Here is a 71135-nt window from a genome sequence, read left to right as displayed (position 1 = left end):
GGCCTTTCATGAGGACAGTGACTGAGGGGGACGGGGCTCGGAACCCCTCCCTGAGCCCAGGGTAACCATCCAAGTGGAGGGGAAACCAGTAGAATTTCTGGTGGACACAGGAGCACAATAAAAGCTCCCTTGGGGCCGATATCTAAGAAAACTTCTTGGGTCATTGGGGCCACCGGTAATGAGCAATACCCGTGGATGACTAACCGGACTGTAGATCTTGGGACTGGGACGGTCACCCACTCTTTCCTTGTGACCAAAGTCTCTTGTTGGACGAGGGGAGAGTCCAATTCGGGGCCCCCGTGACATTGAATCCTGCCTCTCTGCTACCAGAAGCAGACTTGGAAAAGAGAGAGATTCTGCATTCCTGTCAGAAGATATTGGCTGAAGAAACGGGGGCCAGGCGGGATCTCAGAGACACACCCCTACCCGGGTCCCCCCTCACTTGGTTCACAGATGGCAGCAGCTACCTCTCGGACAGGAAGAGGAGGGCAGGAACCGCGGTAGTCAGCACGGATGAGGTAATCTGGTCTAGCAGTCTGCCAGAAGGCACCTCAGCACAGAAGGCAGAACACAAGCCCTCAGGTTGGCTGAAGAGTCAACATCTACACTGACAGCAGAGGCCATACATGCCCCCAAAGAAGTTGCCCAGGGCACCAAAAGGGGACGTCTGAGGTGGCGGAAGGGAACAGGAAGGCAGATGTTGAAGCAAAACAGGCTGCCTTGGGACTAAACATCCTGCCGCTAGCAAAAGTCTCTTTGGACCCTCCTAGGTCCTTCTCTTACTCCCCAGAAGAGGAGGGGGAGATGGCCAGAAAGCCTGGCAAATACGTCAAGGATAAGTACGGGGTCTGAAAGGATAAGGCAGGTGAGAAGATAATCGTCCCTGAAGAAATGGCAACACCGCCTCACCCATCTGGGTCCAAAATCCGAAAGCTCACCTCCCTAGCCGAGAGAACTGTCGCTAGCTGCAAGGCATGAAATTCCCACCCCTCGAAAGGGAAAGGGGAAATAGGCCGGGCAGCTATTGGGAAGTTGACTTTACGGAAGGAAGTCAAGCCGGCCCGGTAGTCTTTAGCGAAACGGCAACCACAGTAGCCAAGATTGAAGACATCTTTCCCCGGTTTGGAGTTCCAGAGGTAATTGGTTCAGATAATGGGCTGGCATTCATCGCCCAGGTAAGTCAGGGAATTGCCAAGGTGCTGGGGATTAATTGAAAATTGCATTGTTCATGTAGACCCCAAAGTTCAGGACAGGTAGAAAGGATGAATAGAACGTTAAAAGAGGCTATGACTAAATTATCCTTAGAAACTGGCGTGACAGACTGGACAGTCCTCCTTCCCTTTGCCCTATTCCGTGCCCGGAATACGCCCGGGCCCCTGGGAGTAACCCCTTTTGAAATCTTTTTCGGGGCCCCACCACCACTCACTGCTGACCCGTGGACAGAAACTCACGCCCCTCAATCCCTGCTCGCTAGGTTGAAGGCGTTGGAGACGGTCCAAAAGGACGTGTGGGTCCCTTTGGCTGACCACACCAGTTCCAGGTTGGGGACTTTGTCTACGTTCATCGTCACTGGACAGCCAACTTGGAACCCCGGTGGAAGGGACACCCACCGCCATCAAGGTAGACGGCATCGCCTCCTGGATCCATGCCTCTCATGCCAAACCTGCACCACCGCCTGACGATGGATGGACTGTGGAGACTGCTTATAGACACTCTTTGGGGATGGTGGCTGCCACTGACTCCTACTCGCGGCGGGTCTTGATGATGCCCCGCCCAATCAGTTCCCCTTTTATGGGAGAACAAGGAGTGAGGCCCGGCGGTGTGGAGGGGCTGAGGTTTTCTTTTGTCAATAACCCTAGCTGTCTTGCTGGGGCTAGGGGTAACCGCCGGGGTGGGGACTGGGACAGCAGCTTTAATCCAAACCCCACAGTATAGAAGGGCTCAGAGTGGCAATACGAGCCATTGAACAGTCCATCACTATCCCTGACCTCGCTGTCTGAGGTAGTAAGGACGGTGGCCTGTGTGCAGCTTTGAAAGAGGAGTGTTGTTTTTATAGATCATTCAGGCATGGTGAAGGACTCTATGGCCAAACTGAGAGAAGCTCAACAGGGGTGGTTTGAAAATTGGTTTATTCTGCTCCTACTTCTAACCCTCGGGCCCTGTATCGTACCTCTAACTGGGCAAGGGGAAACAGAATATGAGTTCCAGGGTTGAAACTCGGTCCTGAGAAGAGGAGGGAATGTAAGGTCAGGCCTGTTTCTAACTGCCCGGGAAACGGCCAAGAGATTGCAATCTCAACCTTATGTTTGCATTTCCCCAGGCCAATTTGCCAATTTCCCCAGGCCAATTTCCCCAGGCCACCTGCGTGTGGTTTCTGCCTATAAAAGCTTGTAACTAACCTCTGTTCAGGGCTCTCAAGCGGCAGTCTTTTTCTGGACTGCTGCTTGTGGGTCCCTGCGCAGCGCTTGGAATAAACCTCCTGCTCTTTGCATCAAGACTCGGGCTCTGCGTTTGATTTGGGGTCGCCGCTCATCCTTTGGACCGGGGGTCTTTCAGGCCTTACAGGATCAGAAGACCCGGCCGAGGGGCTGGTGGAACCACGGTCCAGTGCGGAGTCCTCGGACCCGAGCCCCCCGGGACCTCCGTGCCCTGCAGCTCCGGCTCGCGGCGAGGGGGCTGAGCCGGCGGCCCGCGGGCGCCCCGTCCCGCCCCCGCAGCCGCGCGCGCAGCCCCGCATCTCCCAGAGGGCGCGGCGGCCACGTGGAGGGGCGCGGGGGCAGCAGTGCCCGGTCTCCCCGAATCCCGACGTGGGGAGGAGCGGTGGTCCATGAGGTCCCCCGTCCCAACTTTCACCCGCGGATACCTGTTTTCTCCGGAGTCTTCTAAGTGCTGGAGGAGCAGAGGCTGAAATTCACCACCCTTGCCCACCCCTCCTCCCCAGCCTCCGCCTAACGGGGACCGGGACTGGCAATAAGTCCCTGAAATTAAGATTTCCCCCCCAACGCCCCATTCCCAAGCGCCTTCTTCCCCTCGGCCACTCACATCACTGGCAACTGTTTTTTTTTTCTCGCCGTTGTATTTCAGACTGACTCAGTGTTTTAATTTTATCAATTCCCCGGGAGGCGTGGATGGCTCGTTTTTAAAGGTGATTTTTACAGGGGAGGAAACAGAAAATTAACCACGTGGAACTAATTTCCATGAAATCTCTGTGCCTACCCACCCAGGATGTTCCCTGGGCACAGGCAATGCTATAAGAAGTCTTTTGGGCCCTAGCCGGTTTGCGCAGTGGGTAGAGCGTCAGCCTGCCGACTGAGGCGTCCCGGGTTTGATTCCAGTCAAGGGCACATGCCTGGGTTGTGGGCTGCATCCCCAGTGGGGGGCATGCAGGAGGCAGCCGATTAATGATTCTCATCATTGATGTTTCTATCTATCTCCTTCTGAAAATCAATTAAAATATTTATTTATTTATTTACCATTTTTTATTAAATTATTATCTGTGTACATATATTACCATTGCTCCCCCCTCCCTTACATACACTCCCGCCCCAGAGTTTTGTGTCCATTGGTTTTGCTTATATGCATGTATACAAGTCCTTCGGTTGATCTCTTATCTCCCCCAGATCTCCTTACCCTCCCCACTGTAATTTGACAGTCTGCTTGTTGCTTTACTGTCTCTATATCTTTCTTTTGGTTCATCGGTTTATAATGTTCTTTATTATCCATAAATGAGTGAGGTCATGAGATGTTTCTCTTTCATTGACTGGCTTTTTTCACTCAGCATGATATTCTCCAATTCCATCCAGGTTGCTGCAAATGATGAGAATTCCTTCTTTTTTTATGGCAGCATAGTATTCCATTGTGTAGATGTACCATGGTTTTTTTGTTTGTTTGTTTTTAAAGGCCATATACTTTATTCTTATTTTTTTATTTTTATATATTTTATTGATTTTTCACAGGAGGAAGGGAGAGAGATAGAGAGCCAGAAATGTCAATAAGAGAGAAACATCAACCAGTTGCCTCTTGCACACCCTCTACTGGGGATGTGCCCGCAACCAATGTACATGCCCTTGACCGGAATTGAACCCGGGGACCTTTCAGTCCGCAGACCGACGCTCTACCACTGAGCCAAACCGGTTTCGGCTGTACCATAGTTTTTTAATCCAACCACCTGCTGACGGGTACCTAGGCTGTTTCCAAATCCTAGCTATTATAAATTGTTCTGTTATGAACAGGGGTGCATATATCCTTTCTGATTGGTGTTTCTAGTTTCTTGGGGATATATTCCTAGGAGTGGGATTACTGGGTCAAATGGGAGTTCCATTTTCAGTTTTTTGAGGAAACTTAATACTGTTCTCCACAGTGATTGCACCAGTCTGCATTCCCACCAGCAGTGCACGAGGGTTCCTTTTTCTCTGCATCCTCGCCTACACTTGTTTGTTGATTTGTTAATGTTGTATCTTTATTTTTTAAAATATATTTTATTGATTTTTTACAGAGAGGAAGGGAGAGGGAGAGTTAGAAACATCATCAATTAGCTGCTCCCCTACTGGGGATGTGCCCGCAACCAAGGCACATGCCGTTGACTGGAATCGAACCTGGGACCCTTGAGTCCACAGGCCGACGCTCCATCCACTGAGCCAAGCCGTTTAGGGCAATAATTTTTTTTTTTTTAAGAAGTCTTTTGTGTGGAAGGTCCTCCTGGATTAGTCACCCTTTAAAGCTTTATTCACTCCTGTAAGCCCAGTTTTCCAGTAAGGGTAAATGTATTTATTTCATAAGAGTTTTAAAGACAGTTTGAAATATTTCTGAAAGGTTAAAGTCTGTGGTGGTGGTCAGGCTAAATAGCCATCTCAGGTGGGGATAGAGAAAAATTGAATTTATTTAAGGAAAGGGGTTGGGGATCGGGATATACAAAGGGTGTTGGGTCCATGATGGCAGCAAAAACATACGTGGGCCAGTGGACAGGGGAAGCCTGGGGGGGGGCTGCTTTGGCTCGCTGAGAAGTCTGAGGAGGGGTCTATTTTTAAAAAAAATATATTTTATTGATTTTTTACAGAGAGGAAGGGAGAGAGATAGAGAGCTAGAAACGTCGATGAGAGAGAAACATCGGCCAGCTGCCTCTTGCACAATCCCCACTGGGGATGCGCCCGCAACCAAGGTACATGCCCTTGGCCAGAATCCCGGGACCTTTCAGTCCACAGGCCGACGCTCTATCCACTGAGCCAAACCGGTTTCGGGGGGGGGGTGTGTGGGTGTGGGTGTGGGTGTGGTGGTGGTGGTGGTGGTGGTGGTGGTGGTGGTGGTGATGATGATGAACAGCACCAGCGGTGGGCGGGTCTCTGGAGGAAGAGCATGCCCTGGAGCCTTTGTCCAGAGCTTATTTATCTCTTTCTTGCTGGTGGGAACCTTAGGGCAGTTCTCAGGGGAGGCCTTAATAGAATATTCTTCAGCTTTCCCGGTGGGCTCTTTCTGGGTCTGGGTTTCCACTGATTGGTGGAGGTGGTGGTGGTGGTGGTGGAGAGGGTCATTAGTCAATGTAGCTAGTCCTGAGGAGGGACACTTGTCTGGTTTTGCTACTTTTCTGGACCTGGAGCTGAAATGTAATTAAGACCTAGATGTTATCTTTCTTGTTTTTAAATACATTTTATTGGTTTTTTAGAGAGGAAGGAAGAGGGATTGAGAGATAGCAACGTCCATGAGAGAGAAAGCTCCATCAGCTGCCTCCTGCACACTCCCTACTGGTTATTTGCCTGCAACCAAGGTACATGCCCTTGACCGGAATTGAACGTGGGACCCTTGAGTCCTCAGGCCGAAGCTCTAGCCACTGAGCCAAACCGATTAGGACATTTCTTAAAAATATATATATATAGATAGATATAGATATAGATATCTATCTATCTATCTATCTATCTATCTCTCTCTCTCTCTCTCTCTCTCTCTCTCTCTCTCTCTCTCTCTATATATATATATATATATGTATATATTGCTGAAAGTATCCCATATGCCCTAACGGGTTTGGCTCAGTGGCTTAAGGGTCCCAGGTTCGATTCCGGTCAAGGGCATCTATCTACCTTGGTATGGACACATCCCCAGTAGAGGGTGTGCAGGAGGCAGCTGATGGGTGTTTCTCATCAATGTTTCTAACTCTTCCTCTCTATAAAAAATCAACTAAAAAAAAAAGTATCACATATGTTTCCCTTCACTTTCCTCCCCCAATTGACCCCTTCTATTCCCCACCCTTTCCCCAGGCCTCCTGCATCCTATTGTCTGTGTCCATGGGTTATGCATATATGCATACAAATTCTTTGGTTGATCTCTTACCTACCACCCTCCCCCACCTTCCTTCTGAAATTCCACTGTCTGTTCCATGCTTTTACATCTCAAATCTATTGTGAGAATAAACTAGTCATCTTTTCTGTCAAAGAACAGTTTATTTTATTTATTTATTTTAAAAATATATTTTATTGCTTTTTAAAAAAATATATTTTATTGATTTTTTTACAGAGAGGAAGGGAGAGATAGAGAGCCAGAAACGTCAATGAGAGAGAAACATCGACCAGCCGCCTACTGCACATCCCCAGGATGTGCCCACAGCCAACGTACATGCCCTTGACCGGAATCGAACCCGGGACCTTTCAGTGCGCAGACCGACGCTCTACCACTGAGCCAAATCGGTTTCGGCGTATTTTATTGATTTTTTTACAGAGAGGAAGAGAGAGGGATAGAGAGTTAGAAACATCAATGAGAGAGAAAATCACCCATCGGCTGCCTCTTGCACACCCCCTACTAGGGATGTACCCGCAACCAAGGTACATGCCCTTGACCAGAATCGAGCCTGGGACCTTTCAGTCCGCAGGCCAATGCTCTATCCACTGAGCCAAACCGGTTTCGGCCTAAGAACAGTTTGGACAGTCGCCATTTTGGACTTCATGACTTGGCAGCTGCCATATTGGCCACATGGCTTGCAGCTCCTGTGGCAGGTGCCATCTTGAAACCACAAAGGCCAACCCCTGAGCTCTAATCAAGAACAAAGGAAGGTCAGGTGCATCAGGGATTATAAAGTTGAGACCACCTGCCCTGTGTGCAAGGGCTTCCAGACCATGTGTGTTCACCTTCTACGGAGAAGTAAATATGTCTGCCTTGCTGCCTGGCTCCCGAGTGTTTTGTATTCTCCCAGAACCCCTGACTTGGGGTGGAGGTGGGGGGGCTCACCTTATTTCTAATAATTCTATTTTGTTCATTAGATTCCACATATGAGTGAGATCTTGTGATACTTGTCTTTCTCTGACTGGCTTATTTGGCTTAGCATAATACTCTCCAGGACTCTCCATAGTACCCTGTTTCCCCCAAAATAAGTGTCTTATATTAATTTTTTCTCCCAAAGTTGCGCTAGGTCTTATTTTCGGAGGATGACTTATTTTCGGGGAAACACGGTACTCTCTAGGTCTCTGTCACAGCTTATTTATCCACTCATCTACTGATGGTGGTACTGCACTGTTTCCAGATCTTAGCTATTGTAAATTGTGCTATGAACATTGGGTTACATACATTCTTTCTGACTGGTGTTCCTAGTTTCTTAGGATATATTCCTAGAAGTAGGATCCCTGGGCCACATGGCATATCTATATTTAATTTTTTTTGAGGAAACTTCATACTGTTTGCCATAATGGATGCACAGTTAGGGAGGACCGGGCCAGCAGGGGAGGGCAGTTGGGGATGACCAGGCCTGCAGGGGAGGAGAGTTAGGGGCAATCAGGTAGGCAGGCAGGCAGGTGAGTGGTTGGGAGTCAGCAGTCCTGGATTGTGAGAGGGATGTCCCGGATAGGGCCTACAAGGGCAGTTGGACATCCCTTGATGGGTCCCAGATTGGAAAGGGTGTAGGTTGGGTTGAGGGACACTGGGCCTCTAGTATATAGTATAATTGGATATCTGGTATTGTGATTTCTTCCAATGTTCTTCTTTCTCAAGATTGTTGAAGTATTTGTTTTAGTGCTGTGAAATATGCTGTTGGTGTTTTAATAGGGAGTGTATTGAATCTGTAGATTGCATTGGGAAGTATGGACATTTTAATAATGTTGATTCTAACAATCCATGAACACAGTATATTTTTCCACTTGTTTATATCTTCCTCTATAGGTCCTGTAGATTTCCTAGTACAAGTCTTTTACGTCCTTGGTTAAAGTTTATTCCTAAGTATTAATTTTTTGGTTACAATGGTAAATGGTTTTTGTTTTTTTGTTTTTTTTAGTATATTTTTGAGAATTCATTATTGGTGTATCAAAAAGCCATCGATTTTTGGTTAATTTTGTATCCTGCTATTTAGCCTTATTTATTTATTAAATATAGTATTTTTCTGGTGGAGACTTTAGGCTTTTCTATGTACAATACCATGTCATCTGTGAATAATGAGAGCTTTACTTCCTCCTTTTATTTCTTCTCGGATGCCTTTTATTTTTTGTCTGATCACTGTGTCTAGGACTTCCAGTACTGTATTGAATAAGAGCTGGTGAGAGGGGACATGCCCTGTCTTATTCCTGTTCTTAGGGGAAATGCTTTTAGTTTTTGCCCATTGTGGATAATGTTCTCTGTACATTTGTCATATATAGCCTTTATTATGTTGATATATGCTCCCTGTATTCCCACCTTGCTGTGAGGGTGTTGGATTTCTGCCAAATGCTTTTTCCTGTGTCTATTGACCAAGTTAACTATTCCAAAATGAAAATCATCCCCATTTCTCTTCCATATGAGTTGGAATATTTATGAATTTAAGTTACCATAGTTTTCTTTACAAACCCAGAGATGCCACTAACAAGTCTGATTTTAAAATTGGGTGGCCAGGGTTGATATGTGAGGTCTGTGGCTATCGATGCATGTGGCATGTGGGAGAGGTCCACTGATTGCATTTGTAGATGCTTATGGCATACACAGGGTTGATATGATCATGTGATATTTGTCTTTCAGTTTGTTTATCTGATGTATCACATTTATTGGTTTGCAAAAATTGTTCCAGCCTTGTGTTCCTGGAATAAATCCCACGTGGTCATGGGGTGTAATATGTTTAATATATTGCTGGATCTGATTTACTAATTATTTTATTGAGGATTTAGCATCCATGTTCATTGGGGATATTAGCCTGTTAGTCTTCTTTTTTTTTTTTTTTTTTTTGTAGTGTCTTTATCTGGCTTTAGAATAAGGATAGTGCTGGCCTCATAAAAAGAGCTTGGAAATGTTCCTTCCTCTTGGATTTTCTGAAATAGTTTGAGTATAGGTTTCTTTTTTTCTTTTTCTTTTTAATATATTTTAATGACTTTTTTACAGAGAGGAAGAGAGAGGGACAGAGAGCTAGAAACATCGATGAGAGAGAAACATCCATCAGCTGCCTCCTGCAGCCCCCTACTGGGGATGTGCCCGCAACCAAGATTCATGCCTTGACTGGAATCGAATCCGGGATTTTCAGTGCACATGCTAATGCTCTCTCCACTGAGCCAAACCGGTTTTGGCAGGTGTTTCTTCTTTGAATGCTTGGTAAAACTCCTCTGTGAAGCCATCTGGACCCAGGCTTTTGTTTGCTGAGAGTTTTTTTGATTATTGCTTCTATTACATAAATTGTTATTGGCCTATTCCAATTTTCTGCTTCTTCCTGATTCGGTTTTGGGAGATTGTGTTTTTTCAGGAATTTGTCCCTTTCATCCTCATTGTCCACCTTGTTGGAATATAGTTGTTCCGAGTATTTTCTTACAACCTTTGTATTTCTGTGGTGTCACTGGTTACTTCTCCACTTTCATTTCTGATTTTATAGATTTGAGTCCTCTCTCTTTGTTTCTTGATAAATCTGGCTAATGGTCCATCAATCTTGTTAATCCTTTCAAAGAACCAGCTCTTGGTTACATTGATTTTTTAAAAATATATATTTTTAGTCTCTGTGTCACTTATTTCTACTCTAATCTTTATTATTTCCTTCCTTCTGCTTACTCTGGACTTTTCTTGTTCTCTTTCTAGTTCTTTAAGTTGTGGGGTTGAATAATTTATTATTAATTTTTCTTGTTTTCTGAGGTAGTGCTATGAACATCCTTCTCGGGACTGCTTTTGCTGAGTGCCAGAGATTTGGAGTTATTGAGTGTTCATTTTCATTTGTTTCCAGGAAGTTTTCTATTTCTTATTTTTATTGATCTCAGAGAATAAGAGAGAGATAGAAACATCAATGATGAGAGAGAACCACTAATTGGTTGCCTCCTGCATGCCCCCTAGTAGGGACCAAGCCCGCCCGCAACCCAGGCATGTGCTCTTGACTGGGATCGAACCCAGGACCCTTCAGTCCGCAGGCTGACACTCTATCCACTGAGCCAAACCCACTAGGGCTGCCTGGGCAGCTCTTTATTCACCATCTATTTTGAGTGATAGCCTTGCTGGATATAGTAATTGTGGTTTCAGAACCTTGCTTTTTATTACCTTGAGTACTTCATGCCTACCTGACATTAAGAAACAGCCCCACAGTCCCACTCAGCAACCACAATATCTTCTTGGTTTTTTGGTGTTGAGGAGGTCACAATTTCCTTATTGACAAATTCACTTTAGCCTATTTGTATCACAGAAGTTCTAGGTTACTTAAATTGCCATACAATTGGCACTCCTTCCTATTAGTGATTTTGGAGTCTCCTTCACTGTAGAGCTTTTAGTGATGTTTTTGTTTTTTTTTTCATGCCTCCTGGAGTTAATTATGAAGGTCCATTAGCTTCTGATGCAAGAACCTGCCCTAGGCCACACACTATATGCCATTAGAACTATAATCATCATTATGTATTAGGCACTCTTGTAATAGAGGCGCTCATAAAGACTGAGCATGTGATCCTAAACTGAGCTGGCCATTGTCCCATTAGGCGACGAAAGCACACCAGGTACAGACACCTACTGACATCTTGGTTCTGTGACTTATGCCACCTGCAGGATGGTTGCCCCTTCTATATTCGGTCTATTGAAGGAGACTATGGTATTGTGATTCACTGATTGGACACCTGGGACTTGGACATGCTTTCAGGATGAGATGCACATAAGTAAAGGATGGATCTTAGTGGAGAGTTGTTGTTCTTTATCCCTTAATTGGTTCATTTCTGATAGAGAACCAAACCCCAAGAGTCACCACCGTTAACCAAGCATCAGGCAGCCAGTCACCTTACTGTTGGTCCACAGTTGGCCCCATCTGCATGTGTTCACAAACATTTGGACTGTTGTCTAAGAGTTGCCTATTTGTGGTAACAAAACTCTGGGAATGTCTTTAATCAGATATCCGAAATATAAAGCCTAGGTAACACTTGTCTGTCCATTATCAAGTCTACACTATCAGGACTCACTGGGAAACTGCTGATCCATGTTGGAGTTTCAGACGTTCATAGTAATCATGGCATTTCTGAGAATGTACAATCCTAGGGTTTCCAACAATGTGTTTCGTCACAATTTCACCTCCCTTACTGGTCTCAGGCTCATAGAGCACCATGCTAGGTTGTTGAAATAAGTTTAAATCAGTTGAATGATTCATGGTGTGTTTCATCCACGTCGGTCATCAGGGATGAATTGTAACAAATCTGTCCTTTCCCCTAATGTAAGGTGACCAGACTTCCCACTTTTGGTGAGACAGTCCCGATTTTTAACAATTTATCCGGCATCCCTGCAGCGTTTTAAAAAGTCCTGATTTTTGGTTCCCAAAAATCGGGACTTTTTTAAAAACACTGAGGGACAAATCGTTAAAAATAGGGACTGTCCTGCCAAAAGCAGGATGTCTGGTCACCTTACCCTAGTGTACTTTTTAAAAATGCAGTTCTAGGTTCATAGAAAAGGTGATCAGAACATACAGAGAGATGTGTGATGAATATTAAACAAGTCAAAAGCAATACTTCCCAACAAGAACGTTTTCACTCTGCCAGCAGCGTTGACTACTAAAGCCCTGGAGCACTTTACAGCCAGCTGGACCTTATTGAAAGTTGTATTTCCACAGCTTTCATGCACTTTCATGTGTGGTGATGGGGATGGAAGGAAAAGAGTCTGCTTCTTCATTTTGTTTTTATTGATTAAACTCTGCCTCTTGGAGAACTGTATCAGGAAGGGGAATGAAAGTTTCTCTCACAAACAATTGATGGTCTTAAAATGACAATATTTGGTGTGGCTTAGTGGTTACGTGTCAATCTATGAACCAGGAGGTCACAGTTCCATCCCAGTCAAGGTACATGGGCTCATGTCTGGCTTGTGGCCTCGATCCCCTGTGGGGGGCGTTTAGGTGGCAACTGATCGGGCATGTTATTTCTCAACTTGCTGTGCACTCTGCTGTTACAGGGAAATAACATACTATCTAATAGAGGGAATATGCTAATTGACTGCTACACCTTCAAAGATGAAGGCACCCAGTCCCCTCAGCCCCGCCAGGTGCCCAGGGCCAGTTCGAGGCTCAGATAACAAGGGCCGGCTGAGGCTTGCGCTGCCGGCAGTGGCAGCAGCAGAGGTGTGATGGAGCATCGCCTTCCCCGGATTGCCTGGTCACCTCCTGGACTGAGAGGGGAGGACAGAGAGGGTTGAGGGGACCCCTCCCTCCAGTGCATGAATTTTCATGAACCAGGCCTCTGGTGTAATGTTATAATATAATAGTAAAGGTGCACAAATAATTTCCAAGAAGTAAGTGTGGGCAAGGGAGTAAGTTTATGGTGATCAGTCATAGAGTAAATGTTTGGAGACAACAGAATCCTATGTAACCTTCCTATAAATGGAGTCTGGGCCGAACCAGTTTGGCTCAGTGGATAGAGTGTCAGCCTGCGGACTGAGGGGTCCCAGGTTTGATTCCGGTCAAGGGCATGTACCTTGGTTACAGGCACATCCCCAGTGGGAAGCATGCAAGAGGCAGCAGATAGATGATTCTCTCTCATCAATGTTTCTAACTCTTTATCCCTCTCCCTTCCTCTCTGTGAAAAAATAAAACAAAAAATAAATAAATAAATAAATAAATAAATAAATAAATAAATAAATAAATAAAGTCTGTGTATCCAGGGCTGTCGTTCTGACACATCCTACTTTTATACATATCTGGAATGTTTTAGGACTCGGTGGCCATTGAGGATGTGGTTGTGACCTTCACCGTAGAAGAGTGGGCCTTACTGGATTCTTCGCAAAAGAAACTTTACAGAAATGTAATGCGACAAACTTTCAAGAACCTGGCCTCAATAGGTAAGGATGTGTACTTTCGTTTCATCAATTAGGTAAGTGTTTCTTAGTCATTGCTTTTTTTCCCTCCAAGGTTTGAATTGTGAAAAGATTGGACCCATAATCTAATATTTCTCTAATATAAGTATTTTGGATTTGTTTTGTTTTGTTTGCATTTCAGGGAAAAAATGGGATGATCGTGATATTGAAGAACTGTATAAAAACCAGGGGAGAAAACTAAGGTGTGTCTTATTTATATTAGAAAGTACTGGCTGATTTGAAGATTTGATTATGTTATGAAATTTTGAAAAAAGGAAATAAAAGAAATAGTCCCTGCTTCAATTTTTTAAAAATTTAATAAATCATTGTTCAGATTATTACAATTGTTTCTCCCTCTCCCCCCCGCCATAGCTCCCCTCCACCTGGTTCCCACCCTCCCTTCTGTCGTGTCGTCGTCCCCGTCCCCGTCCCCGTCCCCGTCCCCCCCCCCCCACCCGCCATCCATAGGTTTATGATTTTTGTCCATTCTCTTCCCGTACCCCACACACAGACACCTCTTTACCCCTGAGAATTATCAATCCCCTCCCATTCTATGCCCCTGATTCTATTATATTCACCAGTTTATTCTGTTCCTCAGACTTTTAATTCACTTGACATTTAGATTCACTTGTAGATAGATATGTATTGTTCATAATTTTTATCTTTACTTTTTCTTCTTTTTTCTCTTTTTAAAGAATATCTTTCAGCATTTCATATAATACTGGTTTGGTGGTGATGAACTCCTTTATTTTTTTCTTACCTGTGAAGCTCTTTATCTGACCTTCAGTTCTGAATGATAACTTTGCTGGGTAGAGTAATCTTGGTTGTAGGTTCTCCCATTCATCACTTTGACTATTTCTTGCCACTCCCGTCTGGCCTGCATAGTTTATGTTGAGAAATCAGCTGATTATCATATGGGTGCTCCCTTGTAAGCTGCTGTTTTTCTCTTGCTGTTTGTAAGACTCTTTGTCTTTTGCTCTTGGCATTTTAATTATGATGTGTCTTGGTATGGTCCTCTTTGGATTCCCTTTGTTTGGGGTTCTGTGCACTTCCTGGACTTATAAGTCTATTTCTTTCACCAGGTGGGGGAGGTTTTCTGTCATTATTTCTTCAAATAGGTTTCCAGTGTCTTGCACTCTCTTCTTCTGGGACCCCCATAATTCTGATGTTGGTATGTTTGAAGTTGTCCCAGAGGCTTACACTGTCTTGAACTTTCTGGATTCTCTTCTCTTCTTGCTTCTCCGGAGGAGTGTCCTGTGCTTCTGTATTCCAAATCTTTGACAGGATTCTTGCGTTCTTCTAGTCTGCTGTTGGGACTCTGTATAATATTTTTTATTTCAGTAGCTTTGTGTGCTGGGTGTCCCATATGAATCAATCGGGTCAGCCTCCCAGTTACCTGATGTGGGCACTCTTGGTGCACCCCTTTGTGGACTGTGTGTACAGCCTTGTTGTAGTTAAGTCTTGATTGTTGTTGGTGTCACTGGGAGGAATTGACCTCCAGGCCACTTGGCTGTGGGGACCTGCTGTCTATAATGGAAAAATTACTGTGCTGGAGACACGTTTATGGGGCAGGACTTGTTCCAGTAGGGCTTTGGTGCTCACTGAGTCTGCCTCTTGAATGTCCCTTATGAGAGTAGTTGAAATCTGGTGTCGTCTCACACCAACCACAAGATATACTAGTTTCTGGATCTCCAATGAGGTGTAGGTCAGATACTGTCTGAGGGCACCCAGCAGTAGCTACAGCAAGAACTACAGTTTTCTCCTCTTTGCTTGGGATTTGGCGGTTTTGTAGCAGTATGATTGGAGCTGCAGTTAGTTTGGTTAAGCCTTGACCAGGCAGGCCATTTATATGCAAAAGCCGCTGTGTGGAGCCTGGACAGGTTTGTAGTATGTGCAGGGCAGGTGTCTGGCAAACAGTGATGGCTGCCTTTCTGCGTTTCCAAGTCCCAGTGTCCTGTGCTCCAGTGCAGTAAACAATGATTGCTGCGCACATCTCTCAGCTTTTCAGCATTTGTGTTCTTTTCTCTTTCCTTCTAGTTGTAAGACTTCCATTCAGCCAGCTTCCCCATGGTTCTGAGTGATAGACATTTTTGTCTTTTAGTTGTAGTTTTGAAATTGTTGTGTGATGAGGCAGTTTAGTGTTTACCTTTGCCGCCATCTTGGTTTCTCTCTCCCTGCTTCAATTTTTACTTATATTAAAAATTTTCACCAAAATTACCTTTTTATTGGACATAAATATAAGTAGCTTACTTCCAAATAGTACTGTTAAATTTTATATATGATGATTACTCTTTTAGTAATAGGAAGGGTGAAATCCTCTTGCAGAACATTGTTTCATTTTCTTAAGTAATACTTTATTGTTGAAAGTTACATGTGTCCCCCTTCTAACTCCATTGAGAACATTTCTTATATTGAACTTTAAACAAATCAGACAGAAAGTCTACCCCTTTTTAACTTATTATTATTGATTTTAGAGAGAAACATCTATCAGTTGCATCCTGCACACATTCCAACCAACTGAACCACTCTGGCCAGGGCAAAAACCCTACCCCTTTGATACAAACCATAAAGATGCAGTTCAAATACCCTAATAAGCAAAACTGTTAATAAACAAATTATTAATACTATACTTCTTGTCTTTTACAGAAATCATATGGCAAAGAGACTCTGTGAGACTAAAGAGGGTAGTCAATGTGAAGACAACTTGAATCTTATTTCAGAAAAGACTTTGAACAAGAAGAGCACTGCAGTGAAACCACATGAATGCAGTACACGTGGAAAAGTCTTTACCCACCATTCACTCCTTGATAGGCACAGCAGATGTCACATTGGACACAAACCACACGACTATGACAAATACAGAGAGAAGCCTTATGCATTCAGGACATGTAATAAAACCAGTTATCACCATTTTTTTTATAAACAAAAAAGAAATCACAGTGTAGAGAAATCTTACAAATGTAAGGACTATGGGGAATCTTTTAGGCATCACCAGTCTGTTCACAAACATGAACAGATTCACACTGGAGAGAAATGGTATCAGTGTAAACAATGTGGAAGAATCTTTAGCTCTCATCAAGCCTTCCAAAAACATAAACAAATTCACACAGGAGAGAACCCCTATGAATGTAAACCATGTGGTAAAGCTTTCAGTCGTTCCAGTTCTTATCAAAGTCATGGAAAACCTCATGCTGGAGAGAAACCTTACGAATGTAAGGAGTGTGGGAGAGCCTTCCGGTATTACTCTACCTTTCTATTACATGAGAGAACTCATACTGGAGAGAAACACTTTACATGCAAGGAATGTGGTAGAGGCTTTCGTCGTTACCGAACCTTGAAACACCACATGAGACTGCACACTGGAAAGACACCCTATGAATGTAAACAATGTGGTAAAGCCTTCAGAGGTTTGGTTTGGTTAGAGAAGCATGAAAGAAATCATACTTGAAACCCTGAATGTAAGGAATGTGAAAAGGCCTCATATCAACAAATTTTTGAAAGTGCACACTAGACTGCACACAACAGAGAAACCCTATGAAAATGAACTAAAGCCTTCAGACATTCCTCTTTAAAAGTCATTAAAGAAATTATGATAAAAATCCTATGAATGTAAGTAGTTTGATAAAGCCTACAGACCTTACAGTTTCTTAGAAACACAAGAGAATTCATGAAAGCTTAATAGAAATTAATGTTTAGTGTTCCAGACAACAGCACAGTTCCTGATAAATGTGTAGCCCTATCCGGGTTGGCCCAGTGGATAGAGGGTCAGCCTGAACACTGGAAGGTCCCAGGTTCAATTCTGGTCAGGGTCACATACCTCAGTTACAATTTCCCCTACCTTGGTCAGATGCATGCAGGAGGCAACCAATGTTTCTCCCTCCTTTCCACTATCATATTGATGCCTACTGGGATTGTTGGGTGAGTTAACCTTTTTTTTTTTTTTTAATATATTTTATTGACTTTTTACAGAGAGGAAGAGAGAGGGAAAGAAAGCTAGAAACATCGATGAGAGAGAAACATCGATCGGCTGCCTCTTGCACACTCCCTACTGGGGATGTGCCTGCAACCAAGGTACATGCCCTTGACCGGAATCGAACCCGGGACCCTTCAGTCCGCAGGCTGACGCTCTATCCACTGAGCCAAACCAGTTTCAGCGGTGAGTTGACTTTTTAAAATTTATATTTAGGGACGGAGATGGACACATTAATGATGAAAATCATTGATTGGCTACCTCCTGCACACCCCTAGAGGGGATCAAGCCCAAACCCCAGCATGGGCCTGACCAGGAATTGAAACACAACTTGATTTATAGTTCTACTGAGCCACCCAGCACACCAGTTGGGCAAAGTTTACTTCTAAATTGCAATTATGGTTAATTTGTTATATATTTGGTTTGTGCTAAGAGGCTATTGAAATCTGATTGTGGTATTGGGATTTTTTTTCCCCCCCAGAAAAGGATATATTTTTATTCAAATAACTGCAAACTAAGAAACCAGAGGGAGGGGCTCCGGCTGGGACAAACAATGGCTACCTCCCCAGCAGAACAGGGAGAAGGTGGCCCTACATTCTCTTCTGTCAGCACAGACCCTTCCCCTGCTCACTGCTGCAGCATAAGGGGCAGAGCCCCCAACTTCCCTGGGACTGGGGTACTCTATTCCCAGCCTGCTTTGCCCCTGGCTCCTTCCCAAAAGCATCTTGGAGGGAGTGTGGATGGATATTTTCGCTGGTAGTAGTAATGACAGATGTCTAATAATAAAACAAAACAACTCCACTGTCCAGGGGTAGTTTATGAATAGAGGAAAGATGGAACCAGAAAGTATGGGTAGTGGGGAGAGGGCGCAAGACTCCTTGTTAGTGCTCCATGTGAGGGGAGGGAACAAGTCTAAAGTGGAAGCAGATGGGATCAGGGGCCCACACCCCTCTTGCTCTCCCTCCTGTGCCCCAACCCAGTGCAAGGCTAGTCACCTCATGGAAGGAAAATGGGTGTGAGCTACCCCTGGTGAGGCACGGGTTCGCTGGGTTATCTTAGGGCCAGACGACCCTACCCATGGCCACAGGTGCTGCTGCCAAGGCAGTGGAATGGGCATGTCAGTGATATGGGGCTCAGTCAGGACCTTTTAAGGCCAGGGGAGCCCTCCCAGGCCCCCTAATGGTAAGCCAGACTCCCTAAACCAGGGGTTCAGTCAGCAGTGCCCCCAGGGGACAGGGGCGCAGCTAAATGGGATGTCAGCTTTGTCAGGAGGCTTGGGGGAGGGAAGAAGGGGGGGGGGGGGGATGCACCTGAGGTGATAGGGTGCTTGGAATCAAGACCAAATGAAAACTTACCCACTCGGGCTGGTGTGTGTGTGGCGGGGTGCAGGTGGGTGGTAGTGGGCGCGGAGCTGTCCAGGCTCAGAAGGAAACGGCTCGGCACAGTCACTGCCCCTCGGAGGACTGCGAGATGCCCTCTTCCTCCAGTTTTTTTTTACACCTGCCCCTTGGTTTCCCCTCTGGAGTCGCGGTGGTTTCCCAGGTCTTGGCAGCCCTCCTGATTTTGCTCCCCTTTGGTGCCCTGGGTCTCAGATGTTGGCACTTCGCTGGGCTCCTTAGGAGGATGCTTTCTCGGCCTGCTCTGCCCTCCTCAGTGCCGTCCTCTTCCTTCAAGGCCAAGGGCTGGCTGGACTTCCAACTCGCTCATCTTCCCGTCTCTGCGGAGGAGCGATGGCCGTGGTGCGCGCTCCGGCTGCTGGGAGCCACGGTGCTGGCGCTGAGCACGGCCTGGGCGCCTTCCTGGGGCCGCGCCAGCGCCAGAAATGGGCCTGGGCTCCGAGTTCCAATTAGAGGCTTAGTGGGATTTCTCTACTGGTCTTGTATCCAAATGCCTGCATTCCCAGTCTCTCCCAAAGTTCCCCTTTTGGGTGACAAGCACAAGAGCTTTATACCTATAAACAGTCGGAATAGCTACATAAGGCAAGTCTAGGCAATAATATGGTTTTATGTGAATTTTAATATTGGGAGTTTTACTTTTTCCTCACTATTTGCGTAACAGACTTTGATTTAAGAAGAGATGCCTGTGATTGGACAACAATCTAGAGCTGGGGTGTTCCCCGGTGGATAATGTTGTTGACTCGATTATGAGATTTTCAATAAGAGATACATACCGTAGGAGTTTCAAAGACCATCTTTTATATCATTTCCTGGATTTTCCACTTCCAATCAAGAGTATCCTCAGAACTTCCACCAACTCTTTTATATAACTCTATCCCTCTCTGTAAAAAATCAATAAAATATATATATTTTTTAGCCGAAACCGGTTTGGCTCAGTGGTAGAGCGTCGGATATATATATATATATATATATATATATATATATATATATATATATATATTTTAAGAGAAGTAGATTTGCACTGATATTTTCAGAACACCCACATTAGTGATTCATCAAGGTTAGCATTTTTCTGTAAACCAAAAACTGATTCAGGCTTTTATACTGGAATAATGTCTAATGCCCCTCTTTAGGTGATATACAGTCTCATTTGTAGGGGAGTCACCTTATACTGTCCACAGAGCGATTAGTGTGTTCCTGATTCCCCTTGTGACATCTATCATTGTGTAGTCACAGAGAAGTACATGGGAGTTAATTTCTCCACTGGCTGCTTTGACCTGGTCCTTTCACGTGAGAACTGTAAGCCTCTCAGTGCAAACTCCCCGGACAGGAGCTGTGGCTGCTTGGGGCTTGGGCGCCAGGGGGCGCTGTCTGCGAAGTGTCTGCAGCTGAGCTGGGCGCTAGGTGGGTGGGGCCGGTGGGGGCGGGTGGGTGTCCGCTGCCACCCGGAAGTTCACTGAGGTCCCATCTCCCGTGCACTTCCGTCGTTCGTCCACCTGCGGCCTGTGAGGCGGTGGGGCCGCAGGGGACTTGGGCCGGGAACGGACATGGTGAGTGACGGCCGGGCGCGGAGGCGGCAGGAGGGCGGGGAGCCGCCAAGGACCGTCTGTCCGCGGGCAGGTCCGGGCTGCGGACCCCAGGCGCCCGGGCTCCGCGGAGGCTGCAGGCCCCTCGGGCTCGCAGGGGGCCCCGCCGGGACCCGGGTCCAGGGCGTCCCCGCGGCGGGGCCTGGGGCTGCGGAGCGAGTCCGGGCGGCTCCGCGCCCACAGCCCGGGCTCCGCAGTGGGTGCGGGGCCGCGCGGAGGGTCCGTGGGGACAGGGGGCTCGGCCTCCGCGGTCCGTGCCCGGGGGGAGCTGTGGTCTGTGGCCTGTCCCTCCTTTCCCCCCAGAGGGACCATGTTCTCCTGGGTGTGATGTGTGTGGGGCAGGCTCTCCCGTCCCCCCGTCCCCCAGGCCCTGCTCTGCAGCCAATGCCTGCATTCCCAGCCTCTCCCCGGACCCTGAGCCCCATCTTCCCTCCTCTGAGTCACAGCATCGTTATCAGCCTTTTGTTTTGTGGTGCTTTTCAAACGGTTAAAAACAAGATTCAGCTGAGTAAGTGGAAGGTTAACTGGCTTTATTCCCATTCACGAATCAAGCCAATCCCATCTAGTAAATAGAATCTGTTCAAAATGGAAGGCATGTACAATAGGCAGAAACGAAGTGAAAAGAAAAGAGGGGTTTGCTTCAGGCAGGTTCCTTTCCTTAGGGGAAGGAACACAGGAGGCTTTTAGAGGGATCAGTGTTGAACAGCAGGTTGCTGGGTGACTGGGTTAGAATGTTACTCCTGGGAGAGGTGGAACTGCAGTTACACACAGGCATGCACCCTTGAGCCTGGGGAGTCCATCTTGAGGCAGTTTTGTTGTTTTCAGTTCTTACACACACCTGCATGGTGTAGCCTGCTACACACCTAGGCCACATGGGGTAGCCTGTGGGTCCCAGGCAGCAAACCTGTGCAATGTGCTGCTGTACTGAGTACTGTCAGCAGTTGTAACGCAGTGGTGGTGAGCATTTATGAGAAGGCGCAGTAAAAATGTGGTGGCAAGATAGAAAATGGTCCATCCGTGTGGGCACTGACCCTGAATGGACTACAGGACTGGAGGCTGCTCTGCAGGAGTCAGTGGTCGGTGAGTGAATGTGAAGGCCTAGGACGCTCCTGTGCACGACTGTAGACTGTATCACACTGCACACTGAGGCCAGGAAATGTACAAAACACAGATCCATCAAGCCCAGGAGGCAATGATGGGATCAAAAGGCTCAGTCAGCACAAGGCCTCTGAGGCTGTGCCCGCATAAACCAGCACACTGCTTCACAGCAGAGTTTTCTTTCACTCAGTAGAAAGCTCACAAAGATACAGAGGAAGGTACAGCACCCATCTACTAATGGATGGGCACATGGGCTGTTTCCAGATCTTAGCTGTTGTAAATTGTGCTGCTATGAACATTGTTTCCGATAGATATTTCTGGGTTTCTTAGGATATATTCCTAGGAGTGGGATGACTAGGTCAGATGGCAGATCCATATTTAATTTTTTAGGAAACACCATACTGTTTTTCCATAACGTTTGCACCAATCTGCATTCCCACCAGCAGTGTACTAGGGTTCCCTTTTCTCCACCTCTGGCTTTGTGTCGTTTGAAACATCAGTGTGTGGCCCAGAGCAACGTCAGAGGGGAGCAGAGGCCTGAGGCCAGGTGCTTTAAGCTAAGGAAGCCCCCACGCCCTGGAGCTACCAAGAAAGTACCTGAAGGCCCACTGACCTTCCTGGGGAGCCTCCCCTGCAGGTGTCCTACCTGCTCACACCCACCGTGGAGGGAGCCTTTACAGGGAGAGAAGCTACAGCCCTGGAGAGCTGGGGTGCAGGTGCACCTGCGGGAGGGGGTGATGCCCTTCCGAGGTTTTAGTTGAGGTCCCCCTGGGCCTGTTCCTAGGCATCAGTTGAAGTTTTGCATCCAGGGTGTGGGTGCACATTGAGGAAACCTGGGAAAGTCAGGAGGATGTGTCCTGGGTTAGGGATTGTGAGGTTGGGAGTTCATTTGGGTCAGAACCTTACGCTGAATCCAGCTGAGCACCCGTCCCTGAGCTGCAGCCTGAGAGGGAGCACGTCTGCTGGCAGCACCTCGTTAGACCCAAGAGGGTGGGCGGGTGGCATGGTGGGAGCAGCACCTCGTGTTAGACCTGCCTGATCAGACCGGGTCTGGGGTCAGCAACCTTGGTGTCTGAGTTCTGGCTGGGAATGAGTTCAGAGCCAAGACTCAAGCTATAAGAGAACATTGATTCGGGAAATCACAGAGGTAGAAGAAGTAATTCTTGGAAGGCATGGGCTTAGGAAACAAGGTGTAGAGGTAACGGAAGGGCCCTTGGCTCTTAGAAGAGAGAAAGGTAGCTGTCACAGGCCCGGGGGGATGGGTGGACGAGGAGAGGTGGGGACAGGCTCCCAGGAAGGAGAGCAAGCTGGGTTCTCTGTCCCAGGGGTTTAAGGGTGGAGATTTTAAGGGAGGTCCCGGGGAAATCTCAGAATATTCAGCAGCTTTCCAGATGTGTCCCTTCACGTCTGGGTCTCCACGGATTGATTGGTGTGGCCAGGGCCCCGGTCATCATTCAGGGCCGCTGGTCCTGAGGTCCGCCCTGCATCGCTTTGCTGGGCCTGCAGCTGAAATAGAAGTGTGGCCTGGAGGCTATTTCTAGGGGGAAAGGCCCGGGGTCCAATCTGCATGGCCAGCGATTCGCTACGGGACGAAAGGTCACCTGGGGATGAGGCCCCAGCCTACAGTGGTCTGCTGCTAGGCATGACCTTCTGGCCCTGGCCCGTTCTCCTTGCCCTGCTCATGTCTGTCTAACTGCCCAGCACTTTTCCATTCTTCCCAGGGAGAGGAGGGGACTGGAGCTCCAGACTTCATTCCTGGGGTGGCTGCTCAGGCGTCCCTCCTCTGCTTTCCCCAGGGACTGTGACACTCAGGGGTTCTTTCTGTCTCAGACAGGAGAGTCTAGGACGTGGAACCTTCTGAAAGTGGCTTTCCTTCTGTCCTGTGGGAAGCAGGCTGCTCATCTGAGCTGAATCCAATGTATGTGTTTCTTCCTTCAGAGCCTTTATGCATCACCTAAGGTAGCTCTTTCACTCTAGTTTCCCTGAGAATGAAAATGTCCATTGATTAAATGTACCAGGTAGGGGGAAAAGAGAAAGATTGAGACATCCCAGCAGGGTGGCTCAGCGGGTGAGCGTCAGCCTATGAAACTGGAGGGTGTGATGCTGAGTTGCACATGCTTGATCCCCAGTAGGGGGCATGCAAGAGGCAGCTGATCAATGATTCTTTCATCAGGGATGTTTCTATCTCACTCTTCTTTCAGAGAGAGAGAGAGAGAGAGAGAGAGAGAGAGAGAGAGAGAGAGAGAGAGGCAGGCCCAGCTGGTTTAGCTCAGTGAATCAACGATTCCTGGGTTTGATTGTGAACAAGGGCACATACTTGATTGCTGGCTCCTCCCTGGCCCAGGCCCTGGTCTGGCCATGTGCAGGAGGCAACCAATCTATGTGTTTCTCCTACATAGATATTTATTTCTGTCTTTTTCTCTCTCTCTAAAAATCAGTGGGAAAATATCTTTGGATAACCATTAAAAAGAGAGAGAGAGAGATAGAGAGAGAGAGAGAGAGAGTGTTAGATGAAAAAAGCGAGAAAATTTGTGAAAGCAGACTGATTTTTCTTTTCCCTTTTATGCAAGAGAAACTCCAAGTGTGAAATGAATGTATTTAAATTTTCAGGCACATTTTTATTTTTATTTTTATTTTTCTAAATATATTTTTGTTGATTTCGGAGAGCAAAGAGAGGGAAAGACACAGACATCAATGGTGAGAGAGAATCATGGATTGGCTGCCTCCTGCATGCCCCCTTCTGGGAATCAAGCCTGCCCAAAACTCAGGCTTGTCCCTGACTGGGAATCTAACCATGATCTCCTGGTGCATGGGTCAGCATTTCACCACTGAGCCACACACCTACCGGGCACATTTTTTATTTTATGATCTCTGTTTGTATGGCATGTCTCTAGAGCAAGCACATGAAACCGCAGCCTGTGGGCCCCATGCAGCCCAAAACTGCATGAATATTTTTGCGACCCAATCAATATTACAGTCTGTAAGAAAAAAATTTAAAAAATATATCTTTAAATATATATTTATTTTTTACAGAGAGGAAGGGAGACGGATAGAGAGGTAGAAGCATCGATCAGCTGCCTCCTGCACACCTTCTGCTGGGGATGTGCCCGCAACCAAGATATATGCCCTTGACCGCAATCGAACCTGGGACCTTTCAGCCCATAGGCCTAGGCTCTATCCACCGAGCTCAACCAGTTCTGGCAAGAAATATTTTAATAAAAATTTCACAACTTAATTTTTACAATATCCTGTCGTGTGTTTATGTGTGTGTGTGTGTGTGTGTGTGTGTGTGTGTATATATATATATATATATATATATATATGGCTAATATGCAAATTGTCCACTTATGAGTTCAACCAGGAGAATGGCAGTTCATTCTCTCACTTGCTATGACATGCGCTGACCACCAGGGGGTGGTGTGGAACATGGCAGATGGTGGCAGGGCGCTGAGGGAGGGAAGGAAAAAGGAGGTCTGGAGGTGAGGATTCCAGGTCTAGGGATCCTACCCATGCACGAATTTTGTGCACCAGGCCTCTAGTTATTAATAAGGAACTACAATGTTTGCTAATGACTGATTACTGTAATTGTGTTGCATTCATTTCCCTTCAGTGCCTTATGTGCAGGCGCGTCATTTCTCACCACTAATACTAGCAGTGAATATTTTAGCAGCCGGTTGCCATGTCGTTATTCTTAGACTGACGTTTTTCGGCTGCATGGGGCCCGCAGGCTTCAGGAAGTTTCCTTTCAGAGAACAAGAAAGATACCGTGTTTCCCCGAAAATAAGACATCCTCCGAAAATAAGACCTAGTGCATGGAAAGGTAAGACATGCCCTGAAAATAAGACCTAGCACATCTTTGGGAGAAAAAAATTAATATAAGACACTGTCTTATTTTCGGAGAAACAGGGTAGGTTTATTTGCATTACACTTATTAATTTGTGCAATGATTCAGTGTCTGGTAAATTAATGTTCAAGAAAAAATAGTAACTTTTATTAAAATGTTCTATTATTTTCCTGACTGGATACAATGTTGGCCTGTGGACTGAAGGGTCCTGGGTTTGATTCCTGTCAAGGGCATATACTTTGGTTACGGGCACATCCCTAGTAGGAGGTGTGCAGGAGGCAGCTGATTTATGTTTCTCTCTTATCGATATTTCAAAATCTATCCCTCTCTCTTCCTCTCTGTAAAAAATCAATAAAATATATATATTTAAAAATGTTATATTATTTTATGTTAATGATTAGTCACTTATTTCAGACTTTGTATTCAGCATATCTATCAAAATAAACGTAAAATTCTGTGAAAATTGAAGCTTTTGGGGTTTTTTTTTGTAGCCCACATAAACTTAAGTGAGAGAGAATCATTGATGGCTGCCTTCTGCGTGCCTCCTACTGGGAATCAAGCCTTTGAGTTTGACATGCTTGCTGTAGAGAATCTTAAAAATGGTTATATCGTTGAATATTTATTGTAGTTAATATGACAACTATGAGAACATTATGTAAATGTCTGAAAATTCAATACATTTTAGGAGTTAAACTTATTATTTAAAGAAATTGAATTCTAGAATGGTTAAAAATAGTGTGTGTAAATTTTTGCATTTTTTGCAGTATACTTGTGAAATAGAAAAGTGCCACATTATTTTTTTTTCATGAAAGAATTCTTTTTAAAAATATGTATATATTTTACTGATTCTTTACAGAGAGGAAGAGAGAGGGATAGAAAGGTAGAAACATCTATGAGAGAGAGACATTGATCAACTGCCTCCTGCACACCCCCTATTGGGAATGTGCCCGCAACCAAGTTATGTGCCCTTGACCGGAATCGAATCTGGGACCTTTCAGTCCGCAGGCCAACACTCTATCCACTGAGCCAAACCGGTTTCAGCAAAAAGTGCCACTTTAGACTCACTGCCCACATATGCTGGTGCCTCCAACACTGTTTCTCCAGTTACCCCTAAATAGAGTTTTGATCATTTCTTAGCAAATGTCCCAGCAGATACCAAGTCTGGCCACTCCCCCTGGATGCTCCACACCTTTGTGGTGGGCAGGGCCTCAGGAAGTTTTCAGGTTGAGGAAAGCAGAGTTTATCAAATGCAAACAGACCCAAATTTGGCCATGTGAAGGAATACTCTGTACAGGTGGTGCAAGGGAAGGAAAAATGGCCCCAGACCTAGAGCCACACAGCTCAGTCTGTGCCAGATTCTCCAGGAACCTGACCTCTGCAGGACACGTCCACTAAGTGTGAGGCAGGTGGGGTTCGGGGTCTCCATCAGGGGGAGGTGCCCGTCAGGCTTTGGGGAAAGGGGGGGAGGGGCACTCAGCCTTGAGCACCCAACTCAGTCAGTCCTGGATTCTAACCCTCACCTGAGCATGGTGCAGCCACCAGGAGGGCGTGCTGCTGGGAGTGCAGAGGTGGGACTAGGGCATCTCTCTTGAGGGGGAGGCACCAGTCAGGTTCACGGGAAACTTTGGGGAATGACCCCTTCCCTGGAGGCACACAGCTCAGTCACTGACGCCTTAGAGTAGGGGTGTCGAACTCAATCAGAGAAGGGGCCAAAATCTAAAATCCAGCCTAAATCGCGGGCCGAATGGTTTACTGAACAGTCATAAACTGTCATTGTGATGGAAACGCAGCGGAGTGCAGTGATGACAGCGCGGTGCGGGCCACATTGCAAGGCCTGGCGGGACGGATTTGGCCCGCGGGCCTTGTGTTTGACACATGTGCCTTAGAGTCTGCCCACACTCAGGCCAGGCAGCTGACTCCCCAGCAGAGCACAAAATCCACAGGGTTTTTCTTACTTTGTAATTAGCACTTGGACTGCTCATTTAAAAAAATACATATCTTTATACATATCTTTATTGGTTTCAGAGAGGGAGAGAGAGAGAGAAATATTTATGATGTAAGAGAATAATCCTTAGACTGCCTACTGCCATCCCTCTCCCCACTGGGGATCGCACTTGCGATCATCATCTGTCTTGAACAGGGATGGAACTGTGACCTCCTGGTTCATAGGTGGATGCTCAACCACTGAGCCAGGTGATTCTGGGAAACTACAGCATTTTCCGGCGTTTAAGACGACCCCCAAATTTTTACAGTTAAAACATAGGTTTAGGCCTATATTCGCTGTATAAGACTATCCCTCACTTCCGAGGCAACACCAGTTTTTTTTTTAATAGACCGCCTCTGACTCTGGCCAATCTGAGCAGGCTTTTTTTCATTTCAAAAGTCGTCTTATACTCCGGAAAATACGGTATGCATTTTTTTTTTATGGTTGCCTATTGACAGCTTGAGCCTCAGTCTACTCTTGTCCCTATAGCCTCCCAGTTGAACAAGCTGATAAGAAAGCCAGGTGTATCTTAATAAAAAATGAAAATAAATAAATAAACAAACAGATACAGATTAAGAGAGGCATGAATGAGACCATCAAACCTCAAAGGGAAGGTAGAGGAGGGTGGGTGAAAGGGAGATCAGCCAAAGGACTTGTATGCTTCACTCTCACCCACACCTCTGCAGGTGAACATAACACTGGCACTTGCTGCCAGGAACAGCACATCCCAACATACCAGCCATGTGGGTCTGTCTTCCGTTTCTCAGACTTGCTCACCTGTGGCTGCTGGGTGCCGGGCGGATGGTGCTGGGAGCTGTGGCATTGCTGAGCCTGTTGTCCTCACTTCTGTGTACCAGAGTGGGCAGTTTCATACATTTCTAGGCAGTTGGCAGGCAGAGTGTGGTACTGGGCCCTCTTTGAAGTGGTCCTGGAATCATTTGCTCTGGCTCTGTGAATTCAGTACATGTGTGACCAAAGATAGCAGGCTAATTTTTAAGTTGATGATATTGTATGGCCCAAGATTGGTGTTATAACTATTCAGATGGCCCTTGGCAGAAAAAGGTTCCCAACCCCTGCTCTCTAGAAAAAACAATTTGGGCTCAACCGGGAGCTTGTCTTACTCCCTCCTCTCCCTGGACGTAAGACCAGAGAGGTTTCCCTATTTTGTCATTGCTCTACGAATAGGTCATTGGGTTTTCTGGCATCACGAGTGGTGAGTGGGAGCCTTTTCTCTGTTCCCTACACATGGACCTCAGTGGGTCCTATGTCTTAGGGGAATTTCGCTGTGGGCAGGGCCTGTGCCTGGGATAGACTGTCCTGCTGCTGGAACTCACAGGAGAGCTCAGAAATGAGACCAGTTGGGAGAAGGCACCTACAGTAGCATCATGTTTTTGGAGAAAACCACTTTTGTAAGTTTTGTGTCTTCAAATTGAGGAATATTTTAAACTATTGGGATGACATTGGCTAATAAAATTATATACGTTTCAAGTGTACAATTCTATGACATATCATGTGCACACTGTATTGTGTGTTCCCCACCCGAAGTCTCCTTCCAACACCATTTATTCTTCCCCTTTCCCCTCTTCTACTACCCCATGCTGTTGTCTGAGTCTAAGAGTTTGTTTATTTTGCTTAATCCCTCGCCCGTTTTTCATTCCTTCCATTTGACAGCTGTCAGTCTGTTTTCTGTATCTATGAGTCTTTATATACTTTGTTAGTTTCTCTTCTTTACATTCCAAATATAAATGCAATCATGTGATATTTGTGTTTCTCTTACTGGTTTTCTTCACTTACCATAATGTACTCCAGGTCCATTCATGCTGTCAAGGAAGGTAAGATTTCCTTTATTTTTACCACCGAGTAATATTCAATTGGGTTGGACCAGGGCTTTTTTATCCACTCACTTCCTGATGGGCACTGGTGCTTCTTCCAAATCAGGGCTATTGTAAATAATGTTACAATAAAGGCAGGGGTGCATATTTCCTTTTGCATTAGTGTTTTGAGGGTTTTTTGGGGTTTTTTTTGGGTTTTTTTGGCTATATTTCCAGAAGTGAAATGGCTGGGTCATTGCCAGTCTGACCTGCAGACCCTGAGCGACAGATGAATGGATTACTCTGACACAAAGTTTGCTGTGAAAGAGAGGCCTAAGGTACTGCCTGGCTAAAGGAACACAGGCAAACTAGATTGTCTGCCTTGTTAGGCTTTTATTGTAACAGCAGTTTAAGATAAAGTTTATCTTTCAGATACAATCAGTAAGGTAAGTAATTTTGGGAGCAAACTTGTGTTTGTAATATCCTTTAAGCAAGGACACTCAAAGATTAAGTATAAGGATTCCGGTAAACACCCGGTGTCTGTCTGTGCACAGAATTGTTTGGAAAGGTCAAGGAATAATTACGGGCACTGCCTTCAGCACTCCCCTAAGTTGGAATTTCCATAAAAGGCAGACAGCCTTCCACTCACTTCTTTTTTCTCAGAATGTCCTTACAAACTTTCCACCCAAGTCTCATGTGCTCCCCAACATTTTCCCTTTTTTGTTTTGCTGAATGTACTGGTAGAAGACAGAGGGAGGTGGTGAACTTTCTGCCATTTATTTCTGGAAGAGGATTGGTCCCATGCTGTGCCATGGCAGGGTTTAATCTGGCCAGCTGGAATCCACAGTGTCCTATGGGGGTAGAAACGCACGCATATTCTCTCCTCCATGTTAATAATTCCTTACAAACTTTCCACCCAAGTCTCATGTGCTCCCCAACAGGTTATGAGTCAGTTGTATTTTTAAGTTTAGAGGAAACTCCATACTGACATTTGTACTTTGTGCCTTTATTGATGGCTAGAGGCCCAGTGCCTGAATATGGGGAGAGGGGGAGACCTACCCTCATCCCAGCCTGCCCTCTCTCACAGTCTGGGAGCCCTCAGGGGCAGAAGCCAACCCAGCGATCAGGGGAAGGCGATGCTTCCAACACACTTCTGCTGCTGCCACTGCCAGCAGCTCAAGCCTCAGCTGGCCCTGGTTACCTGTACCTTGGGCTGGCCCTGGCCAGCTGGGAAGCTGCCATGCAAGGCTTGCCTGCACCTCAAGCATCGGCTGGGCAGCTGCCATACAAGGATTGCCTGTGCCTCGGGCCAGTCCTGGGTGACTGGGCAGCCAACATCTGTGGCTTGCTTGCGCCAGCCTTGGGCGGCTAGGGGCCGGAGGGGACTGAGGGACTCTGGAGGCAGGTGTGGCATGGCTGGGCCTGCCCCCCAGACCTGCCTGGGGGTGGACCCGGCTGTACTGCATGCCTGTTGCCCCAGCTGGACTGAGGGGTCTGGGCACCGCCATCTTGTGACTGGGTGCTGCCAACTTTGAGGGCGTGGTAGTCAATTAATATATTCCCTCTTTATTGGCTATGGGCACTGCCATCTTTGTGAGGATGTGACGGTCAATTAGCATATTTCCTCTTTATTAGATAGGATAGCCATTCTGACAAGTTTGAGGTGATTTTTTAGTGTGAGTTTAATTTCATTTTTCATATGTGTTTTGGCCATCTGTATGTCCTCTTTGGGGAAGGAAGTATCTGTTTAGGTCCTTTACCCATTTTTCTCTCTTTTTAAAAAATATATTTTATTGATTTTTTACAAAGAGGAAGGGAGTGGGGTAGAGAACTAGAAACATCGATGAGAGAGAAACATCAATCAACTGCCTCTTGCAAAACCCCCACCAGGGATATGTCCACAACCAAGGTACGTTGACCGGAGTCGAACTTGGGACCTTTCAGTTTGCAGGCTGACACTATCTATTGATCCAAACCAGTTAGGGCTACCCATTTTTCTTTTTATATAAACTATTTTCTTTCATGTTTTTAGATCAGCACTGTCGGGTATATTTTTTATTGATGTTAAAGAGATAAGGGAGAAAGAGAGGTACAGAAAAACATCTATTGGTTGACTCCCATTCATATCCCAATTGGGAATCAAACACAGAATTGGGCATGTGCCCTGTTTGGGAACTGAACCCATTACCTTTTTAAAATCATTTTTTGGTGTTGAATTGTATAAATTCTTTATAAATTTTTGGTAATAACCCCTTACCACAGGTTTCATTGGTGAATATGTTCTCCCACTGGGTTGTTTGCCTTTTTATTTTGTTGACTGTTTCCTTTTAGTTTGATGCCGTCCCATTTGTTTATTTTTTCTTTTATTTCTCTTTCCTGGGGAGACAAATCAGAAAAAGTATTGCTATAGGACAAATGTCCACAATTTTATTGCTAGGATTTTTATGGTTTTGAGTCTTACATTTAAGTATTTTATACACTTTTAGTTTATTCTTGTTTATGATGTAAGAAACTGTTCTAGTTTCCTTTTTTGGCATTTTCCCAGCATCATTGATTGAATGTGTTATCTTTACTTTATTGTGTTTTCTTGTCTCCTTTGTCAAGTATTCTGTGACCTTAAAGGCATTGGATTATTTCTGGGCTCTCTGTTCCATTCCACTGATTTATATGCTGCTTTTATGCCAGGACCATGCTGTTTTAATTACTATAGCCTTGTAGTACAGTTGGATATTAGGTAATGTGATCCATCTACATTTGTGCTTCTATATCAAGATTGCTGTTGCTATTCAGGGTGTTTTGTGGTCCCATATAATATTTTTGAATATTTGCTCTAGCTATGTGAGCACATTGGTATCTTTTTAAAAAAATATTTTTTATTGATTTCAGAGAGCAAGGCAGAGGGAGAGATAGAAACATCAATGATGAGAGAGAATCAGTGATCAGCTGCCTCCTGCATGCCCCTTATTGGGGATTGAGCCCACAACCCCGGCATATGCCCTTGACCAAAATCAAATGTGGGTCTTTTCAATCCACAGGCCATGGTCTATCCACTGAGCTGAGCCAGTTAGGGCCAGCATTGGTATCTTGATAGGAATTGCATTGAAGCTATAGATTGCTTTGTGTAGTGTGGACATTTTAATGGTATTAATTTTTTTTCTATCCATAAACACCACATATGCTTGCAGTTATAGTTTATATTCCAATTATAGTTTACATTTAATTTTATTGTGTATTAGTTTCAGGAGTAGAACATAGTATTAAGACAAATTTTAGAGTTTTCTACTTAATATTTTCATTACTCCCCTGACCTCTTATGTACTTTATAAGCATGTGCCATTTCAACATGAAAATATTCCAGGCTTCAATAAAGCCCCTGTACATGCCAAGTCTTAAATTGTTCCTGAAGGTCCAGGCCACAGTTACAGTGTTACAATTCTGCCAGAGTTTTTAGTATGATCTTATGATTTCAGTATACTTGTCTATATGTCCTAAAAATCAGAATGAAATAACCCGCAGGCTCATGAGTTGAGGACTTCGGTAGAAAGCTAAGTTGCCCTGTCTTGCTCATGCCTGAGCTCTAACTCTCAGGTCCTATCTCCATGAAATAAGAGAAGCAAAAAGTCAACCTGAATTACTAACAAATATTATTTTTTAAATGGCCATTCATACTCCTCCACAAGAATATTTTCACTCATTCAGGTGTATCTCTCTACTTCTATTAATCTGGAGTACTTCAGGAAAATATGGCTACGTACATTTTGTTCTCATTGGAATTTCCACACACCGCCTGGCCTCTCCTGTTTGGTGATGAGAATAGAAAAGAAAGCTACCAGGCCTTTATTGTAGTTACTAAAACTTTATGCAGATATGACAGTTAATAATAGTCTTGCAATCAAGTCATAGAGTGAATGTTGTGGACCATGTGTCCTATGTGAACTTCCTATGAATTTTATATAGGTATCCAGTTCTCTCTGTCTCACCCATTCTCCTATATGTATATGTGGGATGTTTTAGGACTCAGTGGCCTTTGAGGATGTTAATGTGGAGTTTACCATAGAGGAGTGGGCTTTCCTGGATCCCACCCAGAAGAAATTCTACACAGATGTGATGCTGGAAATCTTCTGGAACTTGGCATCAGTAGGTAGGTATCACAAATTCTTTTTTTTTTTTTTTCTTTTAATATGTGTTTATTGATTTTAGAGAAGAAGGAGTTGGGGAGAATGCTAGCATAATCAGTGATGAGAGAGAATCAATGATTGGCTACCTCCTGTGCACCTCACACTGGGGACCTAGCCTGCAAATGGATCCCACTGGGAATTGACCTGTTACCTCCTGGTTCATACTGGTCCATAGGTTGACGGTCAACCACAGAATGACTCTGGCCTACCCAACTTGTTACTTATTTAATCAATTAGAAAACTACTATTGCTTGTTTATCAATGCTGTTTCAATAACTGAAATACAGAAAGGGAATACATTGTTAATTAAACTAGGACTATCATTAGCTCATTGTGTCCCTAAAATCTAACCATTTTTTATATTCTTTAATACGTTAAGCTCCCAGCCTGTTTTGTCTTCCAGACAGAAAGAATAGTGTTAGTCACTGGTGACTGACCGGGAGTTTAACGTGTTAATAGTTTATAATACTTTTTCTAGCATGTATTTTAGAAGAAGAAGGTGAAGACAATGACACTGAAGATAAATATGAATATCATGGGATGAATCTTAGGTGAGTCACTTTGACATGAGAAACCATTAAGAGAATCTTTTTTTTTTTTTTAATAGCTTTTTATATATTTTATTTACTTATTTAATATTTTAAATTTATTTCAGAGAAGTAGGGAGTGGGAGAAAGAAAGAGAAACATCAATGATAAGAGAGAATTATGAAGGCTGCCTCCTGCATACCCCACACTTGGTATTAAGACCAGAACCTCGGCATTTTCCCTGACTGGGAATTGATCTGTGACCTTGTTCAGAGGTTGGTGTTCAACCACTTGGCCATGCTGGTGGTGATAAAAAATCTTTTTATTGACTTCAGAGTGTGGAGGTGTAAGGGAGATCTAGAAAAATTGATTGGCTGCCTTCTGCATGCCCTGTACTGGGGTTAATTAATAAGTCTGCAGTCTGTTCATGTTCCTTTTTGGGGAATTGAACTGGCAACCCCTTGATGGGTCCATGCTAAATCATGAGCCACAAAACAATCTTAAAAACATGTAATCCAATTGTATCAGCCAGTTTTAAATTTATTCTCTCTTATAATAATCTCATGAAAATGTTTTTTTCTGAAATGGGACCTAAAGTTTAGTGTATAAAAAGTAATTATACTTGAAAACAATATACAGATGTTCCATTAATGAATATAAGTGTTTTCATCATGTCTATGATATAGTCTATATCAGAGGTTTTAGGATAAGAAATTTCAAAACTCAGAATGTACAGAAATCCTGCTCTTTCCTTCAAAATGGTAAAAATATCCTAGTCATACTACAATATTAATAAATATTAAATTATTAACAGAATATTAATAATATGCTTCTGATTTTTACAGCAGTCATACGGTAGAGAGAGTCTGTACACAGAAGGATGGTATTCGATGCAGAGAAAACTTCAGGCAGATTCCAAATCATAATGAAGAGAGGGAAACAACTACTGAAATAAAACAACCTAAAGTCACCTTGTGTAGGCAAATATTCATGCTTTACTTATCCTTGAATAATCACCTGAGCTCTCACATTGGACCCAGACTATGTCAAGAATATGAAGAAAACCCTTATGAATGTAAGGAAGCTGAGAAAGCTTTCAGGCATTACCACAATATTCGAATCAATGAAGGCAGTCCCTGTGGGAAAGCTTTCTACTATTCAACCTCCCTTAGAAATCATGAAAGAACTCATACTGGGGAAAGACGCTATGAATGTAAAGTTTGTGGTAAAGTTTTCTCTTATTCAACTTCCCTCCAAAATCATAAAAGAACTCATACCGGGGAAAAACCGTATGATTGTAAACAATGTGGAAAAGCCTTTTTTACTCTACGTGCCTTCCGATATCATGAAAGAATTCATACTGGGGTAAAACCCTATGAATGTAAGCAATGTGGGAAAGCTTTCATGGTTCTAAGTACCCTCCAACGTCACGAAAGAATTCATACTGGGGAAAAACCCTATAAATGTAACTATTGTGGCAAAACTTTCACTAATGTATCTTCTGTCCATTGTCATGAAAGAATTCATACTGGGGAAAAACCCTATGAATGTAAGCAATGTGGGAAAGCTTTCCTTGCTCTAGGTGCCCTCCGATATCATGAAAGAATTCATACTGGGGAAAAACCTTATAAATGTAACCATTGTAGTAAAGCTTTCTCTTATGCATCTTCCCTCCGATGTCATGAAAGAACTCATACTGGGACAAAACCCTATGAATGTAAGCAATGTGGGAGAGCTTTCTTTGCTCTAGGTGCCCTCCAACGTCATGAAAGAATTCATACTGGGGAAAAACCCTATGAATGTAAGCATTGTGGCAAAACTTTTGCTAATGTATCTTCTGTCCATTGTCATGAAAGAATTCATACTGGAGAGAAACCCTATGAATGTAAGCAATGTGGGAAAGCTTTTGTTGCTCTAAGTAACCTCCGACATCATGAAAGAATTCATACTGGGGAAAAACCCTATAAATGTAAGTATTGTGGCAAATGTTTCGCTAATGTAACTTCCCTTAAATGTCATGAAAGAATTCATACTGGGGAAGAACCCTATAAATGTAAGTATTGTGGTAAAGCTTTCTCTTCTCTAACTTACCTCCAATGTCATGAAAGAATTCATACTGGGGAAAAACCCTATGAATGTCAGCAATGTGGAGAGGCTTTTTGTCTTTCCCAATCTCTTAGAAGTCATAAAAATATGCATGCTGGGGGGAAATCCTATGAATGTAAGCAGTGTGGGAAAGCTTTTGTTACTCTAGACACCCTCCAACATCATGAAAGGACTCATGCTGGGGAAAAACCCTATGAATGTCAGCGGTGTGGGAAAGACTTCAGCTGTGCCTCACATCTTCAAAGACATAAAAGAACTCACAATGGAAAGAAGACTCATGAATAAGAAATGAGGTAAACTGCTCTAGCTGGTTTGGCTCAGTGGATAGAGTGTTGGCCTGCAGACTAAAAGGTCCCAGGTTCGATTCTGGCAAGGGCATGTACCTTGGTTGTGGGCACATCCCCAGTAGGGGGTTTGCAGGAGGCAGCTGATCGATGATTCTCATTGATGTTTCTAACTCCCTCCCTTTCTCTCTGTAAAAAATCAATAAAAATATATATTTTTTAAAGAATGAGGTAAACTGTTTTGCCAACCCTTTTCTCTTAGATACCATGGAATGTACACTTGGAAGAAACCCTATGAATGCAAGCAATGTGAGAAATCCAATTCTCATTCCAGTTCCTTATTAATGCACAAAAATTTTAATAATGGAGAGAAACCACATCAATGCAAGGAATGTGGTAAAGCCTTCAGCATCCCAACTGGTTTTCACAGACATTTGAAAATAAAATGTATTGATAAACACTGTTAATGTAAAGAATAGCCAAGAGCCTTCATTTCTCTCTCAGTTGTGCCATCATGTATGGATTATCATATTGGAGATGGACCCTAGAAATGTAAGAGTGTTAGAAAACATTCGTTTCTTCCATTTTATTGTAAAGGATGAAAGAGAAGGCCTGTCAAGTAAAGAGAAAGCCTGCCAAGTAAAGATTGTAGAAGAGCTTTTGGCCATCCTAGTTCTTTACAAAATCATGAAGGGACTCACCCAACAATAAATGTACGAACATAAGGAATGTTGGTGAGCCTTTCTTGGACATGTAAGAATGCACCTGAAGAAGTAATGTAAATGTATATAGAAGGTGGGAAAGCCTTCAGCTGTCCCTTTTCATTGGAAAGGTCATAAAAAAAAAAACCCTCAAAATTGAGAATTGTATTTAATGTAAAAATGTAGGAAAACCATCATGTTGCTTTATGTCCCTGCAATAATACAATGTGAAAATGTACATTGGATAGATACTGTATAATTGCCTATTTTTTAAAAATAACTAAATTTTTACAAATACTTTCAGACTTTCTTGGAAATTTCACTGGAAGGAAATCCAATTAGTGTAATTAACAAATACATGTAAGCCTGTTGCAAATTAAGTCATAGAGTCCCCAAAACTCACACCATTAAAGAAGTTTTATGAACTTTTGACAAATTTGGTCATTATTAGTACTTAATCTTTTTTTGTTATTTTTTTTTAATTGATGCTTTAGAATGAGGAAGGCATAGAGGGAAATGGAGGGAAATATCAATGTAGAGAAAAACATCAATGGGTTGTCTTTCCATGTGCCCTGACCAGTAATGTGCCCAGATGGGTATTGAATGAATAGGCCCAACATACATAAATATTCTTTTTTAATTTTCTTTTTTTTTTTCTTTTTAAATTTTCAATTGCACTTGAAATTCACTATTCTTTTAGTCAATAAGTATGTGCCATATATTTGTACATAATACTGTTCACTGTAGAGTCCCCCTCTGTATTATTGTCATGTATTTTTGTGTGTGTTGCTTTTTGCTGGGAATTGTGGTATGGAGTTCACATTAAGAAGATAATATTTTAGTTTGTTTTTCCTCAATCTTTGCCCTCCCAGCCAAAAATACCCTCAAAACTGCCAGCCATTGCTTTGCAATTCCACTGTTGTCAGGTGTAAGCTTTACAGATGTTCACAATTCAACATTAAAGATCCAGCATACATTGGCTTTTCCTGCAAGTCCATAGGTGTTCACCAGGCAACAAACGTAAACTGTCATGGTTGAGGCTGTTTTCTGAAGGGTATGCTCTCTTTTCTAGATTGCATTTGCATGAGGTCTAATTTGACTAGTAATCATCTTGTTCTGTTGGCACTACTACTGACTAAGATTCAGATCCCTCTGTGACAGCTACAATGGTGCAGTGCCAAGGAGCCTCATGACAGTTTGTTCTTGTGCCACCCTCTGCAGTGAGGGCTCTGAGCCAGTCCTTCCATGTGAGAATCAGCACTTTCCTCATTTCAGGTAGACTGATGTGTGCTATGACTCAGAGCTGAGCCAAATCTCTCAATGTTTTCAGTTACCAGGATTAAAATTATGTGCATTTTTCCTAATAAGTGCTTCTGTAATTAAAAATTTTTTTTTAATTGATTTCAGAGAGCAAGGGGGAGAGAGAGAGAGAAACATCAATGATGAGAACCATTGATCAGCTGCCTCCCACATACTGCCTGCTGGGCATTGAGCCTGGAACCTGGGATTCTTCAGTTTGCAGGCTTACACATTATCCACTGAGCAAAACTATCTAGGGCACGTGTCAAACACAAGGCCCGCGGGCCAAATCCGTCCCGCCAGGCCTTGCAATGTGGCCCGCACTGCGCTGTCATCACTGCACTCCGCTGCGTTTCCATCACAATGACAGCTTATGACTGTTCAGTAAACCATTTGGCCCGCGATTTAGGCTGGATTTTAGATTTTGGCCCCTTCTCTGATTGAGTTCGACACCCCTAATCTAGGGCAATGCTTCTGTAATTTTTAATGAAAAATCAACTATTTGCCTAGAACATTATGTTAAGAGATGTATAGTGTTTTGTTATTTCTGAAGATGTATTTAATTATCCCATAGTAATTATGTATTTTCACATCAATTTATCACCTTTTCCATTTAATCATTATAAATTATGAGTCACAAGTATCATATGTATACAAATTCAGACATGGTTTCCTTAGGGAAATTATATTTGTTATTACTTTATAATGTTTGACATAGACTCATTTCTTATTCATTCAAAGTATTAAAAACTTCAGTCATATATATTTTTAGTCCCCTCCAGCCAGAGACCAACATAATCACATCTGTAGCAAAAGAGAAATGAGATGGAATTAATTAATAAGCATGATCAGAAACCACAATGCCTGCAATGTAAAAGTAGCAGCACCCTTTAAAGGATTTCTTGTTATATTTTGCCTTGTGATAGACAATTTGATTTCCATTTAAGGAAGTGATACATTTTTCTGCATTGAATTCTGAGAGGAAATGAACTTCATTCTATCTTGCATAATGAAAATCATTTTTCTTTAGGAGGCAGAAAAAAATTCTAAACCAAAATTGTAAGAAGCACAAATCACATTAGTGAGAAAAGCAATATTCAGTATTTTTATTCCTTTGAAACCTGTTCTCCTTAATCACGTGTGCAAACATGAATGCCTTTTGTCTTGATTTATTGTGGTCTTGGAGTAGTTTGTGTGATGATGGACATGGGACATTTTCTTTTCAACAAGATATATTTCTTTTCAAAAAGGCAGCAACCAGTTGTTACCTAAATACTGAAATATTTACTAAGCTGTATTGGGCACATTTCCAAAAAGTACCTCAGTTAAGTATACAGTATATATTACATATATCTACACTAATAAAAGAAAAACATTCAAATAGACTGTACTTCCTTGACACCCACAAGCCACATCCACCAGCCAATCAGAAGCAAGTATGCAAATTAACCCAACCAAGATGGTGGTGGCCATGGAGCTGGAGCGAGCAGCAGGGTTGGGTTGCCCTGGTGATGGAAGAAGCCAAGCCTCCCATTCACCCTGGCCTCTGATCAAAGCTACAAAGTTTCAATTATAGAAGATAAATAAATCCCAGATACTTGCTTCCAGCCGGCCCTGATCTCCACTCAAGGAGGTGCTGAAAAAGAAAAGAAAAGAAAAAAATAGAGGGCTGACCAAAACCAGTTTGGCTCAGTGGATAGAGGGTCGGTTTGCGGACTGAAGGGTCCCGGGTTTGATTCTGGTCAAGTGTATGTACCTTGGTTGCAGGCACATCCCCAGTGGGGGGTGTGCAAGAGGCAGCCAATCAATGTTTCTCTCATCGATGTTTCTAACTCTCTATCCCTCTCTCTTCCTCTCTGTAAAAAATCAATAAAATATATTAAGAAAAAAATAGGGGGTTGATCTTGGGACTCCGGGGGTTGATCAGGCCACGTTGGGACCACAAATTGTGGGTCATTAGGCTGTTGGGGGTGGTGCCGTTTGGGGTAAGCACATCAGCAGGGGGCAGGTGGGGGTGAGCAGGCCAGCAGAGGGGGCAGTTGGGGGTGAGCAGGCTGGCAGGAGAGCCAGTTGAGAACAAGCACACTGGCATAGGGGGCAGCTGGGGGTGATCAGGCTGGCGGGGGGGGGGGCAGTTGGGGGCAAGCAGACCGGCAGGAAGAGGGGTTAGGGGCAATTAGGCAGGCAGGAAGGCAGATGAACAGTTAGGAGCCAGCAGTCCTGGATTGTGAGAGGGATGTCTAACTGCCAGTTTAGGCCCGATTCCTGTAAACCAGCAGTAGGACATCCTTCAAGGGGTCCAAGATTGCAGAGGGTGCGGGCCGGACTGAAGAACACTTCCCCTCCCCCCCCCCCCATGAATTTCATGCACTGGGCCACTAGTGTGTGTGTGTGTGTGTGTGTGTGTGTGTGTATAAAATGCAAATTAGCCTGGCATCGCAACCACTCAGGTGGAGCTGCGCATGTAGATGGAGACACATAAGGGGTGAGGGCATGCTCTGAGCAGCCACAGTGCGGCCTGAAGCATGTCCCGGTGGGTGCCTGGCAGCTGCCAGGGCGAAGCAGCCCAGGTCCTGGGTGCCAGAGGGAAGCCGGTGGCAGCAGCCAGGGGAAGTAAGGACTTTTCTTGCATGAATCTTCATGCATCGGGCCTCTAGTATTAATATAAAGTCACATACTTCTTAATAAAATATGTAACTTATTACCTTTTTATGATTCTATTGAGGTTTATAAGTTTAGTAATATTGTCAAAGAACACAAATCTAGCAAGAAAACAAAGTTAGGGTCTCTTCCAAAAATCTGTTCTTGCTGACAGATTTCACTCTTTCCCTCCCACCTTTTAAAAAATGTTGATTTGAGAGACAGAGAGAAGCATCAATCTGTTCTTACATTTGTTTATGCAATCATCGGCTGATTCTTTTTTTTTAATTAATTTTTTTTAAAGAGAGGAAGGGAGAGGGATAGAGAATTAGAAACATCGATGGGACAGAAACATTGATCAACCAAATCCTGCACCTCCCCCACTGGGGATGCCCTTGACCGGAATCAAACCTGGGACCTTTCAGTCTGCAGGCCAATGCTCTATCCACTGGGCCAAACCAGGTAGGGCTACCCCTAACACTTTTGATTTTGAATCTACTTTGGACCCAGCGGCCACCATCCTTTACCCCCTTAAACATCACCTACTGTGGATTCCTGTGAGGAATCTCTGAAAGGTCAGGGGGACCTTGCCAAAGGCAGCATTTCCCGCCTTGACTTTTCCCAACAAATCTGATCCTCTGGATGTTTTCATAGAATCTATGCTTAATCTTTAGGTGCCCTTGCCAAGATTATTTACCCTACTGACTGTATCTAAAAGATAAATTTTATCTCAAACTGCTGTTACAAATAAAGCCTGAAGAGGCAGGCAATCTAGGCTGCCTGTTTCCTTTAGCCAGGCAGTCCCTTAGTCCTCCCTTTCACAGCAATCCTTTGTCACAGCAATCATACCTCTGCCACACTGGGTCTGCTAGTCAGCCCCGGCAGATTTGGGCTTTATTTGTTGTTGTTTTTCAAGTTTCTTTAAGTATTAGATTAGATTTTTTCTTCTTCTAAGGTTAGATTTTTAAAATTGAGATTAACTTATTAGCTTTGCCTATAGAGCTATAAATTGTTCTATTACAGTAGAACTGCTCTGGCTGTGTCCCATAGATTTGGGGTCATTGTGTTCTCATTTTCATTTTCCTTAATGTGTCTTTTGATTTTTTCCCTTGACCTCTTTGTTAACCCTTCATTGGTTAGAGTACTATTTATCCTTCATGTGTTTGTGGTTTTCAGTTTATTTCTTGTAATTGATTTCTACTTTTATCCTATTGTCATTGTTGAACATTCTTGATATGATTTCAAATTTTTTAAATTTATGGAGACTTCTTTTGTGACCCAATAGGTGGTGTGTTCTGGAACATGTTCCATATGCCCATGAAAAGCATATTCTGTTGCTTAGGGGTAAAATGTTGTATGTAAATAAATTAAAATTATGGGATGTAATGTGTCATTAGAGATTGCTGTTTCCCTGTTGATTTTCTGTCTGGGTGACTTACCCATTGATTTCAATGGAATGTAAAGTACCTTATTAATACTGTCTTCCTGTCAATATCTCAATTTATGCCCCCCTCCCCATACTCGCTTTCTATAGTAATTAGGTGCTTCTATGTTAGATGCATAGAGTTTCCAAGGGTTATATTTTTCTTGTTGGATTGATCACTTTACCATTATGAAATGCCATTCTTTGTTTCTTGTTATAACCTTTATTGTAAAATCAATTATATTTGATAAAAGTATTACTGGACCACGTTTACATTCATTTCCAATTGTATAAAATATCTTTCTCCATTTGTTTACTTTTAGGTAGTGTATGTTTCTTTCAATCTCAAGTGGGTCTCCTGTAGATAGCATATATATGGTTTTTAAAAAATCCATTTAGCCATTCTATATCTTTTGATTGTTGCATTCAAAAAATTTACATAGAAAGTAACTATTGATAGGAATGTTGTTATTACCATTTTGTTATTTATATTTTTAATTTTTTCTTTCTTTCTTTCTTTTTTTTTTTTTTTAATGAAGGCCCTTTAACTTTTCTTATAAAACTGGTGTAATGGCACTCAACAGCTTTAGCCTTTTCTTGTTTGGGAAAGTCTTTATCTGCTTTGTTTTTTTAAAGTTCTAAATTATAGTCTCACTGGATAGGGTAATCTTGGTTATAGGTCCTTTTTATCATTACTAGGAATATTACATGCTGGCTCTGGCCAGTGTGGCTAAGTTGGTTGGACATTGTCCTGCACACAAAAAGGTTGCCAGTTTGAGTCCTTGTCAGGGCACATACCCAAATGTCTGAGTAACTTGTTGCTGGTTCCATCTCTGGTCGGGGTGGGTGTGGGCAGCAACCAATTGATTGTTTTCTTTCATATTGATGTCCTCCTCTTACTCCTCACCTCTCTCTCTCTCCCTCCCTCCCTCCCTCCCTCCCTCCCTCCCTCCCTCCCTCCCTTTTTCATCAATAAAAATATTCCAGGCCAAATCCTTCTGGCCTGCAAAGTTGCTATTAAGAATCCAACTGACACTTTTATGGGATTTCTCTTGTATATAACCAGACGGCTTTCTCTTACTGCCTCTAAGATTGTCTTTGTCTTGATCTGAGGCAATTTAATTATGATGTGTCTTAAAATAGGCCTTTGGTTCATCTTGTTTGGGACTGTCTGTACTTTCTGGACTTGTACCTATTTTCTTTTGCCAGATTATGGAAGTTTTGAGTAATTATTATTTTAAAAAGTGTTCCAATTCTTTGCTTCCTTTCTTCTCTTCTGCTATCCCTATGATACAAATATTGTTATGCCTGATGTCATTGCAGAGCTCCCTTAAACTATTTTCATTTTTCAAATATTGATTTGAGAGAAAGAAAGACAACATTGATTTGTTATTTCACTCATCTATGCATTCATTGATTGCCTCTTGCATGTGTCATGACTGGGACTCTTCACCTTCAACCTTGGAATAGCAGGACAACTCTCTAACCAGCTGAGCTATTTGACGAGGGCTGAATGTACATTTTTCTAATAAAGGAACACTTTTCCTAGTTTATAAAAATATTTTATTGCCCTAGCTGGATTGGCTCAGTGGATAGAGAGAGCATCAGCCTCCAGACTGAAGGGTCCTGGGTTCAATTCTGCTCAAGAGCACATGCATGGGTTGTGGACAAAAGAGGCCACATGCTAACCTGACAAGTTCAGAGGAGGCCTGCATGGCAGTCTTGCAAACTCAGAGACCTAAAATAACCACAAAGGATGGTCTGAAATTAAACTTTAACTAAATGCAGTTATGGTGGGTAGTTATATTCTAGGCCGGTATCTTCACTGACAAGGTCAACCTTTACCTTAACTAAGCTTATCTGTCTTTTTGCATCTATAATAACACTAGGGGCCAGGTGCATGAAATTCATGCACTGGGGGAGGGGGGAGTCCTCAGCCCAGACTGCCCCCTCTCACATACTGGGAGCCCTCAAGGGATGTCCTACTGATGGCATAGGCCCGCTCCTCATGGTCCTCCCTTTGTGGGAGACGACCAGGTTGATCAGGGGAAGGCACCAGCCCCATCACCCTGCTGCTGCAGCCACTGCTAGTCACTGCAGCCATCAAGGTATTTTCATCATGGATTCCAGTGCCTTCATCATGAAAAAAATGACAACTTTGTTTAGGCATTTTCAAGATATGTCTTTCGTAGGATATAATCTTTCTTTCTTTCTTTCTTTCTTTCTTTCTTTCTTTCTTTCTTTCTTTCTTTCTTATTTCTTTATTTCTTTATTTCTTTATTTCTTTATTTCTTTATTTCTTTATTTCTTCCTTTGTTTTCCTCACCTCAGGATATGTTTCCATTGATTTTTAGAGAATGTGGAAGAGAAAGGGAAAGACAGAAACATCAAAGTGAGAGGAACACTTTGGTTGCCTCCTGCATGAGCCCTGATCTGGGTCACGGCCAGGGAGGAGCCTGCAATCTAGCTACATGCCCTTGATCAGAATTGAACCCAGACCCTGCAGTCAGCAGGCTGAAGCATTATCCACTGAGCCAAACCAGCTAGGGCAGGATATGACATTTCTTAGCCCTCCAGCAGTGGACCTTCATTTTTTTTCTCCAGGAGTGTAGTGGAAAACCCTAGCCCTAGATCACCTTTTTGGATTCTTATTACCCAAGTTACTAAGAATATTACCGGTGGCATACAGGGGCTTAGCCAGTGAGTGGTCAGAAAAGTTGTTTCCTCTGTAGTCACACCAATCACCGGCTCAGCCCCTGCCCAGGCCTAAAGCCTCAGGGCCTGGGAGGGGCCCCCCAAATCCCTCCGATCACTGGCTCCACCCCCAGCTCCTTCCAATTGCAGGCTCAGCCCCTACCCAGGAGCCCTCTGGCTCAGGCCCTTCCCAGGCTGCTCAGGGCCCACATAGGGCCTACCGTGGAGTAACCTGGGTGCTGAGAATGTTCCCAGGACCCAGGCTGCTGGGCACCTATGTTTATAAAGCAACTGCCATTTTTGTTGGGTTAATTTGCATACTCACTCTGATTGGCTGTGGGCGTTGCAGAGGTGTGGTCAATTTACATGTTTATTAGGTAAGATACTTTTGAAATATCTGGGTAACTTGTGAAATATCAAAATATTGTAACTTGTGATATTTCAAAAAACTTTTGAAATATCTGGGCACCAGGACAGATACCACAAATTCCTTCAAAACGATGTTAATTGTTTCTTCACCCACCTAAGTATGTATCTATCATTTTACTTCTTATCCAATCCCACAGATTTCCCCACTTTGCTTCCTCCAGCCTCTCTAGTCTATCACCAATGGATTTTCTGTAACCCACCTACCTCCCTTTCCTTTGATTGCAATGTATAAATACAGATGTAACCTTCTATTCTCAGGAGCATTATCTCAATTCATTGAGGTTCTCCTTCCCAGCATATGTCGACAGTTTGGCTCAAATAAACTCACAAAAGTTCTTAACAGGTTTCAATGGTTTTTTTTCATTAACAGGTAGTGGTCTCAATCCCTGGTGGGGGGCATGCAGGAGGCAGCTGATCAAAGATTCTCATCATTGATGTCTTCTATCTCTCCCTCTCCCTTCATCTCTGAAATCAATAAAAAATATATTAAATAGGATATCATATTAACTTTTACTAAGCCATAATGCTAACTGCAGAGAGGATATATAAAATATTCCATTCTAATATTTTTTATTTCAGACAATGTATTCTTTATTTCTTGTTGATCCCTTATCATTTCTCATTGATTCCTTATTAATTCTAGTTGATCCCTTTTCATATCCTCATAGGTCTTATTGACATTTTCTAGGAAATTCTTGAAAAACCTTATAAGCGTAGATTTGAACTCTATCCAGTCGCTTTTTGTCCTCCATTTCTTTCGTTTGTGATCTATTTCGTTGTCACATTTTCGCAGCTTCCCTGATGGGGCGGAGTTTCAGGGTGGAGCCTACAGCCTTGGCTTCTGTCAGCCCCGCCCTATGTGGCTCCTGAGTCTCAGGGTTCTTCAGTACTCGCTGCAAGCACCTCTGAGAGAAAGGTGCCCTCGATTTTTGCCTGCTACCAAACAGTCTAGGCTCTCCCTCAATGAGCCCGGAACTGGGGTTCAGTTCAGTTGGAAGTGGGATTGGAGATGGCATTCAGAGCAGTCTGGAACCCCAGTCTCTTTCCCGCCAGGGCAATCCCGCGGCACAGCCAACCATCCCTTCTCTGTGCGCAATGTGTGCGCCTCTGGGACCTCCTTTCACCGCTCCCCTGGGGTTCTGCCTTACAGCCCAGCTCCCTATGGATGAGCCTGGGTCCCCGGGGTCTGGTCTAGAACTGGGGTTCAGAGCAGTCGGAACTGGGGCCCAGCACAATCCGGAGCCTTTATCTCCTTCCCGCTAGGGAACGCCAGCCAGGCACTCAGCTGCCCCTTCTCTCCGGCTCCGTCCTCTCCGCGCGCACCGTGTGTCTCCGTACCTTAGGGATTTACAGCTCCTCTGTGCTTCCTTCTGGTTTTCTCCTTGCTTCTTGTTGTAGAATTTCCAGTCGACTTTCCTGTAGTTCTGGGTAATGTCCATTTTATATTTTAGTTGTATTTTATTGAAATTGTTGTGTGCGGTTGCGGGAAGGTGTTTATCTTGGATTCTCCCCATTCTTGCCCCTAACATTTTCCCACTGCTGTTTCTATTATCTCATCTCTGTGAGGTTGCTTTTATGTGAAAAGTCTCATCCTGCTGGACTGCATCTGCTTCTGCTGAAAAGCAGTTCCCAGAGATGGAATGCACCAAGTGCAGGATCTTGGATGTGCTGAAACTGGTTTGGCTCAGTGGATAGAGCATCAGCTTGCGGACTGATTCTGGTCAAGGACATGCACATTGGTTGCGGTCACATTCCCAGTAGGAGGTGTGCAGGAGGCAGCTGGTTGATGTTTTTCTCTCATCGATGTTTCTGGCTTTCTGTCCCTCTCCCTTCCTCTCTGTAAAAAATCAATAAAAAATATATATATATTTTAAAAAGATCTTGGATGTGTTTTCTATCAACCAAGGATTGTCAGAAACATTCATTTAAAGCCCTCGTAACCATGGCTGTGCTGCAACAGCAAATAATTTATTGCTGCCGATTTTCTAGAACTGCCTCCCTGACCTGGCTCAGCTCTGGCTTTGTCCCAGGGGTAGCCCTGGAGGTGGCACTCAGGGCTTTCCCATGTTACAAGCCCGTGGGGTCACTTCTCCATTAAGGGGCCTACCATGACCAGCAGAACAAAAGCGGTCAGAGCAATGTATGCAGCAGGGTCTAGGTGATTTTGAGGGCAAATTACTTAAAGCTGGGGACAGTGAAGCAAGGAAGGGACTAGGACAGAAGCAGCAGGACAGAGCTGGGCAGAGCTGCATGGGCTCACTGGAAAGCCAGAGGAAAGGGGCCCTTGGCACAGGACCAGGGGGTTAGCCTTGGATGACCAGCCGCTGCCCATGGCTCCCTGGTTGCAAGTCTCATGGGAACCTTAGAATTGAGGAGATGCTTGTGTTGGGGGAAGAGCAAGAGGGAGTGAAAGGCAGAGGCATGTACCCAGAAGGGAGAGGGCACTACTACATCTTTGTTTATTCATCCCTCTGTGCACCCTTACATTGTTTTCATATCTTGGTGATTATAAATAACTAGAGGCCCGTTGCATGAAGATTCATGCACGAGGCCTTCCTTTCCCTGGACTGGTTTTCTTCTGGCACCAGGGACCCAGGCCTTCGCTCTGGCCATAGCCTTCAGTCTTCACTCCAGTCAGAGTACCTCTTCTGTAGCTCCCTTGGCCCACCACCCTCCCCCTCATAGCAGGTGTCCCACCCCGCATGGCTGCTCTGTACCTGCATGCCTGCTGCTTAGAAGATTGGAGCGGCTGCTGAAATCTTTAGTGGGTTAATTTGCATACCCACTCCTGATTGGCTGGTGGACATTGAGAAGTGATGGTCAATTTGCATGTTTCTCTTTTATTAGTGTAGATGCTGCAGTGAACATGGGGGTGCATATATTGTCTCAATACACAGTTTTCGCTTCTTTTCTTTTTTGTCAAATAAATACACAGAGGTGGAATTGTGGAATCATATGGTGTCTCCATTTTTTAAATTATAACAATAGCATCCACAGTTTTTTGTTTTTTGTTTTCATAGTGGCTTCAGCAATTTACATTCCCACCAACGGTGCACAAGGATTCTGTTATCTCTACATTCTCACCCACATTTGTTATTTCATAGTTGTGGATTTTTTTTTTAAGTTTTAATAATGTTTGTCACTTTTCAGAGTATTTATTTTCTACTTTTATTAAAATTAGTTCCATTTGATTCTATTGCAAATAGGTTTCTTTTGTTAATTTCATTATCAGATTGTTCATTGCAGTGCATAGAAACACAGTTTATTTTTATATACTGATCTTGTATCATACCAATTCACGCTACTAAATCATCAGTTCTAATAGCTATTTTCAGTGGGCTCCTTAGAGTTTTCTGTATATAAGTCACAGCAAGTGCAGGTAGTTTTACTACTTTCTATTTAATCTGGATACATTTTTATTTCCTTTATTGTCTAAATTGTTCTGGCTAAAATCACCAGTAAATTGCCAAATAGAAGTGGAAAGGCTGGCATCCTGGTTTTATTCCTCGTTTTCAGGAGAAAACATCCAGATATTTCCCATTAAACGTAGAATTACCTGTGGATGTCCCATATTCACTCATCCTCAGGTTCAGGAAAATCTCCAGTCCTGATTTGCTGAGTCTATCATGAAAGGACGTTGGGTTTTGTCAAGAATTTCCTCTCTGAGTCTCTTAAGATCACCATGATATTTTCACTTTTTACTCCATTAATCTGATGTGTTATATTAGTTGATTTTGAGATGTAACCGTTGCCCACATATCGACCTGGTCATGCTGCATACTTCTTTTCAGATGTTGCTTGATTAGGTCCAATTATTGGTTAAGGTATTTTCTTTTTTATAATCTACTAGAGGCCCAGGGCAGAAAACTAGTGCATGGTTGGGATTCCTAGCCCAGGCGGGCAATCAGGACTAATCAGGGTCTGGCAGATCAGGGCCTGAAGGCCCTGGTGGGGTTGGAAAAGAGGTGACAGTGGCCAGGCCGGGTGCGAAGGAACAGACACTGGACACTGATGCTACCCTCAGCATCCCGCCACCCCATGGTTCCCTGCCTCCTCCTCCTCCTTCTCTCAGTGCCATACCACCACCACCAGGCGCCTGCTGGCAGGGGGAGGGATGGAGAGAGGGAACAGGGGAGGTTTTGATCCCCAGTTTCGACCGTGCAGGAGGTAGCAAATCAATGATTCTCTATCATCACTGATGTTTCTATCTCTGTTTTCTTCTCCGAAATCAACCAAATACATATTATTTATTTATTTATTTATTTTATTTTTTAAATATATTTTATCGATTTATTTACAGAGAGGAAAAGAGAGAGATATATAGAGCTAGAAACATCGGTGAGAGAGTCATCATCCATCTGCTGCCTCTTGCACACCCCCTACTGGGGATATGCCTGCAACCAAGGTACATGCCCTTGACCAGAATCAAACCTGGGAACCCTCAGTCGGCAGGCCGACGCTCTATCCACTGAGCCAAACGCCTCGACAAATATACATATTTTTAAATGCAAGATTTTTAGAGAAAGAAAGGTAGGGCAAGGGAGCTATTGACAGGGGTGCATTTGAGATCTGCTCACATTTCAGGTAGGATAACATAAACTGGTCCTCAGGGGGTGACAGGTGAGGAGTGGCAGTGGGTGGAACAGGGCATGGGCTGAAGAAGGGCCTGTAATGATTGAGAATGTCTGTGACAGTGACCCCGAGCCTGTGTTTGGGGCCATGCCTGGGATCATTCATCCCCAAGAGGTTTTGGTTCCGGAGGGGAGGAGAAACACAGAGATCAGCGGGCCTTTCTTAGCCTAAAAGGCGATGCAGGCGGCAGGACTGGCTGCCCTGCTTCCCTACAGATGTAAACACACAGGGTCACTGCACATGGACATGCGTCATAAGGCCAAATCAATGCCCAGCCAGTGCTGGTGGCTGTGTCCTGCCACTGTCTCTGCTACGGTGCTGTTGGCTGGAAGGGGGTTGGGGCTGAAGCCATGCCCCCAAGCAAACGTAGTAAGCGCAGGGGCGGGCAGGAAGCCAGAAGCTGGAAGCCCAAGCTGAGACAGCGTTGCATCTGCCATGGAGCTGGATAGGAAGTAGCTGTCGGTGAGACCGGCTTTGGAGTCAGAGAGGCTTTGCTTTCCGCACATCACTGGTGAGGCCCTAGGGGCCCGCAGCTGCCAGCTGGGCTGGATCCGGCCTGGGGAGGTCTTTCCTGCCTGGAGCTGTTCTTCCCAGGCCATTTTTATCCCTCCCCCCGCCCCCCCCCCCCCCATTTATTATTATTTTTTTTTGGAAAGCAAGTTCTGGGCTTGCGGTTCCTGGTATCCCTAAGCGATAGCATGCACCGCCAGATCTCACTGCACCCTCCTCCCCATCCTGCATGGAGCGACTGGTTTCTGGTGGTCAGTGCACAGCATAGTGACTGGTCCGACAGTCGTTATGGTCATTTTGCCGTTATGGTCGCTGGACTTTATTATATAGGACAGGATATTCACAGAAGAAATACGTCTACAGTTTTTTTGTGGAGATGAACCTGAGCTGCCTACTGACCGCCTATGTAAGTGAGACAAGTCAGTCAGCTCCCCAAGTCTCAGGTGCCTCTCTAACCAAAGGTGCTCAGGTTAGGAGTCTGTGAAGATGGAAAGTACTGAGCCAATCCTCCCGTGGTGCTGAGTGCCTTACACTTAGTAAGCCTCTATCAGTGCATTTATTGTAAGTATTCATTTTTATATATTGGTCTGGGTGTACGGCTCAGTGGTTAGAGGTGGGGAAGCAAGGACTCAGTTGGATTCTCCGAAAGGTCGGGGGGCCTCTGAGGGGACCTTGCCGAAGGCGGGGGCCCCTACCTGGACTTTTCCAAACAAGTCCAATTCCCCGGGCAGTTTTGCCAGAATCTCTATGTTTAGTCATTTAGACCGATCCTTGTAGAATAGGGGTGTCGAACTCAATCAGAGAAGGGGCCAAAATCTAAAATCCAGCCTAAATCGCGGGCCGAATGGTTTACTGAACAGTCATAAACTGTCATTGTGATGGAAACGCAGCGGAGTGCAGTGATGACTGCGCGGTGCGGGCCACATTGCAAGGCCTGGCGGGACGGATTTGGCCCGCGGGCCTTGTGTTTGACACATGTGTTGTAGAAGCATGTGCTTTCTCAAGGATGCTCACCTTGCTGATTGTATCTAGAGGTTAGTTTTAGTTCAAGCTGTTATGACAATAAAGGCCAAAGGAGCCAGGCAAACAGTCTACTTGGTGGCAATAGCCAAGAAGGGCCTTAGATCCTCTCTTTCACAGAAATGTGTGTTAGAGTAATCATTCATCAGTCGCTCAGGGGCTGCTGGTCAGCCCTGGCAGTTAGACAGTCATATACTATAATATAAAAATGTTTGCGTCGTAAAATGTCTTGATTATTAGTATTAGCATTCCTGTTGCTATTCTCGTTGTCATTGTCGTCATTATCTTATAAACACTAAAACAGGTCATAACCTGTTTGGCTCAGTGGTAGAGCGTAGGTCTGCAGACTGGGGGGTCCAAGGTTTGATTCCGGTCAGGGGCATGTACATTGCTTGTGGGCACATTCCTGGTAGGGGGTGTACAAGAGGCAGCTGATCTATGTTTCTCTCTCATTGACGTTTCTAGCTCTCTATCCCTCTCCCTTTCTCTCTGTAAAAAATAAAAAAAATATATCTTAAAAAAAAAACACCCACACACAAAAAAACACTAAAACACTTGTCCAGACAGGTGGCTCAGTGGTTGAACATCAACCCTTGCACCAGAGACTGCTGGTTTGATTCCTGGTCAAGGCACATGCCCAGGTTATAGACACAGTCCCCAGTGAAGGAGGCAGCCTACCTATGTTTCTTTCTCATTGATGTTTATAACTCTCCCTCCCTCTCCTTTCTTTTCTGAAATAAATAAAATAGGTATATACATATAGTATATATACATATAGACATATAAACATATAATTTTTAAAATGTAAATCGAAATAGATCAGTAAAATAATTATGAAGTAATGCTTTTAATATAATTCTGTGATGACTGTTTTGATTTCATGTATGGGTGGTTATTTTTCCTACTCTGAAATCTTCAAAATACATGCTGAGATTGGGATGTATTGCCTTCTTAACTAGATCGAAAAATGTAATTGATTCTTCCACTACTGCTTCAAACACCATGTCTGTATTTCAGTCAGACCACAAGGAAAAATATTTTTTAATATATTTTATTGATTTTTTTTACAGAGAGAAAAGGAGAGGTATAGAAAGTTAGAAACATCGATGAGAGAGGGACATCGATCAGCTGCCTTCTGCACACCTCCTACTGGGGATGAGCTTCTATTATTATAAGGTACAAAACTCCATTCCCAGGAACAATATCTCAATCCATTGACATTTTGCTTCCTGACAATAAACTCACTAAAATTATCTTGAGGTTTGAATGATTCTTACATTGACAGATGGAACCCAGTTTTCTGATGAATCTCATTATTGCTAGATTAGACAGTGTAACTGTGGTAGGCATCAGGAATGGCACCAGGTATCTGACTGGGCTCAGACCAAACACGGGTTCAGCAGCCTGGATACGTGGGTTCTGGCTAGGAAAGAACTCAGAGCAAGATCCAAATGGTAAGAGAACGTTTACTGGGTAAATTGCAGAGGTGTGAGAGGTAATTTTTAGAAGAAGTGGGCTTAGGAAAGGAGTTAAGGAGGTAACAGAAGGGGTCTTTGGAGCTTGTGAGTACAAGCTAATGGTAACCTGCCTTGTGGGGGTGAAGAGGAGATGGAGGGAGAAGGAAAAGGTACAGGTGTGCTCCCGGGAGGGAGAGCGCACTGGGTCCCCCTTCCTGAAGGGTTTAGGGTGGAGTTCTCAGGGGAGGTCCCAGGGGAAGAGCTGAATGGAATATTCTGTAGCTTTCCAGGTGTGTCCATTCAGGGATGTGGCCTCCACTGATGGATGGGCCGGCACCAGGGCAGGGGCATTATTCAGTGCAGCTGGTCCTGATGTCAGCTCTGGCATTTTGTTGCTTATCTGGGCCTGGAGCTGGAGGAGGAAAAGTCACCCTGGGGACAAGGTCACCCTGGGGACAAGGTCCCCCCGTACAATTGACTGCCCATTGCTGGACACCTGGGCTCTCCATCCTGGTGTGTGGGAAGCCATGTTCCGTGGGGCCCGAGGGCAAGGATGGAGCATAGGGTAGGGACGCCTATCTGCTCTCCCCTAAGCCTTCAGGGTCAACTAAGGACAGGGCAGACCATAGCCCCATTGTTAGGGAGTGCGTGTGATGCACGACTTATCTGGATGTTCTCAGCTAAGCTGTTCTCAATGATATCTAGCTATCAATAGATGCCTGCTCTATGTATCTTTTTCTTTTTTTTCTTCTTTTTTTAAAAATATATTTTATTGATTTTTTTTTGTCCCCCTCTCTCCCTCCCACACATCCCCTCCCTCCCCAGAGTTTTATGTCCATTGGTTGTACTTATATGCATGTATAAAAGTCCTTCGGTTGATCTATTATCTCTCCCAGATCTTCCTCCCCTCCCCGCTGTAATTTGACAGTCTGCTTGTTGCTTTACTGTCTCTATATCTATCTTTTGGTTCATCAGTTTATAATATTCTTTATTATCCACAAATGAGTGAGGTCATGTGGTGTTTCTCTTTCATTGATTGGCTTATTTCACTCAGCATGATGTTCTCCAATTCCATCCAGGATGCTGTAAATGATGAGAGTTCCTTCTTTTTTATGGCAGCATAGTACTCCATTGTGTAGATGTACCATAGTTTTTGGATCCAATCATCTGCTGACGGGCACCTAGGCTGTTTCCATATTCTGGCTATTGTAGATTGTGCTGCTATGAACATAGGAGTGCAAATATCCTTTCTGATTGGTGTTTCTAGTTTCTTGGGATATATTCCTAGGAGTGGGATTACTGGGTCAAATGGGAGTTCCATTTTCAGTTTTTTGAGGAAACTCCACACTGTTCTCCACAGTGGTTGCACCAGTCTGCATTCCCACCAGCAGTGCACGAGGGTTCCTTTTTCTCTGCAACCTCGCCAACACTTGTCGTTTGTTGATTTGTTGATGTTGGCCATTCTGACAGGTGTGAGATGGTACCACATTGTTGTTTTGATTTGCATCTCTCGGACAATTAGTGACTTTGAGCATGTTTTCATGTGCCTTTTGGCCTTCCTTCTGTCTTCTTTTGAAAATGTTCTATTTAGGTCCATTGCCCATTTTTTAATTGGATTATTCATCTTCCTTTTATTTAGTTGTATAAACTGTTTGTAGATGTTGGAGATTAAACCTTTATCAGTGGTGTCATTTGCAAATATGTTCTCCCACACAGTGGGCTTTCCTGTTGTTTTGTTGTTGGTTTCTTTTGCTGTAAAAAAGCTTTTTATTTTGATGTAGTCCCATTTGTTTATTTTCTCTTTAGCTTCCATTGCCCTAGGGGTAGTATCAGTGAAGAAGTTCTTTTGGCATACGTCTGAGATTTTGTTGCCTGTGGATGCTTCTAGTATTTTTATGGTTTCCCATCTGATGTTTAAGTCCTGTATCCATTTTGAGTTTATTTTTGTGAATGGTGTAAGTTGGTGATCTAGTTTCATTCTTTTGCATGTGTCTGTCCAATTTTCCCAACACCATTTATTGAAGAAACTGTCTTGACTCCATTGTATATTCATGCCTCCTTTGTCAAATATTAATTGAGCATAGTGATTTGGGTTGATATTTGGGTTTTCGATTCGATTCCATTGATCTATATGTCTGTTCTTGTGCCAGTACCAGGCTGTTTTGAGAACAGTGGCTTTGTAATATAGTTTGAAGTCTGGTATTGAGATCCCTCCTACTTTACTCTTCTTTCTCAGGATTGCTGTGGCTATTCGGGGTCTTTTATTGTTCCAAATGAACTTTTGGAGAGTTCTTTCTAGGTCGGTGAAATATGTCGTTGGTATTTTAATGGGGAGTGCATTGAACCTATAGATTGCTTTAGGAAGTATGGACCTTTTGATGATGTTGATTCTACCAATCCATGAACATGGTTCTATGTATCTTTTTCCAAGAACGCCTTAAGGAGCTGACGGTTGGCCTTGTCCTGGGAAAGGGGCACTTGGAGAAATGCCCAGAAAGGCTGCATAAATGTACGCCTGCAACTAATAAAGCTGCTGCAGTCTCACCATGGACTAGCAGTCCTCCTGAAGCCCCTCTTTCTCTTGTCTTTATTTCTCTTAAACCTCCTAGCCCTACCTTCAGGACCTGTGATACCGGCTGGATCCGGTACTGGTGATCTCTGTACCTGGCCCATCTCCCTGCTCTGCGTGTGTCTGTGCAACTGCCCACAACATAACCACAAGTAAGGGGGGGCTCATGACCTCAGAGGACTGTGGCTGAATCACCAGTGGGAACACATCTTTTCATGTGAAAATTATTTTCTAAAGGTAACCATTCTGAATACACAGAAGTCACTTTTCCCGCTGGACATGATGGCTTGTTTCTGATTCCAATGCTCTTCCTGGGGATCTGGCTGTAGTTCTGGAAGGATCCCACCCTAAGGCATCCCTGGTCCCTGAGCCTGTGCACCTTTTTGGCAAATGCACACGTCAGACTCCAGCTGTCAACAAAGATCAAATGGAGCCAGATTCATCAGGTGTCTTTTCAGGGTGTGTGTTTGCAAGGAAGGACCTCTGTTCCCTGGGGACTCTCAGCCCTGCCTCTCAGGGCAATCGTCCTGGACAGGAGCTGTGGCTGCTTTGGGCTCAGGCCTGTGCACCTCGGGCGCTAGGGGGCGCTGTCTGCGAAGTGTGTGCAGCTGAGCTGGGCGCCAGGTGGGCGGAGCTGCTGTGGGGCGGGTGGGGGCTATTTGGGGAGCGGGTGGGTGGTGCTCTTCTCCGCTTCCACACGGAAGTTCCCGGGGGTCGTACATCCCTCTCATTTCCGTCTTCCACCTGCGGTCTGTGAGGCGGTGGGGCCGCAGGGACTCGGGCCGGGAACGGACATGGTGAGTGACGGCCGGGCGCGGAGGCGGCAGGAGGGCGGGGAGCCGCCGGGGACCGTCTGTCCGCGGGCAGGTCCGGGCTGCGGACCCCAGGCGCCCGGGCTCCGCGGAGGCTGCAGGCCCCTCGGGCTCGCAGGGGGCCCCGCCGGGACCCGGGTCCAGGGCGTCCCCGCGGCGGGGCCTGGGGCTGCGGAGCGAGTCCGGGCGGCTCCGCGCCCACAGCCCGGGCTCCGCAGCGGGTGCGGGGCCGCGCGGAGGGTCCGTGGGGACAGGGGGCTCGGCCTCCGCGGTCCGTGCCCGGGGGGAGCTGTGGTCTGTGGCCTGTCCCTCCTTTCCCCCCAGAGGGACCGTGTTCTCCTGGGTGTGATGTGTGTGGGGCAGGCTCTCCAGTCCCCCCGGCCCCCAGGCCCTGCTCTGCAGCCAATGCCTGCATTCCCAGCCTCTCCCCGGACCCTGAGCCCCGTGTTCCCTCCTGAGTCATAGCATTTTTATCAGCCGTTTGTGTTGTGGTACTTTTCAAACGGTTAAAAACAAGATTCAGCGAGTAAGTGGAAGGTCTAATGGGCTTAATTCCTATTCACGAATCGGGCCGTACCCCATCTGGTAAATAGCACCTGAGGGCTGTTCAAATGGAAGTTCGTGTACAACAGGCAGAAAGGAAGTGGCTTTGAGAGGTTATTAGCAAAAGACAAGAGGGAAAGAAGGAATTGCTTCAGGCAGGTCAGGGTAGAGGAAGGAACACTGGAGGCTTTTAGAGGGATTAGTGTTGAACTGCAAATTGCAGAGTGACTGGGTTAGGATTTTACTCTCGGCAATGTTTCTAGCTCTCTGTCCCTCTCCCTTCCTCTCTGTAAAAAAATGAATAAAGTATATATTAAAAAAGAAAGGAAAAAATAGGTTTATTTGAGATACGCTTATTAATTTGTGCAGTTACTCAGGTAAGATAATATTCAAGACAGAATATTAACTTTTAGAACGTTCTGTTATTTTCTGTTAATGATTCCTAATTTATATCAATCCTTTGTATTCAGCGTGTCTCTATAGATATAGAAATAAGCATACATTTCTATGGAAATGGAAGCTTTTGTTTTTTTGTGTGTTTTTTTTTTGTGGTCCGCATAAACTTAAACCTTGTTTATTTGGCCCGTGTGTGTCTTTGAGTTTGACATGCTTGCTCTAGCCCAGTGGTTGGCAAACTCAGTAGTCAACAGAGCCAATTATCAACAGTGCAAACATTGAAATTTCTTTAGAGAGCCAAATTTTGTAAACTTAAACTATATAGGTAGGTGTATTGTTATAAACTTAATTAGGGTCCTCCTAAGCTGGCCTTTGCCAAAAACTCAAGGGGCCAAAGAGCAGCGTGTGGCTCTTGAGCCGCAGTTTGACGATCACTGTTCTAGAGCACGGGTCCCCAATTTTTCGGACCTCATGGACCACCAGTGTTCCTTGGAAGGCCGTTGGCGACCGCTGTTCCAGAGACCTTAAAAATGGTTACATCAGCTGAAACCGGTTTGGCCCAGTGGATAGAGCGTCGGCCTGCGGACTGAAAGGTCCCAGGTTCGATTCTGGTCAAGGGCATGTACCTTGGTTGCGGGCACATCCCCAGTAGGGGGGGTTCAAGAACCAGCTGATTGATGATTCTCTCTCTTGACATTTCTAACTCTCTATCCCTCTCTCTTCCTCTCTGTAAAAACTCAATAAAATATATTTCAAAAAAAATGGTTACATCATTGAATTTTTATTGTAGTTGATGTGACAATTATGAGAACAGTATGTAAATTTCTGAAAATTGAATACATTTTAGGAGTAAAACTGTTATTATTTAAAGAAATGAAATCCTAGAATGGTTGAAAAACAGAGCATGTAAATATCTGCATTTATTTGCGGTACACCCGTGAAATAGAAAAAAATGCGCCTGAAGACTCACGGCCCTCCAGCACTGTTCCTCCTGTTACCCCTAAATACAGTTTTGATTATTACTTAACAAATATCCCAACATAGACTAAGTCCGGCCACTACCCCTGTATGCTCCACACCACTGTGGTGGGCAGGGCCTCAGGAAGTCCTCAGGGTGCGGCCAGCAGAGTATCTGACCATGTGAGGGAGGACTCTGTACAGGTGGTGCAAGGGAAGGAAAAATGGCCCCAGACCTAGAGCCACACAGCTCAGTCTGTGCCAGATTCTCTAGGAACCTGACCTCTGCAGGACACGTCCACTAAGTGTGAGGCAGGTGGGGTTCGGGGTCTCCATTGAGGGGAATGGGCCCATCAGGTTTGGGGAAGGTGGTTGGAATGGCACTCAGCCTTGAGCATCCAACTCAGTCCTGGGTTCTGCCCTCAGCTCAGCATGGTGCAGCCACCAGGAGGGCGTGCTGCTGGGAGTGCAGAGGTGGGACTAGGGCATCTCTCTTGAGGGGGAGGCACCAGTCAGGTTCACGGGAAACTTTGGGGAATGACCCCTTCCCTGGAGGCACACAGCTCAGTCACTGACGCCTTAGAGCAGGCGTCCTCAAACTTTTTAAAGTGGGGGCCAGATCACGGTCCCTCAGAGAGCTGGAGGGCCGGACTATATGAACTACTAATTCCTACTGTAACACCTCGGCTGCGCTCACTGCCCAAAAAACCTGGCGGGCCGGATCAGACTCCTCTGCGGGCCGCAAGTGGCCCGCGGGCCGTAGTTTGAAGACACCTGCCTTAGAGTCTGCCCACACTCAGGCCAGGCAGCTGAATCCCCAGCAGAGCACAATATCCGAGGGTTTTTCTTACTTTGTAATTAGCACTTGGATTGCTCATTAAAAAAAAAAATAAAAAAATAAAAAATATATATATAGTGTATATATATATATATATATATATATATATATATATATATATCTTTATTGGCTTCAGAGAGGAAGGGAGAGGGAGAGAGAGAAATATTTATGATGAAAGGGAATAATCCAGCCAAATCCAGTCTGGCTCAGTGGCTAGACCATCAGCCTGCAGACTGAAAGGTCCCAGGTTTGATTCTGGTCAAGAGCATGTACCTTGGTTGCAGGCACATCCCCAGTGAGGGGTGTGCAAGAGGCAGCTGATTGATGTTTCTCTCTCATAGATGTTTCTAGCTCTCTGTCCCTCTCCCTTCCTCTCTGTAAAAAAAAATCAATAAAAATATATTTTTAAAAAAAGAGAGAGAGAATAATCCATAGACTGCCTCCTGCCGCCCCTCTCCCCACTGGGGATCGAACCTGCAACTGGTCATTTGTCCTGAACAGGGGTGGAACTGTGACCTCCTGGTTCATAGGTAGATGCTCAAGCACAGAGCCAGGCGGTTCGGGCAAACTATGCATATTTTGATGGTTGCCTCTGACAGCTTGAGCCTCAGCCGCTCTTGTCCCTGTTGCCTCCCGCTAGAACGAGCTGATAAGAAAGCGGGTGGTGCCTCCTATTGAGAAGCAGGTGATTCAAGCCACAGAGCCCTGCCTGTGCAGAACTCTTGCCCAGGACCCATCTCCGAAGCCCACATGATCTCACCAGGCTCCATTTCTGGCTCTGCAGCCAGGTCTCAGCTGCTTGAGAGGCCAGCCCGCCCTCCTTTGAGACCTCTGTGTGAGCCCTAAGGCGTTTCCTGCTCTTTGGTGTGGGTGTGAGGGGTGACACACCAGCCTCACTCTCACCCACTCCTCTGCAGGTGACCATAACACTGGCACTTGCTGCCAGGAACAGCACACCCCAACATACCAGCCATGTGGGTCTGTCTTCTGTTTCTCAGACTTGCTCACCTGTGGCTGCTGGGTGCCGGGCGGATGGTGCTGGGAGCTGTGGCATTGCTGAGCCTGTTGTCCTCACTTCTGTGTACCAGAGTGGGCAGTTTCATACATTTCTAGGCAGTTGGCAGGCAGAGTGTGGTATTGGGCCCTCTTTGAAGTGGTCCTGGAATCATTTGCTCTGGCTCTGTGAATTCAGTACATGTGTGACCAAAGATAGCAGGCTAATTTTTAAGTTGATGATATTGTATGGCCCATATATGATGATGTAAGTATCCACCAGGCTTTTGGCAGAAAAAAATTCCCAAGCTCTGAGGTAAACATAAATAGCGTTTAAGCAGGAGCTTAACTTACTCCTCCCTCTTACTCCTCCCTCTCCCTGGACTTAAGACCAGAGAGGTTTCCCTATTTTGTCATTGCTCTCTGAATAGGTCATTGGGTTTTCTGGCATCTCAAGTGGTGAGTGGGAGCCTTTTCTCTGTTCCCTACACATGGACCTCAGTGGGTCCTATGTCTTAGGGGAATTTCGCTGTGGGCAGGGCCTGTGCCTGGGATAGACTGTCCTGCTGCTGGAACTCACAGGAGAGCTCAGAAATGAGACCAGTTGGGAGAAGAGCCTCTAGAGTAGCATTGAGTTTTTGAGGAAAATTACTTTTGTAAGAATTATGTCTTTAAATGGAAAAAATACTTTTAACCTATTGGGACGAATATGGTTCTGAAAATTATATAAGATTCGCATGTATAAGTATATAATACATGTTGTGTATATGTTGTTGTGTGTTCCCCACCCAAAGGCTCCTTCCATCATTATTTAATCCTCCCCTTTACCCACTTCTAACTCTTCATACACCCATTTTTCCTATGGTACCTCATGCTGTTGTCTGAGTCTAAGAGTTTATGTTGCTTAACCCCTGCCCCTTTTGTATCCCCTCCCATCTGACAGTAGTCAGTCTGTTCTCTGTATCTAAGAGTTCCTATATATTTCATTAGTTTCTCTTATTTACATTTCAAATATAAATGCAATCATGTGACATTTGTGTGTTTGTGTTTTTCCTACTGATTTTCTTCACATACTATAATGCTCTTTAGGTCCATTCATGCTGTCATGGAGAATAAGATTTCCTTCATTTTTACTGCTGAGTAATATTCAATTGAGTTGGGCCACAGCTTTTTTTATCCACTCACATCTTTTTTTTTTTTTATTAAATATATTTTATTGATTTTTTACAGAGAGGAAGGCAGAGAGATAGTTAGAAACATCGATGAGAGAGAAACATCAATCAGCTGCCTCTTGCACACCCCCCACTGGGAATGTACCCACAACCAAGGTACCTGGAACCTTGACTGGAATTGAATCCGGGATCTTTCAGTCTGCAGGCCGACGCTCTATCCACTGAACCAAACCGTTTTCGGCTACCCTTCATTTTAGTTATATCTATTTTCCTTTTACTACTTTTGAGATTTTTTAAAAAATATATATTTTATTGATTTTTTACAGAGAGGAAGGGAGAGAGATAGAGAGCTAGAAATGTCGATGAGATAGAAACATCGACCAGTTGCCTCTTGCACACCTCCTACCGGGGATGCGCCCGCAACCAATGTATACATGCCCTTGACCGGAATCGAACCTGGGACCTTTCAGTCCGCAGACCGACGCTCTACCACTGAGCCAAACCGGCTTCGGCACTTTTGAGATTTTTAAAGTCAATTATTACCCAATTCAATTTCTTGCCAAATTTCTTGCCAAACAGGGATAAATCATTGGCCTTTATTTTATTTTTTTCTTTTTGAAAAAATGGGAGTGGCCCCCTATCGCTATTTCTGCAGCCTTGTGGAAGGCACTTCTACAGTTGTAATCCTCCTAGGAAAAAGACTTGTGGGGTGTAAATAATTATTTTCCATATCTTTTTCTTTTTGAGTAGTTTAATAACATGAAATCTTACCTATAAGAAGAGTTATTGTCCTAGGCAGTTTGGCTCAGTGGATAGAGCATTGGCCTGTGGACCAAAGAGTCCCAGGTTCGAATCTGGTCAGGGGCACATAACATGCCTGGGTTGTGGACTCCGTCTAACGTGCAGAAGGCAGCCAATCAATGATTCCCTCGTGTCATTGATGCTTCTATATGTGTATTTCCTCATTTTTTCTCAAATCAATAAAAAGATATTTAAAAAATAGAATAGTTTTTAAAAAACAGAAACAGAAAAAAATCCTACAGTAATTAAATGGCTACTCGTAAAAGAGTGGACTGGGACATTAGCCATAGAAGCTTAGCCATAGCTCTAGGCTCTCTGCTCCATTCCATTGATTTATATGCTGTTTTTAGGCCAAGACCATGCTGTTTTGATTACTGTGGCCTTGTAGTACAGTTCAATATTATGTAGTGTGATTCATCCACATTTGTTCTTTTTCCTCAAGATTGCTGTTGCTATTGAGGGTGCTCTAAGGTTTATGTAAAATTTTTGAATATTTATTCTAGTTATGTGAGTTTCATCATGGGTGTCTTGATAGGAATTGCATTGAAGCTATAGATTGCTTTGGGTTCTATGGACATTTTAAATATATTAATTTTTTTCTCCATAAACACCATATACTGTGTACTTCTGATTACAGTTTACATTCCAATTATAGTTTACATTTTATTTCATATTAGTTTTAGGTAAAACTAATTCCAACATGAAAATATTAAGATGTTAATAAAGGCCCTTGTACATGCCAAGTCTTAAATTGTTCCTTAAGTTCCAGGCCCCCAGTAGAGTCACAATTCTGCCAGAAAGACTTCTTTTGAATGTGATCTTACAATTTCAATATATGTGTCTATGTGTCTTATAAATTAGTATGAAGTAACCCTCAGGCTCATGAGTAGAGGACTTTTGTCGAGGGCTAAGTTGCCCTTGTCTTGCTCATGCCTGATTTCTGATTGTAACGTCCTATCTCCATGAGAGTGGCAAAATAAGATCTGAGTTACTAACAGATAATTTAAAAACAAATGATTGTTCATTCTCCTCCATAAGAATATTTATATTCATTCAGGTGTACTTCTAATAATCTGCTGGACTTAGGACAATATCGCCAAGTACATTTTGTTCTCATTTGAATTTCCACACATGGCCTGGCCTCTCCTGTTTGGTGATGAGAATAGAAGAGTAAACTACTAGGCCCTTGTTCACAGACTATTACTTTATGCAGATAAGACAGTATGTTTCATGGATAGCTGCATCAAATGTTGGTTATAATGGGGATTTTCTCACAGGAATGGATGGGCTTAAAAATCTAATATTTAAATGTATTACTATAGAAGTTGTTCAAGGTGCTCTTTTCCCTGGCATTAGAGAGCAATGAAGACTTGAAGTGATCCCAGTAAATCTTATCAAGAAGTTCCATGTGTTCTTGAGGAAATGAGTGGAGCAAATTAATAATAGTCTTACTATAATCAAGTCATAGACTGAGTGTTGGGGACCATGTGTCCTATGTGAACTTCTTATGAATTATTAACCCACTCAGGTCCCCAGTGCTGTCTATCTCACCCATTCTCCCATATGCATATGTGGGATGTTTTAGGACTCAGTGGCCTTTGAGGATGTTAATGTGGAGTTCACCACAGAGGAGTGGGCTTCCCTGGATTTGAGCCAGAAGAAATTCTACACAGATGTGATGTTGGAAACGTTCTGGAACCTGGCATCTGTGGGTAGGTATCATAAATTACTTTTTAAAATAAATACTTTTTGATTTTAGAGAGGAAGGAGAGGGAGAGAATGAGAGAAAAATCAATGATGAGAGAATCACTGATTGGGTATCTTCTGTGAGTCTCACACTGGGGATCTAGCCTGCATACCAGTGCTACTGGATATTGACCTGTGTCCTCCCAGTTCATACCAGTTCATAGGTTGATGGTCACCCATAGAGCAACTTTGGCCTGCAACAACTTGTTACTTAATTACAGTTAGAAAACTAGTGTTGCTTGCTCATTAATACTGTTTGAAGAAATGAAATATGGGAATGGAGTATATTGATAATTAAACTAGTAATGATCACCGCTTATTGTGTCCCTAAAAACCTAGCCATTTTTTAATATTCTTTAATAGTATATAATGCTTTTTCTAGCATGTATTTTAGAAGAACAATGTGATGACCATGACAAGGAACATCAGTATGAAAATCATGGGAGGAATCTTAGGTGAGTTACATTGACATGACAAAGCATTAAGAGCATCATTGTGTGTTTTCTTAAATATGTTATTATATTTTTTGTTTATTTTCTTAATATTTAAAAATTTTATTTCATAGAGGTAGGAAGAGGGAGAAAGAGAAAGAAACATCAATGATGAGAGAGAATTATTGATGGCTGCCTCGTGCGTGTCCCACATTCAGAATCCTATCCAGAACCTGGAAATGTGCCCTGACCAGAAATTGAACTATGCCCACCTGGTTTAGAGATCAGTGCTCAACCAATGAGCCTCGCTGCTGGTGCAAAAATATGCTTTTGATTTTAGTATATGGAAGTAAGAGGGAGAGACAGAAATATCAATAGGCTGCCTCTTGTATGCCCTGTACTGGATTAAATAAGTCTGCAGTCTGCCCATGTTCACTTTCAGAGAATTGAACTGGTAAGCCCCCGGTGGGTGAGTCTATCCACTGAGCCTTAAGGGCCCAATCCACAAAAGAATCTTAAAAACAGGTAATCCTATTGTATCAGTCCAATTTTAAATGTATTGATTTTTAGAATATTCTCATCAAAATATTATTTCTTACATATGACCTATATGTTCAGTGTATAAAAAATAATTCCACTTGGAACCAATATACAGAAGTACCATTAATGAACATAAGTGTTATCATAAGATCTATGATAAAGCTTACATCAGGAGTTTTAAGATTTCCAGTTTCAAAAAATGGAATGTTCAGAAACCCTACTCTTTCTTTGAAAATAGTAAAAACGTAATTGTGATCCTATTAATATTAAATCGTTAACAGAGTATTAATATTCTTCTGATTTTTACAGCAGTCATATGGTAGAGAGAATCTGGACAAGGAAGGATGGTAGTCAATGCAGAGAAAACTTCTGCCAGATTCCAAATCATAATGAAAAGAAGGAAATTCCTGAAATAAAACAACCTAAATGCAGGTTGTGTAGGCAACTCTTCCTACGTTACTTATCCTTGAATAATCACCTGAACTCTCACAATAGAGGCAAACTGTACCTGTTTCAGGAATATGAAGAAAAACCTTATAAGTATAAGGAACCTGAGAAAGCTTTAAAGCCTCACCGACATACTCAGAGCCATGAAGGCAGCCCCAATGGGAAAACTTTCTGCTATTCAACTGCCCTTAGAAATCATGAAAGGACGCATATTCCTGGGAAACCCTATGAGTGTGAGCAATGTGGGAAAGGCTTTAGACGTCTCATTAACTTTAAACATCACAAAAATACTCATAGTGGAGAGAAACCATATCAAAGAATATGTGCTGCCGAAGCGAGCACAAAACCATATCAAAGTAAGCAACGTGGCAAAGCTTTCAGTTCTCCCAAGTACTCTGGAGAAAATGAAAGAACACACACTGGAGAAAAGCCCTATGAATGTAAGAAATCTGGTAAAGCTTTCAGTTCCACTTCTCTTAGAAATCATGAAAGAACACATACAGGCAAGAAACCTTATGAATGTAAGCAATGTGGGAAAGTCTTCAGTTTGCTCAGTTCTCTTAGAAGTCATAAAAGAAGTCATGAAGAAAAGAAGCCTCATGAATGTAAGGAATGTGGCAAAACTTTCCTTTATCCCTCTTACCTTAGAGTTCATGAAAGAATGCATACTGGGGAAAAACCCTATAAATGTAAGCAATGTGGGAAAGCTTTCACATTTATCAGTTCTCTTAGAAATCATGGAAAAACACATACTGCAGAGAAACCCATTCAATGTAAACAATGTGGGAAAGCTTTTACATATATCAGTTCTCTTAGAAATCATGAAAGAACACATACTGCAGAGAAACCCATTCAATGTAACCAGTGTGGGAAAGCCTTCCATTCTAGCAGCTCTCTTGTTCAACATCAAAGAAGTCATGCTGGGAAAATGCCTTATGAATGTAAGGAATGTGGTAAAACTTTCCTTTATCCCTCTTTCCTTAGAATGCATGAAAGAATCCATACTGGCGAAAAACCCTATGAATGTAAGCAATGTGGGCTAGCTTTCACACACCCCAGTTCTCTTAAAAAACACGAAAGGACACATATTGCAGAGAAACCCATTCATTGTAAACAATGTGGGAAAGCTTTCATAGATTCCACTTTTCTTAAAAATCATGAAAGGATCCACACTGGGGAGAAACCTTATGAATGTAAACAATGTGGGAAAGCTTTCCATTATAGCAGCTCTCTTGTTAATCATAAAAAAAATCATCACAACAAGAAGCCTCATGAATGTAAGGAGTGTGGTAAAACTTTTCCTTATCCCTCTTTCCTTAGAAATCATGAAAGAATGCATACTGGGGAAAAGCCCTTTGAATGTAAACAATGTGGGAAAGCTTTCATACATTCTAATTTTCTTAGAAATCATGAAAGGATCCACACTGGAGAGAAACCCTATGAATGTAAACAATGTGGGAAAGCCTTCCATTCCAGCAGCTCTCTTAAAAAACATAAAAAAATTCATGACAGAAAGAAGCCTCATGAATGTAAGGAATGTGGTAAAACATTCTGTCGGCCCTATCGCCTTAGAGAGCATGAAAGGATTCATACTCTGGTAAAACGCTATGAATGTAAGCATTGTGGTAAAGGTTTCTATTATCAATCTTCTCTTCAATATCATGAAAGAACCCATACTGGGGAAAAGCCCTATGAATGTACGGTGTGTGGTAAAGTTTTCTCTGCTTCAGCTTCCCTTAAATATCACAAAGGGATGCACACTGGGGAAAGACCTTATCAATGTAAGGAATGTGGGAAAGTTTTTGCTTTCCCCAGCTCTCTTGGAAATCATAAAAAAACTCATGCCAGATAGAAGCCTCATGAATGTATGCAATGTGGTAAAACATTTTATGATCAATATCACCTTGACTTCATGAAAGTACTCTTACTGGCACAAAACATTATGAATATAATCATTGTGATAAAGATTTATCTCTTTCCTGCAACGTCACTAAAGGACTCAAAATAAGGAAAAACCCTATAAATATAACCAACATAGGAAAGTCTTCAGTTTCCACAGCTCTCTTGGTTATCACAAAAGAATTCATGATGGAAAGAAGCCTCATGAATGTAAGGAATGTGGTAGAACATTCCATCATCTCTATTCCCTTAGAAGTTATCAAAGAACTCATTCTGGGTAAAAACCCTGTGAATGTAAGCTATGTGGTAAATTTTGGTCTTCATTTTTCCTTCGATATTATGAAAGAATGCATACAGGGGAAAAACCCTATCAATGTAAATGATGTGGGAAAGCTGTCTTAGAAAACAGAAGAAATCATGACAGAAAGAAGCCTCAGGAATGTAAGCACTGTGATAAAACCTTTCCTTATCCCTCTTTACTTAGCAGGCATGGAAAAAATTCATATTGTATCAAAACCCTAAGAATGTAAGCATAATGGTAAAGGTATATCTTTTGCAGCTCCCCTCCAATATCATGAAGGAACACACTCTGGAAAAGAAGCCCCATGTATGTCAGCAGTGTGGTAAGGCTTTTAGTCTCTGTGCATCTTAGGAATTATGAAAAAATGTGTTCTAGGGAGAAATCATATGAATGTAAGAAATTTAGGAAAACTTTTCATATATTCCGCTTCCCTTAGAAATCATGAAAGAATACATACTGGGGAGAAACCATACAAATGTAAGAAATGTGAGAAAGCCTTTTTTTCTGCCAAATGTCTTAGAGAACATAAAATAACTCATGGAAAGATGCCTCATGAATGTAAGGAATGTGGTAAAGCTTTCCTTCATTCCTCTTTGCTAAGAAATCACAAAAAATTTCATACTTGGGAAAAACCCTATGAATGTAACCATAGTGGTAAAATTTCCTCTTGTCCAAGATCCTTCGCCATCATGAAAGAACTCATAGTGAGAGAAAACCCTATGAATGTAAGGAATTTGCTAAAACTTTGGCTTAAGTTCCCTCTTATATCATAGAAGAACTCATAATAAAGAAAAACTCTATGAATGTAAGCCATGGGGGAAAGTGTTTATTCATCCTAGTTCCCTTCAAAAATCACAAAAACACTAATATCACTAATAGTGGAGATAAATCATGATGAATGAAAGAACTCTCACTGAAAATAAGCCCTACTGTGTAGAGCACATGTGTCAAACACAAGGCCCGCGGGCCAAATCCGTCCCGCCAGGCCTTGCAATGTGGCCCGCACCGCGCTGTCATCACTGCACTCCGCTGCGTTTCCATCACAATGACAGTTTATGACTGTTCAGTAAACCATTCGGCCCGCGATTTAGGCTGGATTTTAGATTTTGGCCCTTTCTCTGATTGAGTTCGACACCCTTAGTGTAGAGTATAGAAAAGCCTTTGGCCATTGTAGTTCTATATATAATTTAATAAATCTTTATTGTTCAGATTATTACAGTTGTTACTCATAGCTTCCCTCCACCTGGTTCCCATCCCACCCTCTTCCCTTATCTCCCCCTCACTGTCCTCATCCATTGGTGTACAACTTTTGTCCAGTGTCTTTCCACACCCTTTTCCCCCTGAGAATTGTCAGTCCACTCCCTTTCTATGCCCCTGATTCTATTATATTCACTAGTTTATTCTGTTCATCAGATTTTTAATTCACTTAATTTTTAGATTCACTTGATAGATATGTATTTGTTGTTCATAATGTTTATGTTTACCTTTTCTTCTTCCCCTTAGAGAATACTTTTCAGCATTTCATATAATATTGGTTTGGTGTTGATGAACTCCTTTAGCTTTTTCTTATCATGAAGCTCTTTAGCTGACCTTCAATTCTGAATGTCAGCTTGGCTGGGTAGAGTACTCTTGGTTGTAGATTCTTGCTTTGAGTATTTCTTGCCACTTCTGTCTAGCCTGCATAGTTTCTGTTGGGAAATCAGCTGATAATCATATGGGTGCTCCCTTGTAGGTAATTAACTGTTTTTCTGTTGCTGCTTTTAATATTCTTTCTGTCTTTTGCTCTTGGCCTTTTAATTATGACGTGTCTTTGTATGGTCCTCTTTGGATTCCTTTTGTTTGGGGTTCTGTGCGCTTCCTGGATTTGTAAGTCTGTTTCTTTCACCAGGTGGGGAAAGTTTTCAGTCATTATTTCTTCAAATAGGTTTTCAGTATTTGCTCTCTCTTCTGGCACCTACATAATTCTGATGTTGATATGCTTGACATTGTCCCAGAGGCTTCTTACACTATCTTCAACTTTTTGGGTTCTTTTTTTCTTTTAGCTTTAACAGTTGAGTGATTTTTGCTTCTTTGTATTTCAAATTTTTGCATTCCTCTAGTTTGCTGTTGGGTGTCTGTATAATATTTTTTATTTCAGTCATTGTATGTTTAATTTCTAGTTGATCCTTTTCCATAATCTCTAGGGTCTCTCTCATATTTTCGAGGGTCTGGCTAAATTTATTGGCCTTGTCTAGGAAATTCTTGAAAAACCTTATAACTGTGGTTTTGAACTCTCCAGTCATTTGCTTTCCTCCATTTCTTTTGTTTGTGATCTGTTTCTTTGTCTCTGCATTTTTGCTGCTTCCCTGAGTTGGTAGGATAGCTTTATGTGTTAGGTGTCCTATATGGGCCAGTGGCTCGGCCTCCCCAGGTACCTGAGGTGGACACTCTTGGTGAACCCCTTTATGGACTGTGTGTACAGCCTTGTTGCAGTTAAGTCTTGTTTGTTGATATCAGTGGGAGGAGTTGCCCTCCAGGCCAATTGGCTCTAAGGAGCAGCTATGTTTATGCCAGGAGACGGCCTTATTCAACTCAACTTACAAAAGCCTCTGTGCTCAGCTTGGATGGGACAGAGTTTCAGGGTGGAGCCTACAGCCTTGGCTTCTTGTCAGCCCCACCCTAAGAGGTTCCTGGGTCTCAGTGTCCCTCTCTGAGAGAAAGATGCCCTCAAGTTTCACCCGTGGCCAGACAGGACAATCCAGTGGCACAGTCAACAGTGCATCCTCTGCATGTATTCACGTGCGGGCCCCTCGAGTCTGCCTTTCACCACTCCCCTGAGTTTCCGCCTTACAGCCCAGACTCCTTCCGGTCTGGCCCGGAACTGGGGTTCAGTGCAGTCAGAGCTGGGGCTCAGTGCAATCCGGAGCTTTTGTCTCCTTTCTGCTAGGGCAATCCAGCGGCACAGTCAACAGTCCGTCCTTTGCGTGCATTCACATGCATGCCTCTGGATATCTGCCTTTCGCTGCTTTCCTGAGTTTCCGCCTTACAGCCCAGATCCCCCCCGGATGAGCCTGGGTCCCCAGGGTCTCGCCCAGAGCTGAGGTTTACTGCAGTCAGAACTGGGGTTCGGCACAGTCCAGAGCTTTTAGCTCCTTCCTGCTAGAGAACGCCAGCCAGGCACTCAGCCCACCCCCTCCTCTCCACTCGGCTCCAGCTCCATCCTCTCCACACGTGCGCGCCTGTGTCTCTGTACCTCAGGCTCTTACAGATCCTCTGATTTTCCTTGTAGTTTTCTCTCTAGTTGTAGAATTTCCAGTCAGCTTTCCTGTGGTTCTGGATGATGTCTGTTTTGTCTTTTAGTTGTAATTTTGAAATTGTCGTTCGAAGCTGCAGTTTAGGTGTTTACCTATTCTGCCATCTTGGTTTCTCTCATCCTAGTTCTTTTTAATCCTCACCTGAGGATAGTTTTCCATTGGGAGAGTGGAAGTCAGAGGGAAAGACAGCGATATTGATGTGAGAGAAATCAAATGATTTTGCCAAAACATTTAAGCACACACAGTGGAAAAATATTCTATGTGAGGAAAGTGGTTAAGTTTTCAGTTTCTCCCAAGTCTCATAGAAAGCATGGAAGTACACATTCTGCGGAAAACTTTATGAATGTAAGCAATGTGGGAAAACCTGATGTGTTACGCATCTTAGAAGATGTGTTGAAAGGAAGCCTCATGAGTGGGCCTGGCCCACAGCGTGGGGTTGCACAAGGATGCACCAGGGTGGAATAGGATCCCTGACACAAAGGTTTTCAGCCTTATTTTACTGGTTCCTCACCAGAGTGGGCTGCTGTGTTGGGTTGAGTTCCAGGAAGGTGCCCAGCCCACATACAGTGTGCTTCTGCTCTGGGAA

The 71135-nt window shown here is 43.8% G+C and overlaps 2 protein-coding genes and 1 long non-coding RNA gene across 4 annotated transcripts; all 3 read left to right on the top strand.

Moving 5' to 3' along the window:
* The first annotated feature begins 13063 nt into the window (after positions 1–13063).
* On the top strand, positions 13064–16669 carry LOC123653334 (zinc finger protein 709-like). Its single transcript, XM_045589317.1, has 3 exons — positions 13064–13206; positions 13364–13424; positions 15868–16669. The coding sequence occupies exons 1-3, from the start codon at positions 13173–13175 to the stop codon at positions 16667–16669; spliced, it is 897 nt and encodes a 298-aa protein (XP_045445273.1). The 5' UTR covers positions 13064–13172.
* Positions 16670–20018: 3349 nt separating this feature from the next.
* LOC123653326 (zinc finger protein 791-like) lies at positions 20019–36976 on the top strand. 2 transcript variants are annotated; one of them, XM_045589282.1, is made up of 7 exons: positions 20023–20138; positions 29149–29249; positions 32926–33052; positions 33568–33640; positions 34462–36023; positions 36244–36268; positions 36371–36976. In XM_045589282.1, the coding sequence occupies exons 2-5, from the start codon at positions 29205–29207 to the stop codon at positions 36005–36007; spliced, it is 1791 nt and encodes a 596-aa protein (XP_045445238.1). In that variant the 5' UTR covers positions 20023–20138; positions 29149–29204; the 3' UTR covers positions 36008–36023; positions 36244–36268; positions 36371–36976. The 2 variants fall into 2 exon arrangements, with proteins under 2 accessions (XP_045445239.1, XP_045445238.1); XM_045589283.1 differs by lacking the exons at positions 34462–36023; positions 36244–36268 and having other exon boundaries at positions 20019–20138; positions 36269–36976.
* A 1434-nt stretch (positions 36977–38410) lies between these two features.
* On the top strand, positions 38411–40872 carry LOC118731296. Its single transcript, XR_004991847.2, has 2 exons — positions 38411–39342; positions 40664–40872. It is a non-coding gene; the product is annotated as an uncharacterized LOC118731296 (long non-coding RNA).
* The last annotated feature ends 30263 nt before the right edge of the window (positions 40873–71135 follow it).

Source organism: Pipistrellus kuhlii, unplaced genomic scaffold (assembly GCF_014108245.1).
Source record: "Pipistrellus kuhlii isolate mPipKuh1 unplaced genomic scaffold, mPipKuh1.p scaffold_m20_p_30, whole genome shotgun sequence".
NCBI classification, from domain to species: Eukaryota; Metazoa; Chordata; class Mammalia; order Chiroptera; family Vespertilionidae; genus Pipistrellus; species Pipistrellus kuhlii.
This window is presented reverse-complemented; position numbering and strand designations above follow the sequence as displayed.

Excerpts from the sequence above, each read along its gene's own strand:
- LOC123653334 (XM_045589317.1), top strand. The coding sequence starts at position 13,173 with ATGCGACAAACTTTCAAGAACCTGGCCTCAATAG. Across the intron at positions 13,207-13,363 it reads CAAGAACCTGGCCTCAATAG|GGAAAAAATGGGATGATCGT; the intron begins GTAAGGATGTGT and ends TTTGCATTTCAG. Across the intron at positions 13,425-15,867 it reads AACCAGGGGAGAAAACTAAG|AAATCATATGGCAAAGAGAC; the intron begins GTGTGTCTTATT and ends TGTCTTTTACAG.
- LOC123653326 (XM_045589282.1), top strand. The coding sequence starts at position 29,205 with ATGGATTACTCTGACACAAAGTTTGCTGTGAAAGAGAGGCCTAAG. Across the intron at positions 33,053-33,567 it reads CTGGAACTTGGCATCAGTAG|CATGTATTTTAGAAGAAGAA; the intron begins GTAGGTATCACA and ends TACTTTTTCTAG. Across the intron at positions 33,641-34,461 it reads TATCATGGGATGAATCTTAG|CAGTCATACGGTAGAGAGAG; the intron begins GTGAGTCACTTT and ends TGATTTTTACAG.